General features: G+C 46.4%; 1 protein-coding gene, 2 long non-coding RNA genes and 1 gene segment (V, D, J or C); 3 read left to right on the top strand and 1 right to left on the bottom strand.

Moving 5' to 3' along the window:
• Positions 1-4,476, top strand: part of LOC140418841 (uncharacterized) — a 6,165-nt gene extending 1,689 nt beyond the window's left edge. The window contains exon 2 of the mRNA XM_072502479.1: positions 3,035-4,476. Within this exon, the coding sequence (XP_072358580.1) occupies positions 3,151-4,179 (1,029 nt within the window). The 5' untranslated portion in view covers positions 3,035-3,150 and the 3' untranslated portion in view covers positions 4,180-4,476. The remainder of the gene's footprint in view (positions 1-3,034) is intronic.
• A 7,896-nt stretch (positions 4,477-12,372) lies between these two features.
• Positions 12,373-26,856, top strand: LOC140418843 (Ig heavy chain C region, membrane-bound form-like). The segment is given in 4 exon segments: positions 12,373-12,510; positions 22,078-22,408; positions 26,464-26,591; positions 26,732-26,856. Coding segments are annotated over 3 exon segments (288 nt in total).
• On the bottom strand, positions 18,199-67,444 carry LOC140418847 (uncharacterized). Its single transcript, XR_011945368.1, has 7 exons — positions 67,369-67,444; positions 63,155-63,921; positions 26,480-27,830; positions 25,737-26,280; positions 24,110-25,311; positions 23,892-23,984; positions 18,199-19,320 (listed from the first exon to the last, which is right to left on the bottom strand). It is a non-coding gene; the product is annotated as an uncharacterized lncRNA (long non-coding RNA).
• LOC140418845 (uncharacterized) lies at positions 34,183-44,361 on the top strand. The gene is made up of 2 exons (XR_011945365.1): positions 34,183-34,404; positions 42,213-44,361. It is a non-coding gene; the product is annotated as an uncharacterized lncRNA (long non-coding RNA).
• Positions 67,445-72,089: the final 4,645 nt, after the last annotated feature.

Below are 72,089 nucleotides of genomic sequence, written 5' to 3'. Positions count from 1 at the left end.
TTTCAATGTTGCCAATGTCCCTGCCTCAACCACTTCCTCCTTCAGCTCATTCCACATCCGTACCATCCTCTGTGTAAAACAGTTGCTCCTTAGGTTCCCATGAATTCTTTCCCCTCTGAACTTAAACCAAAGTCTTTTAGTTCTCAATTCCCCAACCCTGATAAAAAGACTGAGAGCATTCATCCTATCCATTCCTCTCATGATCTCATACACCTCGAGAAGATCACCCCTCAGTGTCCTATGCTCCAAAGAAAAAGGTCCTGGCCTGTCCAATCTCTCCTGATAACTCAGTCTCGAGTCCTGGCACCATCCTTGTGAGCTGGTTTAGCACACTGGGCTAAATCGCAGGCTTTTAAAGCAGACCAACGCAGGCCAGCAGCACGGTTCAATTCCCGTACCAGCCTCCCCGAATAGGCGCCGGAATGTGACGACTAGGGGCTTTTCACAGTAACTTCATTGAAGCCTACTTGTGACAATAAGCAATTTTTTTTTTTTTTCAAATCTCGTCTGCGCTTTCTCCAGTTTAATAACAACGTTCGACTCTCCTATAGCAAAGCAGCCAAAACTGAACACAATACTCCCGGTGCGACCTCACCAACGTCCTGGACAACTGCAACATAACTTCCCAACTTCTGTACTCAATGTCCTGACTGACGAAGGCCAAAAGTCATCTTCACTGCCCTATATACCTGTGAAGGATGAAGTGTATATCACACCTTTAGAGATCCGTGCACCTGAAGTCCAAGGTTCCTCTATTCCACGATATTCCCTCAGGCCCTACCATTCACTGTGACTTTCCGACTTTCCGAAATGCAACTCCTCACACTTACTGTATTGAACTCCATTTGCCATTTCTCGGCCCACTTCCCCAGCTGATCAAGATCCAGCTGCAATTTTTGATAACCTTCCTCACTGTCTTCAATACCAGTAGTCATCTGCAAACTTACTGATCATGCCTTGTACATTCTCATCCAAATCGTTGATATAGATAACATTCAGCAATCTCCTAGTTACTAATCTCCTAGTTACTAATCTCCTAGTCACTATGTCCCCAACTTAGTTAATTACTCTGATGTCATGTTTCAGTTTTTGCCCCCAGTCCAGATACCCAACAGGTAAGTTATTTATACTTACTGATGGCAGCACGGTGGCGCAGTGAGTAGCACTGCAGTCTCACGATGCTGAGGTCCCAGGTTCGATCCCGGCTCTGGCTCACTGTCCGTGTGGAGTTTGCACATTCTCCCCGTGTTTGTGTCGGTTTTGCCCACACAACCCAAAAAGATGTACAGGGTAGGTGGATTGGCCACGCTAAATTGCCACTTAATTGGAAAAATGAATTGGGTACTTTAAATTTAAAAAAAAAATTATACTTACTGTTCCGAAGGATCCTCCTCGGATTCGCCCCAACTCCGCTCCCTGCCGTCTAGGCCGTGAATCTCCGAGGTAAGTTATTGAAAATGAAATTAAATGAAAATCGCGTATTGTCACAAGTAGGCTTCAATGAAGTTACTGTGAAAAGCCCCTAGTCGCCACATTCCGGCGCCTGTTCGGAATTGAACCGTGCTGCTGGCCTGCCTTGGTCTGCTTTCAAAGCCAGCGATTTAGCCCAGTGTGCTAAACCAGCTTACTGTTCCGAAGCTAATCCTCCTCGGATTCACATCAATTCTGCTCCCTGCCGACTAGGCCATTAATCCCCAAGGTTATTTATATTTACTGTTCCGAAGCTGCTCCTCCCCGGATTCGCACCAACTCCGCTCCCTGCCGACTAGGCCGTGAATTCCCGAGGTAAGTTATTTATATTTACTGTTCCGAAACTCCTCCTCTCCGAGTTCACACCAACTCCGCTCCCTGCGTTGGCGAGGTTAATACCTGGGTGCCTGGAAAATCATTAGGATAGTAACTGTCCTGTAAGGTAATGAATCCTTTTGCTTCCCCATTGGCCGAGGAAGGCAGTGTGTCACAAGGATGGATGTGTTGACAGATTAATGGCTGGAGGATGGGGGGGGAGGTCATGTGATCAAACCTCCAGGAATATGTTTAATCAAAGTTGGCGAGGAGAGAATGTTGTGAATATTTATCTGAAACTGACAGTGAGGTTTCTGTAAATTTATAGGACCATGGAAGTGGAGGTTTAACAGACGGGAAACACAAACCAAATGTCACATCGCGATCTGACAGAGTCACTCGGTTCATTAAAAAATGAATATCACGATCAGTGAATGGAAACAGTTTCTTTGTCCACCCGATGGAAACCTGGCATAATCTTGTGTCCCTGAATCAAATCTCCCCTCAACCTCCTTTGCTGGAACCATTCTGGTAAATCTCCTCTGCACCTTCTCCAAGAACCTCCACTTTCTTCCTGAAGAGTGGTGACCAGAGCTTTATAAAGATCCAAAGAATAGAATTAGAACCATAGAATTCCTGCTGTGCAGAAGGAGGCCATTTGGCCCATCAAGTCTGCACCGATTCTCTGAAAGGGCCCCCTGCCTAGGCCCACACCCCTACCCTTTCCCTGTAACCCCATAGCCCCACCTAACCTGCACATCCCTGGACACTAAAGGGCAATTTATCAAGGCCAATCCACCTAACTTTCCCTTCTTTGGACTGTTGGAGGAAACCTGAGCACCGGGTGGAAACCACACAGACACTGGGAGAAAGTGCAAACTCCAGACACACAGTCACCAAGGCCGGAATTGAACCCGGGTCCCTGGCACTGTGAGGAAGCAGTGCTAACCATTGTGCCACCAGAAGCATTGTTTTGGTATCAATATTATTGTTTCTGATGCTCAAGATCGAGTTTGCTTTGCCATCTATTCTCTTTAATCTGTCTTGTAGATGTACAAAATCCCTCTTCACCTCTTTCTCTCTCCTCCCAAAGAGGCCAGTTGGGTTTTTACAACAATCCAACAGTTTTCATGTCACTTTTTCCCAGTGCCGGCCCCACAAATGACCAGATTCATTCAGCTCAATTTCACAACCTGCCTTTGTGTTTTTGTGGGTTCTCTCTCACTCCCTATTTTCTGTTTTGAATCAGTTTCGCAGGGTGTTCGAAGGGGAGGCTTCAAAGTCCGTAAACTTAAACCAAGCATCACATCAGGATCTGACAGAGTCTTCAATTTATCATATCCTGAATATCAGCGGATTTTGAACATGGAAGGAAAAAGCATCGTCCATAGTGGAGAAAAAACGTACTGTTTGTGTGGACGAGGACTCGCTCTATCAGACCTCACAAGCCACAAATGCAGTCACACTGAGGAGAAAGCATGGAAATGTGCGGATTGTGGGAAAGGATTCACGTCCCCATCCCACCTGGAAACTCACCGACGCGTTCACACTGGGGAGAGACCATTCACCTGCTCCAAGTGTGGGAAGGGATTCGCTCAGTCATCCACTCTGTATAGACACCAGCGAGTTCACACTGGGGCGAGACCATTCGCCTGCTCCAAGTGTGGGAATGGATTCAGTGATTCATCGGCCTTACGGAAACACCAGCAAATTCACACTGGGGAGAGACCATTCACCTGCTCCAAGTGTGGGAAGGGATTCACTCAGTCATCCACTCTGTATGGACACCAGCGAGTTCACACTGGGGCGAGACCATTCGCCTGCTCCAAGTGTGGGAAGGGATTCAGTGATTCATCGGCCTTACGGAAACACCAGCAAATTCACACTGGGGAGAGACCATTCACCTGCTCCAAGTGTGGGAAGGGATTCACTCAGTCATCCACTCTGTATAGACACCAGCGAGTTCACACTGGGGAGAGACCATTCACCTGCTCAGAGTGTGGGAAGGGATTTACTATTTCAGCCCACTTGCTGAGTCACCAGCGAGTTCACACTGATGAGAAACCGTTTAGGTGTCTAGACTGTGGGAAATGCTATAAAAGTTCTGGGCAACTGATGAGCCATCAACGTGTTCACACTGACGAGAGACCGTTCAGGTGCTCTCACTGCGGGACTGGGTTCAGACGATCATCTGACCTCACTGTACATCAGCGGATTCACACTGAGGAGAGGCCATTCATCTGCTCCAAGTGTGGGAAGGGATTCACTCAGTCATCCCACCTGCTGAGACACCAGCGAGTTCACACTGGGGAGAGACCATTCACCTGCTCAGAGTGTGGGAAAGGATTCAGTGATTCATCCAACCTGCGGAGACACAAACGAGGCCACAAGTAACCATAGTGATTGGGTTTTGCTGTCACATTCAGGACTGAATCATGTTCAGTTGGGTCTCTTTCTGCTGATAACAATTTACAGGAGCTAATATTCTGGCTAAAAGTCTAATAAATTGACTTCCGGTGGCATTCACGAGCGGAGCGGCCGCGATGAGGAGAAACTCCTGCTGGTCCACGATATAGCGGTCCTTTTTGGGGGGTTCGCCATTGTTTTTAAAAAAAATTAACTGCTCTGGGGTCGGCCCTGCTTCCCTCGCCCAAGCATCAAAGCTCCGTTTCAGGGAGCTGGAGGGTTGGAAGGGTGAGGGGGGAGGGGGGGCGGGGGGGGGGGGGGGGGGGGGGGGGGAGACTGGTCCCGGTGGGTTCGGCGGAGCGGCTGCACGTGGAGGAGGAGCGGGACAACCTGAAAGCCGGACCTGAAAATTTGAAAGGAGCAGCGGGGGCGGAGCCAAACGGAGGCTGAGGCAGCAGGCCCAAAGCCAGGGCGTGATGTAGGTGAGATGTCCCGCCTAGAATGTGGTAAGAAGACTGAAGCCCGGTCCCAGGGAAATTCTGGAGGAATACAAAAAAGAAGGGAAAGATGTTTTAAAGAAATTTGGTGAAAAAAACATTTTTCTCCCTTTTTTTTGAAGGAAGAAAGTTTTTTTGTTTTTTCTATTTAAAAAACAAAAGGATTGAAGAAGGAAAGGTGGGGAAAAGAAAGAAAAATAATAAGCCGCTAAAGGATGCGAAAAGCAGCGTTGAGAAAGGTTGGAAACGCGGGCTCGCCGTTGAATGAGAAGATGAGCAGAAGTACTGACAAAATGGCGGATGCCGGACCGCGTGGTGGGTCAGCACCTCAGCAGTTTGTGAGGCACATGGAGGCGTTGAGGAAGGAGACGGCGATCGCATTGAAGTAATTGGTGGAGGAGGCAATCGCCCCGGTGAGGATAGCTGTGGCAAAGACATCGGCCGAGGTGAGAGAGCAGGGCGAGAAGATGAAGGAAGTGGAGGAGGCCGTGTCGCAGCACATCGACCAGCTCAGCTCGATGGGGGACGAGCTGCGGAGGGTGGTGGAGGCCAACAGAGGACTTTGAGCAAAGCTTGAGGACTTGGAGAACCGCTCGAGGCGGCACAATCTGAGAATTGTGGGCTTTCCTGAAGGGACAGAGGGTGCAAGGCCGGAGAGGGTGGCAACACGGGGCTTTTCACAGGAACTTCATCGCAGTGTTAATGTAAGCCTACTTGTGATACTAATAAAGATTACTATTATTATCTGGAGCAATCCAGTCAGTCTCATTCTCCTCTATCTCTGTATCCTAACAGCTTTATTTCCCTCGGGTTTCTATCCAATTTTTAAAAAATCATTCATTGGTGTCTATTTCCAAACTCCGTCATAGGCAGCAAGGTTTAGGTAATTGCCACTGGCTGTGTAAAAACATTCTTCCTCATAACTCCTGTACCATTTGCTTGCATAGATACGGAGCAACATAGAAAATAGGAGCAGGAGGCCATTTGGCCCTTCGAGCCTGCTCCACCATTCATTACGATATAAGCAGATTAGGCTCAATCGCCTAACCCCGCTTTCCCTCCATATCCTTTGATCATCTTCATCCTAAGTGCTGTATCTAACTGCTTCTTGAAAACATGAAATGTTTTGGTCTCAATCACTCCCTGTGGCAATGAATTCCATCGGCTCACCATTCTCTGGGTGAAGAGATTCCTCCTCACCTCTGTCCTAAATGGTCTATCATAGAACATACAGTGCAGAAGGAGGCCATTCGGCCCAACAAGTCTGTACCGACTCACTTAAGTCCTCACTTCCACCCTATCCCCCTAACCCAATAACCCCTCCTAAACTTTTTGGACACTAAGGGAAATCCACCTAACCTGCACATCTTTGGACTGGGAGGAAACCGGAGCACCCGGAGGAAACCCACGCAGACACGGGGAGAACGTGCAGACTCCACACAGACAGTGGCTCAGCGGGGAATCGAACCTGGGACCTTGGCAATGTGAAGGCACAGTGCTAGCCACTTGTGCTACCATGCTGTCCTTGCTATCGCGCATACTCAGACTGTGACCCCGGCTTCTGGACACACCCACCATCGGGAACATCCTTGCCGAATCTACTCTGTCTCGCTCTGTTAGAATTTTATAGCTTTCTTTTTCTTAATATAAATTTAGAGTATCCGATTCTTTTTTTTCCCAATTAAGGGGTAATTTTAGCGTGGCCAATCTACCTACCCTGCACATCTTTGGGTTGTGGGGGTGAGACCCACACAGACTCCGGGAGAATGCGCAAACTTTACATGGACATTGACCTGGGATTGAACTTATGTCCTTGGTGATGTGAGGCAACCGTGCTAACCACTGCACCATCGTGCAGCCCACATTCTATTGGTTTCTATGAGGTTCCCCCTCATTCTTCTGAACTGCAGTGAATACAATCCTAACTGATTCAGTCTCTCATACGTCAGTCCCTCCCATTCCAGGAATCAGTCTGGCCAAACTTTGCAGCACTTCCTCTTTAGCAAGATCATCTTTCCTCGGATAAGGACACCAATACTACACACAATAGAACATAGAACAGTACAGCACAGAACAGGTCCTTCGCCCCTCGATGTTGTGCCGCGCCTTGTCCAAAACCAAGATCAAGCTATCCCACTCCCTGTCATTCGGTGTGCACGATGTGCCAATAACCGCTTGAAAGTTCCTGAAGTGTCTGACTCCACTATCACAGAAGGCAGTCCATTCCACACTCTAACCACTCTCTGAGCAAAGAACCTACCTCAAACATCCCTCCATTAACTCCCACCCCGAATCTTATAGTTAAGCCCCCTTGTAACGGCTACATCCACCCGAGGAAATAGTCTCTGAACGTCCATTCTATCTATCCCCCCTCATCATCTTATAAACCTCTATTAACCTCTATCCAAAGAGAAAAGCCCTAGCTCCCTCAACCTTTCCTCATAAGACCTACACTCCAAACCAGGCAGCAGCCTGGTAAATCTCCTTTGCTCCCTTTCCAATGCTTCCACATCCTTCCTATAGTGAGGTGACCAGAACTGCACACAATACTCTAAATGTGGTCTCACCAGGGTCCTGTACAGTCGCAGCATACCCCCACGGCTCTTAAACTCAAGCCCCCTGTTAATAAACGCTAACACACTATAGGCCTTCTTTCACGGCTCTATCCACATGAGTGGCAACCTTCAGAGATCTGTGGACATGAACCCCAAGATCTCTCTGTACCTCCACATTCCTCCGAACCCTGCCGTTTCCCTGTAATCCGCATTCAAATTTATCCTACCAAAATGAATCACCTCGCACTTATCAGGGTTAAACTCCATCTGCCATTTTGCGGCCCAACTCTGCATCACATCAATGTCACTTTGCAGCCTACAACAGCCCTCCACCTCATCCACTACTCCACCAATCTTGCAGCAAGACATCCCTGCTCCTCGACTCGAATCCTCTTACTATGAAGGCCAACAAACCATTTGCCTTCTTTACCGCCTGCTGTATTTGCATGCTTCCATACAAACTAGGAGCAGGCCACTCGGCCCCTCAACCCTGCTCCTTGCATACAAACTAGGAGTCGGCCCCTCGAGCCTGCTCCGTACACACAAACTAGGAGTCGGCCCCTCGAGCCTGCTCCATCATTCAATAATTTTAACCTCAACTCCACATTCCTGCCGTCCTCAATACCTTTCACCCCCTTGCTTATCGAGAATCTATCCATCTGAGAACTTCCGGTTGCGGCGATGCAGAGCTAAGCCGCACATTCCGGTGGCTCCCGCTAGAACGGACTTTTGGGCTCTCCAGAGGAGCCCCAACAGAAATTTTTCGACCGATTCCCGTGTGGGAAGGTGAGAGCAAGGTCCCCCTTCCGTCGTGTATGGAGGGGACCAGAAGTGGAGCGGGGGAAAAAGTGGCTTTGGAGCAGCGGCAGAAATGAGGGGGAAAAAACAAGATGGCGGAGGGCGGAGATCGAGCAGCATGGGGGCCGGATCAGCAGGAGTTTCTCAGGCAGATCGAGGACCGGAAAGAGGTCGGCTGCGGCCAAGGTGCTTAGGGGGTTTATGGACAAGATGGGGGGAGTGGATCTGTGGAGATTTGCCAGGCCTCTGGCCAGAGAATCTTCTTTTTCCTCCCACGTCCACAAAGCCTACTCCCGGATAGATTTTTTTTGTTCTGGGTAGGGCGCTGATCCCGAAAGTGGAGGGAACGGAGTATTCGGCCATTGCCATTTCAGACCACGCCCCGCACTGGGTGGAACTGGAGTTGGGAGAGGAGAGGGACCAACGCCCGTTGTGGCGGTTGGATGTGGGACTGCTGGCAGATGAGGAGGGGTGCGGGGGTGCACTGAAAGATATTTGGAGGCCAATGACAACGGGGAGGTGCAGGTGGGAGTAGTATGGGAGGCGCTGAAGGCGGTGGTCAGGGGAGAGTTAATCTCCATCAGGGCTCATAGGGAGAAGAGAGAGGGCAGGGAAAGGGAGAGGTTGGTGGGGGAGATTTTAAGAGTGGACAGGAGATATGCAGAAGCCCCTGAAGAGGGACTACTCGGGGAGAGGCGAAGTCTCCAGACGGAGTTCGACCTGTTGACCACAGGGACGGCAGAGGCACAGTGGAGGAAAGCACAGGGGGGGACGTATGAGTATGGGGAGAAGGCGAGCCGGATGCTGGCACACCAGCTCCGCAAGAGGATGGTAGCGAGGGAGATGGATGGAAGGGGAACTACGGTGCAGAGTGCGGTGACAGTAAATGGGTCATTCAAGGCCTTCCATGAGGAGCTGTACAGATCCCAGCCCCCAGCGGGGGAAGAGGGGATGCAACGATTCTTGGACCAACTGAGGTTCCCGAGGGTGGAGCAGCAGGAGGTGGCTGGTTTGGGGGCGCCAATTGGGGTGGAGGAGCTGGTTAAAGGACTGGGGAGCATGCAGGCAGGGAAGGCCCCGGGACCGGATGGGTTCCCGGTTGAGTTCTATAGGAAGTACATAGACCTGTTAGCCCCGTTGCTGGTGAGGACTTTCAATGAGGCAAGGGAGTGGGGAGGGGGACCCTGCCCCTGACAATGTCGGAGGCGATGATCTCTTTGATCCTGAAGCGTGATAAGGACCCACTGCAATGTGGGTCGTACAGGCCGATCTCGCTCCTCAACGTGGATGCTACGTTGCTGGCAAAAGTGCTGGCTACAAGGATCGAGGAGTGTGGCCCGGGGGTGACTCACGAGGACCATACGGGATTTGTAAAGGGCAGGCAGCTAAACACCAATGTGCGGAGGCTCCTAAACGTGATAATGATGCCATCGGCAGAGGGAGAGGTGGAGATAGTGGCAGCTGTGTACGCGGAGAAGGCCTTTCACCGAGGAGAGTGGGAGTATCTCTGGGAAGTGTTGCGGGGGTTTGGGTTTATCAGTTGGGTTAAGCTCCTTTACAGAGCCCCGGTGGCAAGTGTGGTTACGAATCGGCGGAGGTCGGAGTATTTTCGGCTGTATCGAGGGACGTGGCGGGGTGCCCCTTGTTGTTTGCATTAGCAATTGAACCTTTGGCCATGGCATTCAGGGAGTCCAGGAAATGGAGGGGGGTGGTCCGAGGGGGAGAGGAGCATCGAGTGTCGCTGCATGCAGACGACCTGTTGCTGTATGTGGCGGATCCAATGGAGGGGCTGGTGGAGGTCATGCAGATTCTAAGGGAGTTTGGGGACTTTTCGGGCTATATGCTCAATGTAGGGAAAAGTGAGCTCTTCGTGGTGCATCCTGGGGACCAGGGAAGAGTGATAGACAATCTACCGTTGAGGAGGGCAGAAAGGAGCTTTCCGTACTTGGGGATCCAAATAGCTAGGAGTTGGGGGGCCCTGCATAAACTTAATTTAACGCGGTTGGTGGAGCAGATGGAGGAGGACTTCAAACGATGGGACATGTTGCCACTCTCGCTAGCGGGCAGAGTACAGTCGATTAAAATGGTGGTCCTCCCGAGGTTTCTTTTCCAGAGGTCCATAGGCTGCTCTCCCCTTTGACAAAGAGAGAGCTGTCTGGGGGTGATTTAACCGGAGGGTCAGCACACCTCAGGCGAGGGGCCTGGTTGAGAAGGTGGGGCCTTCATGAATAAACTCAGCCAGTACGGGAGTTGAATCCTCACTGTTGGCCTTGCTCTGCATCACGAACCAGCCGTCCAGCCAACTGAGCTAACCGACCCTCTGGTAAATATGTAATAATTCCTTAAATATTAGGTATTCCCTGTACCGATCAGATTCCCAGTCCACCTCAGACAAATTGCCCCTCGTATCCTGATGGTGTTCCTCACAGAAGAAACCTAAGATAAATTAAACAAAAGAACCTTGTAACCACCAGGGTGTTTCTCCATGGAAACGTGGCATGCTTTGAGGGGTTTGATACAGAAATGGAAACTAAATATCTTCAAACTTCCAAACGCCCTTTCACTCTGTGATCCTTGTGCAATTTGAAGCCAGTTATTAGCAACAAGGCTCAAAGAGCATCAGCCCACTGGAGGCAAAGTAGTGAGACCGGTCAGTCCAGCAGAAAGAAACCCTCCGCCCATCCCCACTGACCACCTGTCAGAATGAACAAACTATCGTCCTGGATGTAGAGCAGAAACAATAACAGCAGAATCCAACCCCTGTAACCAATTGTTAAATTGTTGGTGTCACAGCTGGTGCGATGAAACATGCAATCCCGTCTCACATTGAGAGGTGGACGGCGTCTCCTCAGTGTGAACTCACTGGTGTGACTGCAGGTGAGATAACCGAGTGAAACTCTTCCTACACCGAGAGCAGGTGGACGGTGTCTCCCCAGTGTGAACTCGCTGGTGTGACTGCAGGTTGACTACTCGAGTAAATCCTTTCCCACACTGAGAGCAGGTGAACGGCCTCTCTACAGTGTGAACTCGCTGGTGTCTCCGCAGGGTGGATAATTGAGTAAATCCTTTCCCACACTGAGAGCAGGTGAATGGCCTCTCCCCAGTTTTTGATTTATTATTGTCACATGTATTAGTATACAGTGAAACATATTGCTTCTTGCATGCTGTACAAACAATGCATACCGTACATAGGGAAGGAAGGAGAGACTGCAGAATATAATGTTACAGTTATAGCAAGGTGTAGAGAAAAGATCAACTTAATACGAGGTAGGTCCATTCAAAAGTCTGATGGCAGTAGGGAAGAAGCTGTTCCTGAGTCGTTTGGTACGTGACCTCAAACTTTGGTCTCTTTTTCCTGACGGAAGAAGGGGGAAGAGAGTATGTCCGGGGTGCGTGGGGTCCTTAATTATGCTGGCTGCCTTTCCGAGGCAGCGGGAATTATAGATAGAGTCAATGGATGGGAGGCTGGTTTGCGTGATGGACTGGGCTACATTCACGAACTTTTGTAGTTTCCTGCGGTGTTGGGCAGAGCAGACTCCATACCAAGCTGTGATACAACCAGAAAGAATGCTTTCTATGGTGCATCTGTAGAAGTTGGTGAGAGTCGTAGCTGACATGCCAAATTTCCTTAGTCTTCTGAGAAAGTAGAGTCGTTGATGGGCTTTCTTAACTAGAGTGTCGGCATGGGGGACCAGGACAGGTTGCTGGTGATCTGTACACCTAAAAACTTGAAGCTCTCGACCCTTTCTATTTCATTCCCATTGATGTAGAGAGGGGCAAGTTCTCCACTACGCTTCCTGAAGTCGATGACAATCTAATTTGTTTTGTTGACACTGAGAGAGAGATTATTGTCATCGCACCAGTTCACCAGATTCTCTATCTCATTCCTGTACTCTGTCTCGTCATTGTTTGAAATCTGACCCACTACGGTGGTGTCATCAGCAAATTTGAAAATCGAGTTGGTGGGGAATTTATCCACACAGTCATCGGTGTATAAGGAGTATAGTAGGGGGCTGAGGACACAGCCTTGTATTGAGGATGATCGTGGAGGAGGTGTTGTTTCCTATCTTACTGATTGTGGCCTGTGGGTTAGAAAGTTCAGGATCCAGTTGCAGAGGGAGGAGCCGAGGCCAAGGCCATGAAGTTTGAAGATGAGTTTTGTAGGAATGATGGTGTTGAAGGCTGAGCTGTAGTCGATAAATAGGAGTCTGACATAGGTGCCTTTGTTATCTAGGTGTTCCAGGGTAGAGTGCAGGGCCATGGAGATGGCGCCTGCTGTGGACCTGTTGTAGCGGTAGGCGAACTGTCGTGGATCAAGGCAATCCGGGAGGCTGGAGTTGATTCGTGCCATGACTAACCTTTCGAAGCACTTCATCATGATGGATGTCAGAGCCACTGGACAATAGTCATTTCGGCACGCTGCTTTGCTTTGTTGTGGTACACGGATGATGGTCGTCTTCTTGAAGCAGGTAGGGACCTCAGATCATTGTAAAGAGAGAGACATAGAGACATAGAAAGAGAGGTTGAAGTAAAGAGCGGTTGAAGTGCTCATCCAGGTACCCCATCCGGGCCAGTGGCTTTCCGTGGGTTGACCTTCGAGACGGCTGCTCTGAGTGTGAACTCCCTGGTGTCTCCGCAGTTGAGGTAATTGAGTAAATCCTTTCCCACACTAAGAGCACGTGGATGGCCTCTCCCCAGTGTGAACTCGCTGATGTTTCCGCAGGTTGGATGAATCAATAAATCCCTTCCCACATTGGGAGCATGTGAATGGCCTCTCCCCAGTGTGAACTCGCTGGTGTCTCTGCATGGTGGATAATTGAGTAAATCCCTTCCCACACTGACGGCAGGTGAATGGCCTCTCCCCAGTGTGAACCCGGTGGTGTGACTGCAGGTTGGATGAATCACTGAATCCCTTCCCACACTGAGAGCAGGTGAATGGCCTCTCCCCAGTGTGAACTCGCTGGTGTGTCTGTAGTTTGGATACTCGAGTAAATCCTTTCCCACACTGAGAGCAGGTGAATGGCCTCTCCCCAGTGTGAACTCGCTGGTGTGTCCGCAGGGTGGATGAATCACTGAATCCCTTCCCACACAGAGAGCAGGTGAACGGCCTCTCTCCAGTGTGACTACGTCGATGAGTTTCCACCTTTGATGGGGCTTTGTATCCCTTCCCACAGTCCCCACATTTCCACGGTTTCTCCATGTTTTGGGTCTCTTTGTGTCTCTCTAGGCGGGACAATCAGTTGAAGCCTCGTCCAGAGACACAACACGTGTACGGTCTCTCCCCACTCTGAATATTGTTATGTTTTTCAGGCTGTGTAACTGGTTGAAGCTCTTTCCACAGTCAGTTCACTGGAACACTCTCACTCGGGTGTGTGTTGTGTGGGTCTCGGGGCTTTTCCAGTCACACTGATGTTTGATATCTTTAGCTGACAGTTCGGACAAACATTTCTCCTTCTAGGTTCAAAGGCTGATGATATTCAGGTTCCAGGGAATCGAGTGACTCTGTCAGAGTGAGACGTAACGCCTGAGATATCGGTCTGTAATTCCTCCTCGTCTAATATCCTGTAAAAACAATTTACAAAATTCATCACTGTCAGTACAGGATAGAAACTCAGAACAGACAATTCTAGTTTCTATGTCACATTTTTTCCTCTCTCTTATTCCCCAAAAGCTGTAAATCTCCATCCCACACACTCTCCCTCTATTCTCACTCTGCTGTATCTAATATTCACCCTCCCTATTCTCCTGAAGGTGCTGATTCAGGCTGATTGACAGATCCAAGCTCACAGCTTCCTGTCCAGAAGATCACAACAAATATGAGCTGCAGTCGGCCATTCGGCCCATTGAGCCTGAACCATTCAATGGGATCATTGGCTGATCTACCTCAGCACCGTTTCCCCACATTATCTCTCATTTCACAATGGTTAGCACAGTTGGGTAGCACAGTGGTTGGCACAATTGCTTCACAGCTCCAGGGTCCCAGGTTCGATTCCCAGCTTGGTTCACTGTCTGTGCGGAGTCTGCACGTTCTCCCCGTGTGTGCGTGGGTTTCCTCCAGGTGCTCCGGTTTCCTCCCACAGTCCAAAGATGTGCAGCTTAGGTCGATTGGCCATGCTAAATTGCCCTTAGTGTCCAAAAAGGTTAGGTGGTGTTACTGGGTTACGGGGATCGGGTGGAAGCTTGGGCTTAAGTAGGGTGCTCTTTCCAAGGGCGGTGCAGACTCGACGGGCCGAATGGACTCCTTCTGCACTGTAAATCTTCTGGGGTACAGAATTTCAAAGCTTCACCACATCCTCGAGAAAATAAATCCCTCCTCATCTCAGCTTTCTCTCCATTTACCTGCCAGTTCCCCATAACCCTCGGCACGTTCATCGATCAGAAATCTGTCTGTGCCGGGGCGTCGGGCTTGTGGTGCGGGAGTAGCTGCTTTTCCGCAGGTTTTGGTGCCACTCACCTATAATCTGATCTTTAAATTAATATTGTTATCATGTCCCTGGAAGACGTCAGGGTTCAGTTTGGTAGGATTATGCCAAATAAAGTGAAGAAATCTGTTGACAAAACAGCGCAGGTGTATTCAGTGGGGGTGGGGCCACCTTTTCAACATAGCGGCCTGACCCTCGGGAGGTCTCTCGACCCCGCGCTCTCTGGGGCTCTCATGGAGGCGGCGAAAATAATGACTGCCGGCATTATCCATGTTACTGACCAGAGGCGGAGTGTGCTGACTCAATATCTGTGAGCTCATGAGGACCAGCGGCAAAACACCATGAAGAGGCTCGATGATACTGGCAGCACGGTGGCGCAGTGGATAGCACTGCTGCCTCACGGCGCCGAGGTCCCAGGTTCTATCCCAGCTCTGGGTCACTGTCCGTGTGGAGTTTGCACATTCTCCCCGTGTTTGCGTGGGTTTCGCATCCACAACCCAAAGATGTGCAGGTTAGGTGGATTGGCCACACTAAATTGCCCCTTAATTGGAAAAAATGAATTGGGTACTCAAAATTTATTTTTTTTAAAGAAAAAAAAAGACTTGATGAAGCGGAGGAGAGAATCCTGAACGTTCAGCAAGATGCCTCTGTCAAAATGCAATCCTTTGAAGACCAACCAAGTGGCTTTCGGAGGTCCTGGAGGACTTGGAGGACCGAGGGTCGGAGAAAGAACATACGAGTCGTCGGCCTGTCAGAAGATGTGGAGGCTAAGGCTCCCGTTAGGTTATTCGAGGACTGGCTGCCATGTTGGGTGCCACGGTAGCACAGTGGCTAACACTGTTGCTTCACAGCGTCAGGGACCCAGGTTCAATTCCCAGTCTGTCTGTGCAGAGTCTGCACATTCTCCCTGTGACTATGTGGGTTTCCTCCGGGTGCTCCGGTCTCCTCCCAGTGGTTGGAGGACTTCCACAAGTCCCAAAAGACGTGTTTGTGGGAGGAATGGGACATTCAGTGTGCCCGAACAGGCGCCGGAGTGTGGTGACTAGGGGATTTTCACAATAACTTAATTGCAGTGTTAATGTCAGCCTACTTGTGACAATAATAAAGATTATTATGAATGCGCTGAAGGGCCTATTTCCGTGCTGTAAAACTCTCTGACTCTAAAGATAGCGGTGGTAGAGGGAGCGAGGGAATGACATTATAGAGAAACTGCCAAAGCCACAACATTCATAAGAACATAAGAACTAGGAGCAGGAGTAGGCCTTCTGGCACCTCGAGCCTGCACCACCATTCAATGAGATCATGGCTGATCTTTTGTGGACTCAGCTCCACTTTCCGGCCCGAACACCAGAACCCTTAATCCCTTTATTCTTCAAAAAAACTATCTATCTTTATCTTAAAAACATTGAATGAAGGAGCCTCTACTGCTTCACTGGGCAAGGAATTCCATAGATTCACAACCCTTTGGGTGAAGAAGTTCCTCCTAAACTCAGTCCTAAATCTACTTCCCCTTATTTTGAGGCTATACCCCCCTAGTTCTGCTTTCACCCGCCAGTGGAAACAACCTGCCCGCATCTATCCTATCTATTCCCTTCATAATCTTATATGTTTCTAGAAGATCCCCCCTCATCCTTCTAACTTCCAACGAGTACAGTCCCAGTCTACTCAACCTCTCCTCATAATCCAACCCCTTCAGCTCTGGGATTAACCTAGTGAATCTCCTCTGCACACACTCCAGTGCCAGTACGTCCTTTCTCAAGTAAGGAGACCAAAACTGAACACAATACTCTAGGTGTGGCCACACTAACACCTTATACAATTGCAGCAGAACCACCCTAGTCTTAAACTCCATCCCTCTAGCAATGAAGGACAAAATTCCATTTGCCTTCTTAATCACCTGTTGCACCTGAAAACCAACTTTTTGCGACTCATGCACTAGCACACCCAGGTCTCTCTGCACAGCAGCATGTTTTAATATTTTATCATTTAAATAATAATCCCTTTTGCTGTTATTCCTACCAAAATGGATAACCTCACATTTGTTAACATTGTATTCCATCTGCCAGACCCTAGCCCATTCACTTAGCCTATCCAAATCCCTCTGCAGACTTCCAGTATCCTCTGCACTTTTTGCTTTACCACTTATCTTAGTGTCGTCTGCAAACTTAGACACATTGCCGTTGGTCCCCAACTCCAAATCATCTATGTAAATTGTGAACAGTTGTGGGCCCAACACTGATCCCTGAGGGACACCACTAGCTACTGATTGCCAACCAGAGAAACACCCATTAACCCCCACTCTTTGCTTTCTATTAATTAACCAATCCTCTATCCATGCTACTACTTTCCCCTGAATGCCATGCATCTTTATCTTGTGCAACAACCTTTTGTGTGGCACCTTGTCAAAGGCTTTCTGGAAATCCAGATATACCACATCCATTGGCTCCCCGTTATCTACCGCGCTGTTAATGTCCTCAAACAATTCCACTAAATTAGTTAGGCACGACCTGCCCTTTATGAACCCATGCTGCGTCTGCCCAATGGGACAATTTCCATCCAGATGCCTCGCCATTTCTTCCTTGATGATAGATTCCAGCATCTTCCCTACTACCGAAGTTAAGCTCACTGGCCTATAATTACCTGCTTTCTGCCTACCTCCTTTTTTAAGCAGTGGTGTCACATTTGCTAATTTCCAATCCGCCGGGACCACCCCAGAGTCTAGTGAATTTGGTAAATTATCACTAGTGCATTTGCAATTTCCCTAGCCATCTCTTTTAGCACTCTGGGATGCATTCCATCAGGTCCAGGAGACTTGGCTACCTTTAGCCCCATTAGCTTGCCCATCACGACCTCCTTGGTGAAAACAATCCTCTCAAGGTCCACACCTGTCATAACCTCATTTCCATCAGTCACTGGCATGTTATTTGTGTCTTCCACTGTGAAGACCGACCCAAAAAACCTGTTCAGTTCCTCAGCCATTTCCTCATCTCCCATTATTAAATCTCCCTTCTCATCCTCTAAAGGACCAATATTTTCCTTAGCCACTCTTTCACCAGCTGCAGCTTTCACCACCAGCTCTGAGGACACACCTTAGCTCCCTTTCCAATCTGAAAGCAGCCTGAGCTGGATTTACATTCCCCTTAATTGATCATTGCTGGGTGATAATCCTGTACTTCCTCACCTCACACCACTGTGACAGCACCTTCACTACACAGACTGCAGCAACTGACCAAACATCACCTTCCCAGTTATTCCTGAAGGCACCGCCTTCCCAACCTGGCCCCTTGCCTGAGGTGCGGTGATCCTCAGGTCACATCACCGCCGGTCAGCTCTCTCCCGGGACCAGGCCCTGTTTCACAGCCGCCATCTTGGGGAAACAGAGCGCATGCGCTGGCGTCTTGGTGACGCAACAGCTTATTGGGGGGGGGGGGGGGGGGGGGGGGGAGAACAAGGTTTCTGATCCCAGCTGGGTCCCAGTGCCGGTTAACTTGTTTTTAAAAAGTTTCTCCCACGCCTGGGCTGAAGCTGATGTTTGTGGCCTGGGAGCCCGTGGAGCATGTAGACATTCAGTGTGAGAGACTGCAGCCTCTCTATAGCTACCTGAAGGGGTTATACAGCGTTTGATTATAATTCGTGCTCCTTTCCACTCCATTATCAGGATGTTTGTGTGATATTTTCTTACCCTCTGGGTGATTTTTCTTTATTTAAAATACATTTCAGCAGCAGGCTTACTGGTGATTTTTAAACCGAAGATGGTTATTTATTGTCACACAATTTCCCTGGATGTTTGAACATCTCAGTCTCTCGTCTCTTTCACACTCACTGACACATGCACAGAAATTAGGTACAGATCAAGTTGAAGCTGTAATGATGAAAATGGAATGGAGACTGCAGTCTTTATATCTCTGCAGGTCTACTGTCTTCTTGTTGAGCAGGTCCTTTAGTTGGAGTGAAGCGTGTTTAGAAACAAATAATTCTCATGAGTCTCTGAAGCTTCTTGTAGGTGAATAGCCAGGAGGTTGGTTCTCAGGTGGCCTTGGAAGCTGGAATAAGTACAGTACTGTGGCTGCAGTGGGAGACATTCAGCTCTGCTGTTTCAGCTGGTTCCTGGTACTTCAGATGCTTCTCACACACACATTTGCTTTGTTCAGGGTTTATTATACTGCATCCCTGACTATTAACTGCAGGGTTAAAACTCAGACCCAGAACACTGCGATACAATAGCAGTTTACGATGCTCACTCACGCTTATCTCTGCCCCAATTCGAGCTCATTCTCCTGTGTTCAATATGACACTTGGAGACCAACAGTCCCAAGATTTCATATTCCTCAAATGCTGGTTCATCCTGACACAACGAGACATTTAAGCTTCACAGGTGGCTGCAAAGTTTCCTTACTCAGATCCGTGTTAACTAAATATTGGTCACAGAATCGAATGTTGCCCACAGTTTAATGTCCATAATAACCTGTTAAGTTGCAGCCATCTTGGCAGAGTTTGTGGATCTTACAGTCTATAATATCTAGTATCCTTGTGCTGAGCGTGACATCTTGAATCTACTCTTGGGTCTGATTAAAACAGTGCATTGTCGCTGGGTGGGATCGGAGGCATGGTAGCACAGTGTATAGCACTGCTGCTTCACAGCTCCAGGGTCCCAGGTTCGATTCCCAGCTTGGGTCACTGTCTGTGGAGTCTGCACGTTCTCCCCGTGTCTGCGTGGGTTTTCCTCTGGGTGCTCCGGTTTCCTCCCACATGTCCCGAAACGTGCTGTTAGGTAATATGGACATTCTGAATTCTCCCTCTGTGTACCCAAACAGGCACCGGAATGTAGCGTCTAGGGGTCTTTCACAGTCACTGGCACTGTTTATTAAAAAAATTAAAAATATTTTTTTTATTCTCCTCCTTTTTCACATTTTCTCCCAAACTTACACCCACCAACAATAAACAATAATCAGTAACAAATATGTCAATCCCCATATCAATAACAACGATCCCATCCTCCCACCAAACCCCAAACATTAGCCCGCATGTTCACACAAACAAATGACAAAAAGGAATTAGGAATCACCCATAGTCGCCATTAACACACACACACACCCTCCCCCCAACCCTCCCACCCACCCGCCCCAACTAATGTTCTATGTTATATGCTTCTTGAAAGTGCATAATGAATAATGCCCATGAATTGTAGAACCCCTTCATCCTTCCCCTCACTTCAAACTTAACCTTCTCAAGAGTCAAGAATTCCAATAGGTCCCCCCGTCACGCCAGGGCACAGGGTGGAGTGGTTGCTCTCCAACCTATCAGGATCTGCCTTCGGGCGAGCAACAAGGCGAAGGCTACAACATCTGCCTCCGCACGCGTTTCCAACCCTGGGTGGTCTGACACCCCGAATAGGGGCCAGTTTCACGTGCACCACTTTAGAAATTATCCTAAAATCCTCCTTCCAATAATCCTCTAGCTTTGGACAGGACCAAAACATATGAACATGATTAGCAGCCCCCCCCTCCCCCCGCCCGCCCGCAACGTTCACACACATCTTCTACTCCTTCAAAGAATTGGCTCATCCTCGCCCTCGTGAGGTGTGCTCTGTATACCACCTTCAGCTGTACCAGCCCCAAACTTACGCATGAGGTGGAGGCATTCACTCTCCGGAGCACCTCACACCAGAACCCCTCCTCCATATGCTCGCCCAACTCTTCCTCCCACTTTGCTTTGATCCCTTCCAGTGGTGCCTTCTCCTCTTCCAAAATAGCTCTGTAAACCGCCGACACTACCCCCTTCTCCAGTCCCCCTGTCATCGGCACCTCCTCCAGCAATGTGGAGACCTGCTCCACCGGGAAGCTCTGTATCTCCTTTCTGGCAAAATCCCGAACAAGCATGTATCTAAACATTTCCCCTTGCTCCAGCCCATACTTCGCTTCCAGCTCCTTCAAACTTGCAAACCGACCCCGAAGAAACAAATCTTTTGGTGTCTTAATCCCCTTCGCCACCCATTTCCGAAAATTTCCATCCCACTTCCCTGGCTCAAATCTGTGTTTTCCCTGAATCAGCATTTCCCTTGACCCTGCCCCCAACCCGAAGTGTTGGCAAAACTGCCTCCAAATTCTCAATGAAGCTATTATTACGGGACTCCCTGAGTATTTCCCCGGGGCCATCGGGAGCGGCGCTGATGCTAGTGCTTTCAATCCTGACACACTGCACAAACTGTCCTCCATTCGTCCGTTCTGATCCACTGGGAATCAACCCCACTGACCCAGCTCCGCACCTTCTCCACATTCGCCGCCTAGTAGTAATACATCAGGTTCGGAAGACCCAAACCCCCTGCCTGCCTTCCCCTCTGTAGCAGCACCTTTCTAACTCTGGCCACTTTCCCTCCCCATATGAACAAAGTAATCCTTCCCTCAATCTCTTTGAAAAAAGCTTTTGGCAGGAAAATCGGCAGGCATTGAAAAATAAACAGAAATCCCACAAGGGAAAACAACCTCCTAAGAAGCTCCCTGAGAATCTTTCATGTCTCGATTCGGCTGCCTTCATTCCTCTAAACTCCAATAAGTACAACCCAGCCTACTTAACCTCTCCCCATAAGAAAATCCCTCCATACTCGGAATCAACCTCGTGATCCTTCTCTGGACTGCCTTCAAAACCAATTGTCTTCCTTAGATAAGGGCACCAAATCTATTCAAAGTATACCAGGTGCAGTCTAACTAATGCCTTGCATAGTTTTAGCTCGACTTCCCCATGTTTATATTCTATTCCCTTTGAAATAAATGTCAACATTCAATTTGTCTCCATATTACCTGCAGAACCTGTGGTTTCTGCACGAGGACCCCCAATTCCCCCGTTACTTTAGCTTTCTACAGTCTTTCTCCATCTAAATAATATTCCGTTATGTTCTTCCTCCGACCGAAGTGTCTAACCTCACATTTTCCTACATTATGTTTCATCTGCCAAGTTTTTACTCAGTAAGTTACGCTGTCTCTGTCCCTCTGTAGATATTCTGTAATCCTCACCACTTGCCTTTCTATTTTTGTATCTGCAGCCATGGCAATAGTACATTCACTTATTAAAAACAGTTTTGAAATTCATGTATATCACATCTACTGGTCCCCCTCTCTCCAGCCTTCTCGTTATCACCTCAAAGAATTGCAATAAATTTGTCAGGCATGATTTACCCTTCACGAAGCCGGGCAGACCCAGCTTGATTACACTCTGTATGCTTAAATGCTCAGCTATTAATGTCCCTGGCCTATAGTTACCCGTTTTTGATTCCCTCCCTTTTGAATAAGGGTGTTACATTGGCAGTTTCCCAATCCTTTGGGAGTAAGGTGGGAGGAGCCTGGTGTGGAGCTTATACACCAGCACTGAACAGGCGGGCCGAATGGCCTGTTTCCCTGCTGTACACTTTCTGAAACTTTCGAATCCAATATCCGTAAATTCTCAGGGAAAAGGCTTGTGTCCACCTCAGCTCCGAGCTGGGAAACCGGACAGATCCCAAAGTGGGAAATGGAAACCTTTAAAATCCAACACAAAACACATTTCTCTCACATCTAACCCGCGGTTCCATTCTCTCCGGAATTCCCCATTTTATTGACATTTATTGTGCATTTTCTGCAGATCCCAATCCGCGGGAACCGTCCGTCTCTGTCCTCCTGCCCTCGGCTGAAGACGTCTCCGCTCAGAGATTCGTCTCCCTCAGCTGCTTAGTGAGAGGTTTCTCCCCCCCGGGAGATCTTCGTCAAGTGGACCGTCAATGACAAGCCGGTGAATCCCGGGAACTACAAGAACACCGAGGTGATGGCGGAGAACGGCAATAACTCCTTCTTCATGTACAGCCTGTTATCCATTGCAGCGGAGGAGTGGGCCAGCGGCGCTTCTTACTCCTGTGTGGTGGGACATGAAGCCATCCCCTTGAAGATCATCAACAGGACGGTTGATAAATCCAGCGGTAAACCCAGTTTTGTGAACATTTCCCTCGCTCTGATGCTCACCGGTAATTCATGTCAATGAGAATCTACCTAGTGCATTTCGAACTAAAATAAAAATAATAAAGGTTCTTTCCTCTAATTGTGATTTAAATACACAGCCGCTTAATTAATGGAGCTTCCACTTTGCTGATATTAGATCTGTTCAACGAGACCCGGATTTCTACAGGTCTGGTCCCCAAGTCTGATACAACCAGAGCTCCCAGCTCAGATACACCCTGGCTCAGAGACAGAGTAAAACTCATCCATTACAGGATTCAGCAAAATATCTTCATTAACTTTCCTCCCGCTGAGGAGAAATCGGACAATTTCCCATTTCAGACAAACCCATCACATTTAGATCTCGGTGTTCCTGCTTCTCTCGTTGTCCATCCCATTAAAATTAATGTCAGCTTGAAGTTGCTGTATCACACCCACTGGGAACTGAATTGAGTGTCACACAGAAACATGGACCAACAATCCCCAGTCAAAGAGCGGGGGAAGTGAAATTGTTAATCCACTGTACCCCACTTCCCCAACAGAGAGAGGCGGAGGGGCTTTAGTTATTTCACTGCCCCCCCCCCCCACTTCCCCAACAAAGAGAGGGAGGGGGAGGGGCTTCAGTTAATCCTCTGTACCTCCACTTCCCCACTAGAGGGAGGGAGAGGGGCTTTAGTTATTCCACTGTACCCCCCTTCCCCGACAGAGAGAGGGGGAGGGGCTTTAGTTAATCCACTGTACCCCCACTTCACCAATGGAGAGAGGGGGAGGGGAATAAGTCAATCCACTGTCTCCCCACTTCCCCAACGGGGAGGGGCATTAGTTAATCCACCGTAACCCAATTCCACAACAAAGAGTGAAAGAGGGGCATTACTTAATGTACCGTACCCCCCTTTCCCAGCAAAGAGAAGGGTATTAGTTAACACACTGTCCCTCCACTTCCCCATCAACGAGACGGTGGGGGCCTGAGTAATCCACTGGACATCCACTTCCAACACTGAGAGGGGGAGGGGCATTAGTTAATCCACTGTACCCACACTTCCCCAACAAAGGGAAGTGTTTGTACAGGTTCGATTCCGGCTTGGGTCACTGTCTGTGTGGAGTCTGCACATCCTCCCCGTGTGTGCGTGGGTTTCCTCCGGGTGCTCCGGTTTCCTCCCACAGTCCAAACATCTGCGGGTTAGGTGGATTGGCCATGATAAATTGCCCTTAGTGTCCAAAATTGCCCTTAGTGTTGGGTGGGGTTACTGGGTTATGGGGATAGGGTGGAGGTGTTGACCTTGGGTGGGGTGCTCTTCCCAAGAGCCGGTGCAGACTCGATGGGCCGAATGGCCTCCTTCTGCACTGTTAATTCTATGACAAATTCTATGACACATGCTTCCAACAATGAGTGGAGGGACATTAGTTAATCCACTGTACCCACACGTCCCCAAGAAAGAGAGCAAAGGGACAATAAACCAATTTTACCTCCACTTTCCCGACCAAAGGAGGAGGAAGGTGATGAGTGAACTCTCTGTATCTCCACCTCCAGCAGGGAGAACCCAAAGGCAATTTGCTGACCTGACCAGAGAGAGGGAGATTATTAACTCAATATCTTCCCAGTCCTCAAGCAGGGAGTTTGGAAGTAAATGGTTCTCTAGACTAAGAACTCAGTTACTGACATTACAAGAAGTCTTGTAGCTTACCGGCTGAAGGGTTTAAAAGACCATCATGATAAAGATGTATTTTTTTAGCACCCTTGTTCCTCTTATCCGTCTGCTAAGACCGATTCCCCAAAATCCAAATCCAGACTGGCGATTGAATTCTCCCTGGGTTTTCACTGTTCTCTCCTGAGGCACCTCCTTGTATTTTTGCATTCGGTCACCTGATGTCAGCTTGCAACTCACAGAAAACACATTTATAGCAGAAAGTTCAACATATTCTACATCGGTACCAATAATACCCACAACTGGAAAAGCTGCAGGCAGCTGATACAAACACACAGACAGAGAAACAGACACAAACACTACACATACATGCACACAGACCCACACACGCTCACACGTAGACACAAACACACATATAGACACACATAGAAACACATGCATGAACATACATCCAGGCACAACAAACCACACATATTTTGACACAAAAACACACGCAAACGTGCGCTAAAATTCACAATCATGCACATAAACACAAAAAGACACATGTTTATACATACACAGACACACGTGCACATACACACACAAATCCACACACACAAGCGGCTACACAAATGTACACAAACAGACATATACAACCACATATCCACACAGATACACAAACATATAAACCCAGACAAGCAAGCTGACAGAAGAATATGAAACACAAATGTAACCAATAACATGTACATTAGCAGAATTTCACAATGACAGAAATATTTCCATTCAAACAGAGACAATAATCTACATTAACACACTAATGGGCTCTCGTAGACACATATTAGCAGACTCGTACACACATTAACACGAACACACATGAATACACATGGAGGCATCAGTACACACCAATAGATAGTTAGAAACAACCATCAACGCATAAATAGCACTGCTGCCTCACAGCGCCATAAACCTGGGTTCCATTCCAGCCTTGGGTGATTGTCTGTGTAGAGTTTCCACCTTCTCCCGTGTCTGTTCCTGTTTCCTCCGCGTGTTCCGGTTTCTTTCCACAGTCTAAATGTGTGCAGGTTAGGTGAATTGGCCATGCTCTGTTACCCCTTAGTGCCCACAACGTGAGGTGGGGTTACGAGGTTCTGGTGATAGGGCAGGGGCATGCGTCCAAGTAGAATGCTCTTTCGGAGGGTCGGTGCAGACTCAATGGGCTGAATAGCCTCGTTCGGCACAGTAGGGATTATATGATGATGATCCTATGATAAAATACACACATCAACAAACACACACACACACAAACGCACTTATCCAGACACAAACATTAAGACACTGACATGCATGTTGAACGTATAAAGACACATTAACACCTTTATTACTGGGCAGGGAAGTATAAACTGATATTAACACAGGCATTAATATATAAACATAGACTTCAACACACAAACACACAATAAACACTCACATATACACATTAACAGAAGATAAACAAAGTTTGCATACAGGCGCTGACACACAAATACACAGATCATTGACACATGAACACACACAATGACATTTATAACGACATCGGGACACACAAAAGAGTAAAGTAACACAAATTTTGCATCTACACAGCCGCAAAAGTTAAAGAACAAACAAAAATGTCAGGCAATGGCGGCACGGTGTAAAAGTGGTTTCTCACCAGCACGGTAGCACAAGTGGATAGCATTGTGGTTTCACAGCACTAGGGTCCCAGGTTCAATTCCCTGTTGGGTCGCTGTTTGTGCGGAGTCTGCACGTTCTCCCCGTGTCTGTGTGGGTTTCCTCCGGGTGCTCCGGTTTCCTCCCACAGTCCAAAGACGTGCAGGTTAGGTGGATTGGCCATGCTAAATTGCCCATAGTGACCAAAAAGGTTAGGAGGGGTTATTGGGTTACGGGGATAAGGTGGAAGTGGGTCGGTGCAGACTCGATGGGCCTGTATGTTCTCTGTACCACTTGCCTTTCTACCTTTGGGCAGCATGGTCGACACGGGCTTGGAGGGCCGAAGGGCCTGTTCCTGTGCTGTTCTTTTCTTTGTTCTTTGTTCTTTGGTCTTTGATTAGCACTGCTGCCTCACGCCACCATGGACCTGGGGTTCATCCCGCTCCTGGGTCTCTGTCCCAGTTGAGTTTATCCGTGACCCGTGGGTCTCACCCCCACAACTCAAAGATGTGCAGGGTAGGTGGATTGGCCAATCTATCTTGCCCCTTAATTGGAAGAGAAAAGTTACAGAGATCGATTTCTGAGTGTCATGAACTCAACAGTAGATATGCAATGACAAATATATTAAAGAATGAATTAGCAGTGGGAGAAAATGAAATGAGAATATCAAAAATATATCCTGGATTAATAAACAATCTGATTATATTTATTCGGCTCTATCCTCATAGATACCACAGAACACACCTTGGCTGAAGACTATGAGGATGATAACGGGAACATCTGGACAACCGCTTCCACATTCATCACCCTGTTCTTCCTGAGCATTTCCTACAGCGCTGCAGTCACTCTGGTGAAGGTGAGAAGATTCAATCCACTCACACTTCAAACTGACAGAAGCCGTTTCAAAAATCTCTAAATGTTTGATTGATTAAAAACTCTAACATCAATGTCCCCGATCATAAACATCTGCTTCATCATTTTCTCTCTCTTTTACAGATCAAGTGATCGGTTGACGTTCGGACGCTGTAGATTTTCCTCAGCTGTTTATTATGATCTGTGTGTGACACAAATACAATATCTCCTCTTGGTGACTCTAACAGTAAAATTCACTCAGTTTATTATTCTGCATCTGTAACTGAGACAATCATGGGCAGTATTTCTGCTTTTCAGTTTAAAATGTACGACATTATTTTGGCTGTAATGTAATTGTAGCCAGTAATTTCTCTCAATGTCATGTCTAAATAAGTAACTAATCTCGTTCCTTATTTACAATTGTTGCCTTCCCTTTATGTTGAGCTCCTGTTCTCTCTTTCTTGTGTCTGTTACAGTTGTACATACATTTGGCAGTTCAGAGGGCGTGTGTTCTGTTCTCACTGTGACCCTCAATCGTTATGTTCCAATTTGTTAACTTCAAAATAAACGTTTGTGTAATATTTTCTCTGAAATTTTAATAAATATTGAATGAAAAATGAAGAAAATAAGACTTTGCTGAACTCCTTTCTCTCAGGTCCATCGGCACCGCTCCATTTCCCCGATTATACAGTTGTCTCCCCTTTCCCAGACAGATATTTCTCACCAGTCCTGTCTGGGATGTGTCTGAACTCATGGCCCCTCAGTGAAAGGCCACTGCGCCACCAAGCGGCCCATCCGGGTAAAGCCAACTTCACCTTTGCCTTTTTATGGTAAACTCCAGAGACAGGATGATTTCACAGCTGAAGAATTCCACAGATTCACTACCCTCTGATGGAAGAATGTCTACTCATCTCATTTGAGACCTAAATTTGAGACCCCCTCCTCTTAGATTATGCCTTGCCGTGCTAGACTCTCCCACAAGAGGAAACAATATGATTTTTCAGGCTGTGTAACTGGTTAAAGCTCTTTCCACAGTCAGTTCACTGGAACACTCCCACTCAGGTGTGTGTGTGTCTCGGGGCTTTTCCAGTCACACTGATGTTTGAAATCTCTTCCCACAGTCAGAACAGACAAGCACATTGACAGTTTGTGATATTTAGATCCTAATGAATTGAGTGACTGTCAGATCTTGATGTTATATTTGGTTCGAGTTGCCCAGCTGCCAATCCTCCCGTTCTAATGCCTGAAAAAGAAGTTTACAAAAATGATCACTGTAAGAATCGGATAGAAATTCACAACACATCATTCTAGTTTCTATCGAACCTTCTTTCCTCTGTTGCTTTCCCCAAGCATGTTGTCCAGTCAAAATAAAAGACCAAAATCAGCTAGAAGTCCCAACAAAAGTGTCTGGAACCTTCCTAACTGAACCAGAATATTGTTCCCAGTGTCTCTGAAACACTCTGTCCGCTGAGGTATCCACTGGTTGTGGAAGGTGTCAAGCATTCCGGTGGATACCACATGCTCCCTCTGCAGGGCCACTGGGAATAGACAAGACCACGGAACAGAAGTCGGCAGCCAGAGTAACCACCCCCCCCCCCCCCCCATAATAATAATAATTTTTATTCAACCAAGTAGGCTTACATTAACACTGCAATTAAGTTACTATGAAAAGCCCCTAGTTAGCACATTCCGGCGCATGTTTGGGTACATAGAGGGAGAATTCAGAATGCCCAATTCACCCAACAGCACGTCTTTCGGGACTTGTGGGAGGAAACCGGAGCACCCGGAGGAAACCCAAAAGGAGAACATGCAGAATCCGCACAGACAGTGACCCTAGCTGGGCATCGAATCTGGAACCCTCGAACTGTGAAGCAACGGTGCTAACCACTAAGAACAAAGAACAAAGAAAAGTACAGCACAGGAACAGGCCCTTCGGCCCTCAAAGCCCGTGCCGACCATGCTGCCTGTCTGGACTGAAATCTTCTACACTTTCTGGGTCCGTATCCCTCTATTCCCATCCTTTACATGTATTTGTCGACAAGCCGCTTCAATGTCATTATTGTCCCAACTTCCACTACCTCCTCCGGCAGCGAATTCCAGGCACCCACTGCCCTCTGTGTAAAATACTTGCCTCATACATCTCCTCCAAACCTTGCCCCTCGCACCTTAAACCCATACCCCCTAGTAATTGACACCTCTACCCTGGGAGAAAGCCTCTGACTATCCACTCTGTCTATGCCCCTCATAATTTTGTAGACCTCTATCAGGTCACCCCTCAACCTCTGTCGTTCCAGTGAGAACAAACCGAGTTTATTCAACTGCTCCTCATAGCTAATGCCCTCCATACCAGCCAACATCCTGGTAAATCTCTTCTGCACCCTCTCTAAAGCCTCCACATCCTTCTGGTAGTGTGGCGACTAGAATTGAACACTATACTCCAAGTGTAGCCTAAATAAGGTTCTATACTGCTGCAACATCACTTGTCAATTCTTGTACTCAATGCCACGGCCAATGAATGCAAGCATGCCGTATGCCTTCTTGACTACCTTCTCCACCTGTGTTGCCCCTTTCAGTGACCTGTGGACCTGTACACCTAGATCTCTCTGACTTTCATTACTCTTGAGGGTTCTACCATTCACTGTATATTTCCTATCTGCATTAGATCTTCCAAAATGCATTACCTCACATTTGTCCGGATTAAACTCCATCTAGTATCTCTCTGCCTAAGTCTCCAAACAATCTAAATCCTGCTGTATCCTCTGACAGTCCTCATTGCTATCCGCAATTCCACCAACCTTTGTGTGGTCTGCAAACTTACTAATCAGACCAGTTACATTTCCTCCAAATCATTTATATATATGCTACCGTGCTACCGTGCCGTGCACCCCACCCAGCTACAATGCACTGTTTTAATAAGACCCAAGAGTAGATGCAGGATGTCACGCTCAGCACAAGAATATTAGATAATATAGACTGTAAGATCCACAAACTCTGCCAAGTTGACTGCGATTTAACAGGTTATTATGGACATTAAACTGTGGGTGATATTCGACTCTGCAACAAATATTTAGTTAAACACGGACCTGAATAAGAAAACTTTGCAGCCACCTGTGAAGTTTAAATGTCTCGTTGTGTCAGGATGAACCAGCATTTGAGGAATATGAAATCTCTGGATTGTTGGTCTCCAAGTGCCGTATTGAACACAGGAGAATGAGCTCGAATTGGGACAGAGATAAGCGTGAGTGAGCATCGTAAACTGCTATTGTATCGGGGTGTTCTGGGTCCCAGAATTTTAACCCTGCACTTAATTGTCAGGGATGCAGCATAATAAACCCTGAATAAAGCAAATGTGTGTGTGAGAAGCACCTGAAGCACCAGGAACCAGCTGAACCAGCAGAGCTGAATGTCTCCCAGTGCAGCCACAGTACTGTACTTATTCCAGCTTCCAAATCCACCTGAGAACCAACCTCCAGGCTATTCATCTACAAGAAGCTTCAGAGCCTTATGAGAATTACTTGTTTCTAAAAACGCTTCACTCCAACGAAAGTTGCCCAGTGAAGCAGTTGAGGCTCCTTCATTAAATGTTTTTAAGATAAGGATAGATAGTTTTTTGAAGAATAAAGGGATTAAGGGTTATGGTGTTCGGGCCGGAAAGTGGAGTTGAGTCCACAAAAGATCAGCCATGATCTCATTGAATGGCGGAGCAGGCTCGAGGGGCCATATGGCCTACTCCTGCTCCTAGTTCTTTTGTTCTTGAAGGATCAGTTAAACAAGAACAGTACGAAGTCTTCCAACACCAGGTTAAAGTCCAACTGGTTTGTTTCGATGTCACTAGCTTTCGGAGCGCTGCTCCTTCCTCAGGTGAATGCAGAGGTCTCTACCAGAAACACATATATAGACAAATTCAAAGATGCCAAACAATGCTAGGAATGTGAGCATTAGCAGGTGATTAAATCTTTACAGATCCAGAGATGGGGTAACCCCAGGTTAAAGAGGTGTGAATTGTATCAAGCCAGGACAGTTGGTAGGATTTCGCAGGCCAGATGGTGGGGGATGAATGTAATGCAACATGAATCCCAGGTCCCGGTTGAGGCCGCACTCATGTGTGCGGAACTTGGCTATAAGTTTCTGCTCGGCGATTCTGCGTTGTCGCGGGTCCTGAACGCCGCCTTGGAGAACGCTTACCCGGAGATCAGAGGCTGAATACCCTTGACTGCTGAAGTGTTCCCCGACTGGAAGGGAACATTCCTGCCCTACAACACAGACTACGCTGAGAGACTCTGCCGTCGCACCTCTCTCACACTCCTCAACCACCTCGTCCACCAGCTCTACAGCAGATGACGCAACCTGGAAACCAAGATAGAGGCCATATTCTCAACTTGCGCTCAGGATGCAGCAGACCAGCTGCGGAACACCGCCAAACAGATGAGACAACAATACTATGCCACCTATATGCATACCAAGTACAGAAAGCTTGAGAAACTTGGCATCACCACCAACAGCAACCAAGCCACCCCCGGTGTCACAGTAGAAAATAATACAGGGAAATCTATTGTCAACTTGTCAGACTCCACCCTTCAACCAGACGAAATCGAAGTCCTCAGCAGAGGGCTCAATTTCTGCACCACCACCAAAATGGACCCCATCAGTCTCGCGGCAGACACGGAGGAATTCATCAGGCGAATGAGGCTCCGGGAATTCTTCCATAGACCCCAAGAGGCCAACAGTGAACCAAAGCAGACTACCAATGAACCGGAACAGCAGACCGAGAGATCTGCAGTGCGGCAACCGAAGAGGAAAGAGTCGAATTGGACCCCTCCGGAAGGCCGCTGCCTTAGACTCGACATGTATGCTCAAGCCGTCAGGAGTCGCCTCAATGCCAGATTCATCAGTCGCATCCACAAGACAACCCCGAACGTCACCCAAGCACAACGCAACGCCATCCGCGCTCTCAAGACCAACCGCTGCATCGTCATCAAACCAGCAGAAAAAAGGGGGGGCCACTGTCGTACTGAACAGAACGGACTACTGCAAAGAAGTATACCGACAACTGAACAACCAAGAACACTACAGACAGTTACCCGCAGATCCAACCAAAGAACACATCCGCCAACTTAACAGACTGATCAAGACCTTGGATCCAGATCTTCAGAGCACCCTACGTGCTCTCATCCCACGTACTCCCCGCATTGGAGATGTCTACTGCCTCCCGAAAATACATAAGGCCAACACACCAGGCCGCCCTATCGTTTCAGGCAATGGGACCCTGTGTGAGAACCTCTCTGGCTACATCGAGGGCATCTTGAAACCCATCGTACAAGGTACACCCAGCTTCTGTCGCGACACGACGGACTTCCTATAGAAACTCAGCACCCATGGACCAGTTGAACCAGGAACATTCCTCGTCACAATGGACGTCTCGGCACTCTACACCAGCATCCCCCATGACGCCGGCATTGCTGCAACAGCCTCAGTACTCAACACCGACAGCTGCCAATCTCCAGACGCAATTCTGCAACTCATCCGCTTCATTCTGGATCACAACGTCTTCACCTTCGACAACAAGTTCTTCATCCAGACGCACGGAACAGCCACGGGGACCAAATTCGCACCCCAATACGCCAACATCTTCATGCACAAGTTTGAACAGGACCTACTCACCGCACAGGACCTTCAACCGACGTTATACACCAGATTCATCGATGACAATTTTTTCCTTTGGACCCACGGCGAAGAATCACTGAAACGACTACATGATGACATTAATGAGTTCCATCCAACCATCAGACTCACCATGGACTACTCTCCAAAATAAGTTGCATTCTTGGACACACTCGTCTCCATCAAGGACGGTCACCTCAGCACTTTGCTTTACCGCAAACCCACGGATAACCTCATGATGCTCCACTTCTCCAGCTTCCACCCTAAACACATTAAAGAAACCATCCCCTATGGACAAGCGCTCCGTATACACAGGATCTGCTCAGACGAGGAGGAGCGTAACAGACATCTACAGACGTTGAAAGATGCCCTCATACGAACGGGATATGGCACTCGACTCATCGATCGACAGTTCCAACGCACCACAGCGAAAAACCGGACCGACCTCCTCAGAAGACAAACATAGGACACAACCGACAGAATACCCTTCGTCGTCCAGTACTTCCCCGGAGCGGAGAAACTATGTCATCTTCTTCACAGCCTTCAACACATCATTGATGATGATGAACATCTTGCCAAGGTCATCCCCACACCCCCACTACTTGCCTTCAAACAACCGCGCAACCTCAAACGAACCATTGTTTGCAGCAAACTACCCAGTCTTCAGAACAGTGACCACGACACCACACAACCCTGTCATGGCAATCTCTGCAAGACATGCCAGATCATCGACATGGATACCACTATTACACGTGAGAACACCACCTACCAGGTACGCGGTACATACTTGTGCGACTCGGCCAACGTTGTCTACCTCATACGCTGCAGGAAAGGATGTCCCGAAGCGTGGTACATTGGCGAGACCATGCAGACGCTGCGACAAAGAATGAACGGACATCGCGCAACAATCACCAGGCAGGAATGTTCCCTTCCAGTCGGGGAACACTTCAGCAGTCAAGGGTATTCAGCCTCTGATCTCCGGGTAAGCGTTCTCCAAGGCGGCGTTCAGGACCCGTGACAACGCAGAATCACCGAGCAGAAACTTATAGCCAAGTTCCGCACACATGAGTGCGGCCTCAACCGGGACCTGGGATTCATGTTGCATTACATTCATCCCCCACCATCTGGCCTGCGAAATCCTACCAACTGTCCTGGCTTGATACAATTCACACCTCTTTAACCTGGGGTTACCCCATCTCTGGATCTGTAAAGATTTAATCACCTGCTAATGCTCGCATTCCTAGCATTGTTTGGCATCTTTGAATTTGTCTATATATGTGTTTCTGGTACAGACCTCTGCATTCACCTGAGGAAGGAGCAGCGCTCCGAAAGCTAGTGACATCGAAACAAACCAGTTGGACTTTAACCTGGTGTTGGAAGACTTCGTACTGTGCTCACCCCAGTCCAACGCCGGCATCTCCACATCATGGTTAAACAAGAAGACAGTGATATAAAGATTGCAGTCTACATCTTCAACGTGATCTGTACCTAATTTCTGTGCACCTATCAGTGAATGTGAAAGAGACGAGAGACTGAGATGTTCAAACATCCAGGGAAATAGTGTGACAATAAATAAACTCCTTTCCTTTAAAAAATCACCAGTAAGCCTGCTGCTGAAATTTATTTAAAATAAAGAAAAATCACTCTGAAGGTAAGAAAATATCACACAATCATCGTGACACTGGATTGGAAAGGACCACGAAATGTAATCAACCTTTGGAAAAACCCCTTCAGGTAGCTATAGAGACGCTGCAGCCTCTCACACTGAATGTCTGCGTGATCCAGAGGCGCCTCCAGGCGACAAACATCAGCTTCAGCCTGGGCGTGGGTGAAACTCTTTAAAAACCTGATGTCATATTGTTCAACGGGCACTGGGACCTGGCTGGGAACAGAAACCTTCAAGCCCCGCCCACTAGCTGTTGCGTCACCAAGACGCCAGCGCATGCGCTCTGCTTCCCCGGTGAACCAAGATGGCGTCTGTGAATCAGGGCCTGGTCCCGGGAGAGAGCTGACCGGCGGTGATGTGACCTGAGGATCACCGCACCTCAGGCAAGGGGCCAGGTTGGGAAGGTGGTGCCTTCAGGAATAACTGGGAAGGTGATGTTTGGTCAGTTGCTGCAGTCTGTGTAGTGAAGGTGCTGTCACAGTGGTGTGAGGTGAGGAAGTACAGGATTATCACCCAGCAATGATCAATTAAGGGGAATGTAAATCCAGCTCAGGCTGCTTTCAGATTGGAAAGGGAGTTAAGGTGTGTCCTCAGAGCTGGTGAATGTTGTGGCTTTGGCACTTTCTCTATAAAGTCCTTCTCATTCATTCCCCCTCTTTACAGCACGGATAGAGGCCATTTGGCCCATTCATAATAATCTTTAATATTATTGTCACAAGTAGGCTTACATTATCACTACAATTAAGTTACTGTGAAAAGCCCCTAGTCGCCACATTCCGGCGCCTGTTCGGGTACACTGAGGAAGAATTCAGAATGTCCCATTCACCTAACAAGCATGTCTTTCGGGAATTATGGGAAGAAACCGGTGCACCTGGAGGAAACCCACGCAGGCACGGGAGAATGTGCAGACTCCCCACAGACAGTGACCCAAGCTGGAAATCAAACCCTGATCCCTGGTGCTGTGAAGCAACAGTGCTAACCACTGTGCTACTGTGCCGCCCATAAGATTATTAGATTACTAGCTCTGGACGAATTGTGTCCCAGGATGCTGTGGGAGGTGAGGGAGGGATTGCAGCGGCTCTGGCCCAAAGTTTTAGTTCCTCCCTGGCCACGGGAAGAGTTGCTAGGGGACGTGAGAATAGCTAATGTGATCCTACTATTTAAGAAAGATGGTAGAAGGGGCGGCATGTGGTGCAGTCGATAGCATTGGGACTGCAGCGCTGAGGACCCAGGTTCGAATCCCGGCCCTGGGTCACTGTCTGTGTCAAGTTTGCACATTCTCCCCACAAAACAAAGATGTGCACGTTAGCTGGATTGGCCATGCTAAATTGCCCCTTAATTGAAAAAAATAAATAATTGGGTACTCTCAATTTAAAAAAAAAAGAAGAAAGGTTGCAGAGATACGCCAGGGAACTGCAGACTAGTGAGTCTCATGTCAGTGGCAGGGAAACTATTGGAGAAAATTCTGATGCACTCTTCTCTCCATTTGGAGAGGTTTGATCAGGAATAGTCAGCATGACACTGTCAGAGGGAGGTCATGCCTAACAAATTTGATTGACTTTTTTGAGCACGTGACCAGGTGTGTACATGGGGGTGGTGCAGTTGATGTAGTTTACATGTATTTCAATAAAGCCTTTGACAAGATCCCACATGGGAGACTTGCGAATGACTCAAAGATTGGCCGTGTGGTTTACAGTAAAGTTGAGTGTCTTGGGTAACAGGAAGATAGAGACGGGATGGTCAAATGGGCAGAAAAGTGGCAAAATAGAATTGAACCCTAAAAAGTGAGGTGACACACTTTGGAAGGGGTAATGTGACCAGGAAGTATTCAATAAACAGCATGGCACTGGGAAGTTCTGAGCAACAAAGGGACCTTGGCGTGTTCGTCCAGAGATCTCTGAACGTGGAAGGACAGGTTAATAGGGTGGTGAAAAAGGCATATGGGACATTACTGTGAGCATTATTGCTCCCCATATTATAGGAAGGATGTGATTGCAGACAGTGCAGAGGAGGTTGCATGGGATGGAACGTTTAAGTTATGAAGAGAGTTTGGATAGAACAAACAAAGAACAGCACAGGAACAGGCCCTTCGGCCTTCCCAAGCCTGCACCTACCATGCTGCCCACCTAACCTAAAACCTTCTAATCTTCGAGGGTCCACATCCCTCTATTCCCAACCTATTCACGTTTTGTCAACATGTCCCTTAAATGTCACGATTGTACCTGCCTCCACCAGCACCTCTGGCAGTGAGATCCAGGCACTCACTACCCTCTGTGTAAAACGGTAGCATAGTGCTTAGCACAATTGCTTCACAGCTCCAAGGTCCCAGGTTCGATTTCCGGCTTGGATCACTGTCTGTGCGGAGTCTGCACGTTCTCCCCGTGTGTGCGTGGGTTTTGTCCGGGTGTTCCGGTTCCGTCCCGCAGTCCAAAGATGTGCAGGTTAGGTGGATTGGCCATGCTAAATTGCTCTTAATGTCCAAAATTGCCCTTAGTGTTGGGTAGGGTTACTGGGTTATGGGGATAGGGTGGAGGTGTGGGCTTGGGTAGGGTGCTCTTTCCAAGAGCTGGTGCAGCCTCTATGGGCTGAATGGCCTCCTTCTGCACTGTAAGTTCTATGCAATACTCTATGAAAAAAAACTTCCCTCATACATCTCCTCCAAACTTTGCCCCTCACACCTTAAACCTCGTGTGGTCTCGGTGGTGTTGTCGATAGTGTGGAAGGATGTAGCAGATTACAGAGGGATATAGATAAGCTGCAGAGCTGGGCCGAGAGGTGGCAAATGGAGTTTAATGTAGAGAAGTGTGAGGTGATTCACTTTGGAAGGAATAACAGGAATGCGGAATATTTGGCTAATGGTAAAGTTCTTGAAAGTGTGGATGAGCAGAGGGATCTAGGTGTCCATGTACATAGATCCCTGAAAGTTGCCACCCAGGTTGATAGGGTTGTGAAGAAGGCCTATGGAGTGTTGGCCTTTATTGGTAGAGGGATTGAGTTCCGGAGTCGGGAGGTCATGTTGCAGCTGTACAGAACTCTGGTACGGCCGCATTTGGAGTATTGCGTACAGTTCTGGTCACCGCATTATAGGAAGGACGTGGAGGCTTTGGAGCGGGTGCAGAGGAGATTTACCAGGATGTTGCCTGGTATGGAGGGAAAATCTTATGAGGAAAGGCTGATGGACTTGAGGTTGTTTTCGTTGGAGAGAAGAAGGTTAAGAGGAGACTTAATAGAGGCATACAAAATGATCAGGGGGTTGGATAGGGTGGACAGTGAGAGCCTTCTCCCGCGGATGGATATGGCTGGCACGAGGGGACATAACTTTAAACTGAGGGGTAATAGATATAGGACAGAGGTCAGAGGTAGGTTCTTTACGCAAAGAGTAGTGAGGCCGTGGAATGCCCTACCTGCTACAGTGGTGAACTCGCCAACATTGAGGGCATTTAAAAGTTTATTGGATAAACATATGGATGATAATGGCATAGTGTAGGTTGGATGGCTTTTGTTTCGGTGCAACATCGTGGGCCGAAGGGCCTGTACTGCGCTGTATTGTTCTATGTTCTATGTTCTATGTACCTGTGTCTCCCAGTAATTGACTCTTCCACCCTGGAAAAACGTTTCTGACTATCTTCTCTGTCCATGCCCCTGATAATTTTGTAGACTTCTATCAGGTCGCCCCTCAACCTCCGTCGTTCCAGTGAGAACAAACCAAGTGTCTCCAACCTATCCTTATAGCTAATGCCCTCCATACAAGGCAACATCCTGGTAAATCTTTTCTGTATCCTCTCCAAAGTCTCCACATCTTTCTGGTTGTGTGGCGACCAGAATTGAACACTATATTCCAAGTGTGGCCCAGTAAAAGTTCTATAAAGCTGCAAAATGACTTGCCAATTTTGAAACTCAATTCCCCGGCCAATGAAGGCAAGCATGCCGTATGTCTTCTTGACTACCTTCTCCACCTGCGATGCCACTTTCAGTGACCTGTGGACCTGTACACCTAGATCCCTCAGCCTGTCAATACTCTTAAGGGTTCTGTCATTTACTGTATATTTCCCATCTGTATTCGATCTTCCAAATGCATTACCTCACATTTGTCCAGATTGAGCTCCATCTGCCATCTCTCTGCCCAAGTCTCCAACCGATCTATATCCTTCAGAATCCTCTGACAGTCCACATCACAATCCGCAATTCCACCAACTTTGTGTCGTCTGCAAACTTACTAATCAAACCAATTATGTTTTCCTCCAAATCATTTATATATACTGCAAACTACACAGGTCGCAGCACTGATCCCTACGGAACACCACTAGTCATAGCCATCCATTCAGAAAAGCACCCTTCTACTGCTAACCTCAGTCTTCTATGACCGAGCCAGTTCTGTATCTATCTTATCAGCTCACCTCGGATCCTGTGTGACTTCACCTTCTGTACCAGTCTGCCAAGGGGCTTACTACCTTCATCAATCATCTCCGTCACTTTCTCGAAAAACCCAATCAAGTTAGTGATTGTGATCTCTTTCACAAACCGTGCTGCCTCTCGCTAATATGTCCACTTGCTTTGAAATGGGAGAAAATCCTGTCTCGAAGAATCCTCTCCAATAATTTCCCTACTACTGACGTAAAGGTTATCGCTTGTAGTTTCCTGGATTATCCTGTATTTTCCTTTCAATTTTCTGGGCTATCCCATAGGCTTGGAGCCAGGAAGACTGTGGTGGGGGGGCTGATTGAGGTGTACAAGATTATTAGGGGTTTGAATAGGGTGGATCGGGAGCAGCTGTTCCCCTCAGTTGAAGGTCAGTCACGAGGGGACACAAGCTCATGGTGAGGAGCAGGGGGTTTAGGGGGCTTTTGCGGAAAAACCTTTTTACCCAGAGGGTGGTGACGGTTTGGAACGCACTGCCTGGGAGGGTGGTAGAGGCGGGTTAAAAAGTACCTGGGTGAACACTTGGCAGGTCATAACATTCAAGGCTATGGGCCAAGTGCTGGCAAATGGAATCAGGTCGGTCAGGTGTTTTGCGAGTGTCGGTGCAGACTCAATGGGCGGAAGGGTCTCTTCACTGTTGTTGATGATACAAAGTTAGATGGCATAATGGACAGCCTAGATGATGGCATAAAATTGCAAGGAGATATTGACAGACTAGCTGAATGGGCAAATTTGTGGCAAATGGAACTCAATGTAATTGAGTGTGAGGTTATCTGTTTTGAACCAAAAAAGAATAGAACAGAGGACTTTCTGAATGGAAAGAGGTTAAGTTCAGTGGATGGCAAAGAGACCTGGAGGGTTCAGGTTCATAGACCCCGAAACTGCCAGGAACAAGTGCTGAAAATAATCAAAAAGGTGAATGGAATGCTGGCATTTACATAGAATCAGAAAACATACAGAGCAGGAGGAGGCCATTCGGACCATCGAGTCTGCACCGGCCCTTGGAAAGAGCACCCTGCCTAAGCCCACACCTCCATCCTATCCCCACCTAACCTTTTGGATACTAAGGGGCAATTTAGCATGGCCAATCCAGCTAACCTGCCCATCTTTGGACAGTGGGAGGAAACCGGAGCACCCAGAGGAAACCCACGCAGACACGGGGAGAAAGTAAAATCTCGACACAAGACAGTCACCCAAGGCCGGAATTGAACCTGGGACCTTGGAGCTGTGAGGCAGCAGTGCTAACCACTGCGCACCCATGCTGCCCATCTGGAGAATTGGAGTATAAAGACTCGGAGGTTATGCTGCAGCTGTACAAGACCCCACTTGGAGAACTGAGAGCAGGTCTGGGCACCACACCTTCGGGAGGATAATTTGGCTTGGAGGGAGTGCAACACAGGTTTACTAAGACGATACCCCACAATACCTGGTCTAAGGGGGTTAGGTTACGAGGGGAGATTATACAATTTAGACCTGTTTTTGCTAGAATTTAGAAGGTTAAGGTGTGATCTGATTGAAGTATTTAAAATATTAACAGGGAAAGACAGGGTAGATAAAGATAAACTATTTCCACTGGTTGGAGATGCTAAAACCAGTGATCATTGTCTAACAATCAGGGCTAGACCGTTCAGGAGAGATGTTAGGAAGAACTTCTTCACACACAAGGTTGGAGAGGTTTGGAACTCTCTCCCACAAACAGCAGGTGAAGCTGGATCAATTGTTAAGATTAAATCTGAGGTAGAGTTTTGTTCAGCAAAGATATTAATGGATAGTTAGGTCACAGATCAGCCTGATCTCACTAAATGGCAGGACAGACTCGAGGGGCTGAATGGCCTACTCCTGTCCCTATGTGTATTTCTGTGATTCTGAAATTCAGGGAACACCGTGACAGGGAAAGAGTCCGAATTAGAACCTGAGTTCGTCCGAGCTGCAAACCATCCCTCCAGATCCTTGCCCTTCATGGATTTAATGAAGGCCAAGGCAATAGTTGGATTATTGAAAGACTTGACGGAGTGGTTGGATACCATTTTTCGGGTTGCAGGATAAAGCCTGACATAATTCACTCCCCACATGTTTGACCTGCCATTGAACTTCATCGAAGTCTCGACGCTTCGTTTGTGTTGCTGCCGAAAAGTCCTGGAAGAAGTAAATCCTCACTCCTTCCTGGAGCCAGGTGCCACCTCGCCATTCCCTCTCCAGGACATTCTCTCAAGTTGTGGAAGTGAATGATTACAGGCCTGGGATGAAAACTATCCCTCGGCCTCAAAGACCGATGCACCCTTTCTAATTTGAAATGCCCAGGCTTCACATCCAGCTTGAGAAAACGTGGCAGTCGGTCCTCGAAGAACCTCACGGGAGCCTTACCCTCCACACTAAATGGACAGAAAAAAATGTAATTTATGGGCGGTAAGGTAGCACAGTGGTTAGCACAGTTGCTTCACAGCTCCAGGGTTTCAGGTTCGATTCCCAGCTTGGGTCTATGCGGAGTCTGCACGTTCTCCCCGTGTCTGCGTGGGTTTCCTCCGGGTGTTCCGGTTTCCTCCCACAGTCCAAAGATGTGCAGGTTAAGTGGATTGGCCACGATAAATTGCCCTTAGTGCCCAAATAAAAGGTTAGGTGGGCTTATTGGGTTACGGGGATGGGGTGGAGGTATGGGCTTGGGTGGGGTGCTGTTTCCAAGGCACAGACTCGATGGGCCGAGTGGCCTCTTTCTGCACTGTAAATTCTATGATGACCATCTGACAGGCCGACAACTCGGATGTCCTTTCTCCGACCCTCAGTCCTCCAGGACCTCCGCCATGCCACTCGGCAGGTTGTCAAAGGATTGAATTCTTGCCTCCATCGAGGAGGCATCTTGCTGAATGTTCAAAATTCTCTCCTCCGGATCATCGAACCTCTTCATGGCGTTTTGCAGCTGGGCCTCATGAGGACACAGATATTGAGCCAGCACACTCAGCCTCTGGTCAATAACACGGATAATGTCGGCAGTCATCATTTTCACTGCCTCCCAGAGCCCCGGAAACCGCGGGGTCGAGAGATCTCCTGAGGGTCAGGCCGCCATGTTGAAAAGGCGGCTCCATTCCCGCTGAATCCACCTGCGCTGTTTTATCAAGGCATTTCTTCACTTTTACTGGCATAATCTTACCAATCCGAACCCTGAAGTCTTCCAGGGACACGATAACAAATAATGAATTCAAGAATTAGATAGATGAGTGGCGGGCTATCAGGATAAGTGTCAGATTATAAGTTAGTGGCACCAGAACCTGCGGAAAAGCAACTACTCCCGCACCCTTATCACATGCCTGATACCCACCCCCCCCAACCACAGACAGATTTCTGATTGAGGGTGTCGAGCGTTATGGGGTACAGGCAGGTAAATGGAGAGAAAGCGGAGTTGAGAAGGGATTTCTTTACTCGAGGATGTGGTGAAGCTTTGGTATTCCCGAGGATTCTGGAGATTCAAATAGTCATCAAATATTTTCAAGACACAGAATAATAGGTTTCTAGGTATTGAAGAGGTCAAGGGATATGGGGATAGTGTGGGAAAATGCTGCTGAGGTAGATCAGCCAATGATCCCATTGAATGGTTCAGGTTTGATGGACCGAATGGCCGACTGCAGCTCATATTTGTTGTGATCTCCTGGACAGGAAGCTGTGAGCTTGGATCTGTCAATCAGCCTGAATCAGCACCTTCAGGAGAATAGGGAGGGTGAATATTAGATAGAGCAGAGTGAGAATGGAGGGAAAGTATCTGGGATGGAGATTTACAGCTTTTGGGGAATAAGAGAGAGGAAAAAATGTGACATAGAAACTAGAATTGTTTATTTTGAGTTTCTATCCTGTACTGACAGTGCTGAATTTTGTAAATTGTTTTTACAGGATATTAGACAAAGAGGAATTACAGACAGAAATCTCAAACGTCACGTCTCGATCTGACAATCACTTCTTTCCTTGGAACCTCAATATCATCGGGCTTTGAATCTAGAAGGAAAATTGTTTACCCAAACTGTCAGCTAGAGATTTCAGACATCAGTGTGACTGGAAAAAGCACCGAGACCCACACAACACATACCCGAGTGAGAGTGTTTCAGTGAACTGACTGTGGAAAGAGCTTCAACCAGTTACACAGCCTGAAAAACCATCACGCCATTCACAGTGCGGAGAGACCCTACCCGTATTCTGAACTGATTGTCAAACCTGGAGAGACAGGAGGAGACCCAAAACATGGAGAAACCGTGGAAATGTGGGGACTGTGGAAAGGGATTCAGAGTCCCATCGCAGCTGGAGATTCATCGACGCAGTCACACTGGGGAGAGGCCGTTCACCTGCTCTGTGTGTGGGAAGGGATTTACTCAGTTATCTCACCTGCGGACACACCAGCGAGTTCACACAGGGGAGAGGCCGTTCACCTGCTCTCAGTGTGGGAAAGGATTTACTCAGTTATCCACCCTGCAGAGACACCAGCGAGCTCACACTGGGGAGAGGCCATTCACCTGCTCTCAGTGTGGGAAAGGATTTGCACATTTATCCACCCTGCGGAGACACCAGCGAGTTCACACTGGGGAGAGGCCGTTCACCTGCTCTCAGTGTGGGAAAGGATTTGCTCAAGGATCCCAGCTGCAGACACACCAGCGATTTCACACCGGAGAGAGGCCGTTCACCTGCTCTGTGTGTGGGAAAGGATTTGCTGAAGTATCTCACCTGCAGACACACCAGCGAGTTCACACTGGGGAGAGGCCGTTCACCTGCTCTCAGTGTGGGAAGGAATTCACTCAGTTATCTCACCTGCGGACACACCAGCGAGTTCACACTGGGAAGAGGCCGTCCACCTCTCAATGTGAGACGGGATTGCATGTTTCATCGGACCTGCTGTGACACCAACAATTTCACAATCGATTCCAGGGGTTGGATTCTACTGTTATTGTTTCTGCTCTGCATCCAGGACTGCATTTTGTTCATTCTGACAGGTGGTCAGTGGGGATGGTCACAGGGTGATAGAATCTGGGGCTGGTTTAGCACACTGGGCTAAATCGCTGGCTTTTAAAGACGACCAAGGCAGGCCAGCAACATGGTTCAATTCCCGTACCAGCCTTCCCGAACAGGTGCCGGAATGTGGTGACTCAGGGCTTTTCACAGTAACTTCATTGAAGCCTACTTGTGACAATAAGCGATTTTCATTTCATTCATTTTCACCTATTTTCTAATATACCAGATAGGTAAAATAAGGCTATTTAGTATAAATATTAAGCCCCAGTTTTAATACCCATTTTAAATTAAGGATTTCAGCACTCATAACCTCAGGTCATCTCAAAACACATAGCTACAACAGAGACACAAAACAGCCTGACTTATGCATAATTTCATTGTCGATTAAAACAGCACTTTTACTGAGCTGAGATGAGAAAGCCATTGTTCTAACAAATAAATGTTCAAGACAGTGTGATATTAAAACACAAGCTGTACCAGTTATCACTCCAAGGACAGGGCAGGCACCATTAAGGCTCTATTGTCCACCATGTGGATATTAACGAAGTCAGCAGTTTGAACTGGACTGGATAATAAAACAGAATCACATTCCATAACATACGCAAATATTCAGACATGAAACATTTAGAACTAATGTTGCACATTGAGGATTGACAGCTAACCGTCGAATCAAATACATTTGATTTTAATCCAAACCAATTAGAATGACATAGAGGTGTAGATAGATGGCTAAAGACTGATATGATTTCCTATAACCATGATGGTCCGTGCGTCCATCTTTATTCATGAATCACCTATACTTTGATCTAAACTATTCGCTGTCTCTATTTTTAATACTTTCACCTTTCCACTCTAACTCTTAAAGTAAATGCAAGCTGTTTTGCCGTAAGCAAGAAACCATTTCTGTATTATTTTGAAAGTTAAATTGTGTACAAGTTGCTCCTCTTTAAGTCCTTTTGCTAGCCGGACTTATCAGAGAATAAGATTTAAGTGACTCCTAATTATAATCAAATAGAGGCAATAAAAGATTCTTGTTTGCGTCCGAGAAGTTTTGACTCAAATTTCTACTGAGTTTTAGTGTCGCAAGCTCCTCACTAAATCGCATAGGAGATCTCTACAGAGGGTTTCTTTCTGCTGGACTGGCCAGTCTCGCCACTTCGCCTCCAGTGGGGCTGATGCTCTTTGAGCCTTGTTGCTAATACCTGGCTTCAAATTGCACAAGGATCAAACAGTGAAAGGATGTATGGAAGTTTGAAGCTATTTAGTTTCCATTTCTGTTTCAAACCCCCCAAAGCGTGCCACGTGGCCATGGAGATGGGTCCTGGTGGTTACATGGTTCCTTTGTTTAAGTTATCTGGATGTCCCTCACAAAAGGAAAGTATCAGGTTATGAGGGGCAAGTTGTCTGAGGTGGACTGGGAAACTGATTTGTACAGGGAATACCTAATATTTAAGGAATTATTACATGTTTATCAGGGGGTCGGTTAGCTCAGTTGGCTGGATGGCTGGTTCGTGATGCAGAGCAAGGCCAACAGTGAGGATTCGACTCCCGTACTGGCTGAGTTTATACATGAAGGCCCCGCCTTCTCAACTTGGTCCCTCGCCTGAGGTGTGCTGACCCTTGGGTTAAATCACCCCCAGTCAGCTCTCTCTCTGTCAAAGGGGAGCAGCCTATGGTCCACTGGGATTTTTGTGACTTTTATTTTGCATATATGCAACAAATATAGATTCCTTTAAGGAACAAAAATCCAACAGGAAAAGTGATGCAACCTCAGCTAACAAGAAAAGTTAAAAGATTCCATTAAATGCATTCGAATTCAGCAAAGGAGGACCAAGAAACTGATGAGAGCAAACTGGTGAGAAACATAAAAACTGACTGGAAAAGCTTCTAGAGGAATGTGAAAAGGAAAAGATCAGCAAAGACCAATATGGGTCCATTCCAGGCAGAGACATGTGAGTTTATAATGGAGAGTAAAGAAATGCAGAGAAACTAAACAATGTGTGTCTGTCTTCACAGGAAGATACAGAAATTGTCCCCAAAACACCAGAGAACCAAGGGACTGGCAGAGATTAGTATTGGTAAAAAGTCATACTATAATTATTAATGGGGTTGAAAGTGAATAAAACTCCAAAAGCTGATGATCTACATCTCATTCTAAATTCTCTTGACTCTACCTGGAATGGACAAACCTTTGTCTGAGCCAAACGTTTCCTTTTTACGTAGCCACAGAAGCTTTAACTCCATTTTTATGTATTTTGCGAGTTCACATTCTATTCTATTCTCCTTTTTTTCCTCTGTGTCTTGTTTGAAGAACGGAATAAATCCTCAGGAATGAATCATCACTTTGGACAGGTTCTGAGACAATTAAGTTTCGACTTCCAGGACAGAATAACTATAATCGTGGAGTGTGATTTTAGATTGTGTAAAAGGGCAAAGTCCTAGTTTATAGTTAACTGTGTAGGTTTCCAAGTTACAGTAGCTTCTAGTTTGTTGTATTAAAAGTCATAAAACTTGAAGTCCCGTCGTGTGATCCTTTAATTTGTTGACTGGGAATTTTATAAGAAGTTGCTGACCTTTATGGGGGTCCTTATCCACAAGTTTTGTCTTCCTATTTGAACCTCGGGTACCTTTCTGTCTCTATTGCTCATGTCACTGACAGCCAGGTGATGGAGCTGAGGGCTGAATTTAGCTGAGAATAACGGGGACTGTTTCCCAGTTGGGAAACTGCCATGGGCGTCGCTAATAGAGACAGGAAGGTTCTGGAGGACTGACTGGGAACTGGACCTCCAACCAGTCAGGGTTCGGGGGGTGGGGAGGTGACCGGGGCTGATGGTGATGTGACCCCCAGGGTTCAGTGGCCCCGTGTCCAAAGCGGGGAGTCATGGGAACAGGGTACAGAGGAGCCGAATGGAAACTATTTGGGATCAGAACATTGTGAACATCCTATTACTCAGGTTGTCTTTGATCCACAAGTAATTTACTGTTAGTTTTTTTTAACCATGTTCTCTTTCATCAATAAACTTTTAACAGGAAAATATTTGAATTAGTTGGACTTTTCCTGATTAAATTTGTTCACTTTCAGGAGAGTGGGTGAGAGGGGTTGACAGGCTCTTTAACAGAAACTGAGTCCCTCTGAGGCAATTGGCAAAGGAGCCAGAGGGGGAGAGAAGATTTGAATTTTCTTTGACACTGTTTCAAAATGGGTTCAGAGAATCAGTCTGACTGACTAATTTATCAAGGTTCTCTGAGGAAGTAACAAGGGATGTCAATAAAGGGGAACCTGTGGATGTGCTTTATCTGGATTTCCAGAAGGTATTTCCCAAGGTGCCACATCAAAGGTTATTACACAAAATAAGAATTCGTGGTTTGGGGTCGACATATCAGCATGGATAGAGGATTGGTTAGCGAACAGGAAGCAGCCACTAGGTATAAATGGGTCATTTCTGGGTGGGTAAGATGTGACAAGTGGAAGTCACCAGGATCAGTGCTGGGCCCGCAACCATTTACAATCTATATGAATGTGATGGATGACGGGATAGAATGTATGGCGGCTACATTTGCTGATGGCTCAAGGATAGGCAGGAAAGTAATTTGTGAAGTGGATACAAGGACTCTGCAAACAGGTTAAGTGCGTGGGCAAAAACCTTGACAGATGGAGCAAACTTGGGAAAATGTGAATTGTCCACTTTTGTCTATTATTTAAATGGAGAGAAATTGCAGAACTCTGAGGAATAGAGGGATCTGGTGCCCTGGAATCGCAAGTTAGTCTGCAGGTACAGCAAGTTATCAGGAAGATCAATGGAATATTGTTTATTGCAAAGGTCCTGGAATATAAAAGTCGGGATGTTTTGCTGCAGTTTTCCAGGGCCTTAGTGAGACCATGGGCGGGATTCTCTGATCCGGAGGCTACATGTTGACACCGTTGTAAACACCGTCGCGTTTCACGATGGCGTCAACAGGCCCTCAGGAGCAGTGATACCGAGTCCCTCAGTAGGCCAGCACAGCACTGGAGCGACTCACGCTGCTCCAGCTGCCAATGCCGGCGTCAAATGGGAGCCGCGGGTCTGCGCATGCGCAGTGCGACCGGCGCGAATGTGTGCATGTGCAGTGCAACCGGCGCGAATGTGTGCATGCGCAGTGTGACCAACACGAATGCGTGCATTCACACGGCTTCCTTCTCCGCACCGGCCCCAACGCACACATGTTGCCGGTGGGATTTGAATTTTTTTTTTTTTTTTTTTTATAAACGGCCCCTCGGCCCATCCTGGGCAGAAAATCTCTTCGGAGAATCGGCAGACCGGCGACGCACGATTTGAGCCCTGCCTGACGATTCTCCAGCCCAGCATAGGCTGAGAGTACCCCCCCCCCCCCCCCCCCCCCACACCCCCCCCATATCTAAAGCACGGTGTAAGTTTGGGTCTCCGTATTTCAGAAATGAGATAAGTGCATTAGAAGCAGTAGTGAGAAGGTTGACTCACCAGAATCCTGGAATGAAGGGGTTATCCTCTGAGGAAAGGTTTGACAGGTTGGGCCTGTATCCATTGCAGTTTAGAAGAATGAGAGATGATCTTATTTGAACACGAGACACTGAGCGAATTGACAGAGAGAATGCTGAGAGGATGTTTCCCCTTGTGGCAGAGACAAGGGGATACCGTTTACAAATCAGGGGTCTCCCATTTAAGATGCTGATGATAATTTTGCTCCCTGATGACTGTGGGTCTGTTCCCCAGAGGGTGGTGGAGGCAGGGTCACTGAATCCTTCAAGGCTGAATTTGTTTGATTCTTGACTGACAAGGGAGTGAAAGGGTGGAGAAGGAAAGTGGAGTTGAGACCACAATCAGATTAGCCCTGATTTCATTGAATGGTGGAGCAGGCTCGAGGGGCCGAATGGCTGACTCATGCTCCTAATTTGTATTGATGCTCAACACCCCCGCTTTCCCAAACTCTGAAACGATTCACAGTGATAACCCTTATTGGTGGCAGTGGTTAGATTTTATTCAGTATAAATAAGAGCTGACACAGTCTAATGTCTGAGCAGTAGTATCAAAGTGCAGCAGCATTACCATTACACTCTGGGTAGAAGCACCATCTCCATTGATTGTATTAAAGTCAGTTTCTCTCTGGAGTGTGTGTCAATGCCTTGATGATGTCACAATGTTGTCTCAATCCCTTGGACACATTAACCATTTCATATCATAGAATTTACAGTGCAGAAGGAGGCCATTCGGCCCATCGAGTCTGCAAGGTTCTTGGAAAGAGCATCCTACCCAAGGTCAACACCTCCACTCTATCCCCATAACCCAGTAACCCCGCCCAACACTTAGGGCAATTTTGGACACTAAGGGCAATTTATCACGGCCAATCCACCTAACCTGCACATCTTTGGACTGTGGGAGGAAACCGGAGCACCCGGAGGAAACCCACGCACACACGGGGAGGATGTGCAGAGTCCACACAGACAGTGACCCAAGCTGGAATCGAACCTGGGACCCTGGAGCTGTGACGCAATTGTGCTATCCACAATGCTACCGTGCTACCCACCATTTCAGCTGCCATGAAATGAAATGAATTAAATTAATTTCACCATGAATTTAAACTTGCTGTTTTTCACAAGTAACAAATCACATCTGCACGCTCACACTGCTATCCCAAAATCTTGTCACACATTCTGAACTCTCAGATGTGCTGATGAAAAGACCAAAGTGAGTCTGTCATTCTTATCTCCCCCTGTTACGGTGCTGATATTTTATGTTGCGTCTGGATTTCTTTATAACAAAGTTCATGGACAAGGATGTAAACATTTCCAAGAGAAAGTGATCAACTCATTCATCCCATCTACACATTCCAGACATTCACTGGAATTTAGGTGAATACCAGATTGATATATCTCATTCAGACACACCCGAGGGAAAGTATTCCAATTCATTTATTGTCCAGGACAATATATTCACAATATCTTTAAAACAGAAATTGAACGTTCCTATGTGATTTCAGACATTAACTTATTCTGTTTGTTCTTTATAGTTGATGTCAGGCTGGGGATGTTCACATTGGAGCAAAGGAGGTTGAGGGGAGAGTTGATAGAGGTGGACAAGATTATGACAGGTTCAGATAAGGTGGATAAAGAAAAGCTGTTCCCATTCGCTGAAGGGCCAAAAATGAGGGGGATACAGATTTCATAGAATTTACAGTGCAGAAGGAAGCCATTCGGCCCATCGAGTCTGCACCGGCTCTTGGAAAGAGCAACAGGTTTTGGGTAAAAGATGCAGAGGGAATGTGAGGGAGAATATTTTAATGCAGCGAATGGTAATGACCTGGAACTGCCTGTGAGGAGGGTGGACATGAAGACAATAGAAGATTTCAAATGGAAACCAAATGGGCATCTGGGGATCTAAACTTGCAGGGCTACAGGGATAGATGGAACTGACTAGTTTGCTCCAGGGAGCCAACAGGGAATCAATAGGCTGAATAACCTCCTCTGATCTCATGACTGATCTCAAAATAACAATTGCAGCTGCTCCAGTCTCCCCAGCTCACTGAAGTCCCTCATCCCTGGTCCCATTCTCGTAAATCTCCTCTGCACCCTCTCCGAGAACTTCACATCTTTCCTAAAGTGTGGGGCCCATATATAGGGTTCCATTCTAGAGGGATCGAATTGAAAAGCAGGGAGTTATATTCAACTTGTTTAGATCCAGGGCTAGACAACACTGGGAACACTATTGTCAATATTGATGATCTTCATTTAGGAAAGGAAATAGAGGCTCTGGAAAAGGAGCTCTGCTGCACAGAAGGGCGGGAAAAAGAGTGGCAGAGCTATAGTGATAGGGGATTGTAGAAGCCAAGTATTTCAAATACAACTAGTATAGGTAAAAGATAGCTGTTTAAGCATAAATGTTGAGCCCCAGTTTTAAATACCCATTTATACAGCATAATTCACTTTTACTGAAGTCCGTTGTTCTGGCAAATGCATATTTTCAAGATAATGACACTGTCTTGTGCTAATTGTCAAGGTCAAGGGATTGAATACACAGCACCATTGTTCACAATGCAGATAACAGCTAGGTCAGAAAAGCTGATGTTGCACATTGAAGATGGACGGCTTGCCATCAAATCAAATGTGTTTGAGTCTAACCCAAACCAATTAGGATTATATTGGGGTGTAATTAGACGATTTAAGACAGATATGAAAGTGTATAACTGAAAAGGTTTCTCCCGGCCATTTTAGGTTGGGTTAGGTTAGGTTAGGTTAGGTTAGGTTAGGTTGGGTTAGGTTAGGTTAGGTTAGGTTAGGTTAGGTTAGGTTAGGTTAGGTTAGGTTGGGTTAGGTTAGGTTAGGTTGGGTTAGGTTAGGTTAGGTTTTGTTGTCTTTGTGAGTATTGTCTTTGTAGGTTAGGTTTGGTTTTAGTGTTTAGTTTAGTCAGTTTTGTTTTAGTGTTTAGATTTTAGGTTTATGTCTTTTGGGGGTTGTCAGTTTAACAGTCTGTGCCAGTGATGTTAGTCCACTTTTGACTTTGAGTTTGAGTTTAGCTGAAGATTAGCTTTCTCTCTCTCTTCATGTTTCATTGCCAGACTTTGACCTTTTTTTAAAAGTTACTTTCGAGCTGTCTGCCTAAGCAAAGAAAGATAATGTCTGTAATTCTCTGAAAGCTTCGAATTGCCTTTTAAATGACTTTCAAATTGTAATCAAGCAACTACAAATAAAACAATTCTTTTTGGCACCTGAGGAGTTTATACTGCAAATTTCTGCTGAGTTCCAGTATTCGCAAAGTGCTACTGATAACCAAATAGCAGAGATGATATAAATTCCTTCAACTATACACAGTCGAATAATACAAGGAATCGAACAACTTAACACAGTCTACAAATAGTACAAATCTTACAACTTGTCGTATTGCGCCAGGACTTGATTCATCAACTAAGCTTCCCCCAAACCTGGCGTAGTTCGACAGGTTAAGTTCCTATAAATTAAAGTTTCCTTTAATTGGCGAGCCAGCCAGGAGTCGAACCTAGAATCTTCTGATTACAAGTTATTCCTATAATTTAAAATTCCTTTAATTGGCGTAGTCAGGCAGTCAGTCGGGGGGGGAGTACTGAAGGCGACCTTCGGAGGCCCAGGTGACGACGGAAAGCTTCGAAGATAATCGGAGGAGGTCGGGAACCTTCGGGAAGCTTCGGAGATAATCGGAGGAGGCCCAGAAGACAGCAGGAACCTACGGCTAGACTGGGGTAAGAAATATCTTTTTCACCCATTAAAAGTCTTAAAGCCGCATCAATCAGTACTTCGACCCTTGAAAAGAACATTTTTTATAGACTGTGTTAAATAAATCAAGTGCCTTCGGTCAGACTATCAGACGTGACTGGAAGATTAGTCACTGCAGTAACTAAAATAAAACGGCAGTCAGCGATCAAGAAAAGTTATGGCTGATCCAATTCAAAGAGTAGATTCAGAGCCTTTAGCAGACAGAAAATTACTCCCCACTACATCCAAGGGGGGTGCTGGAATACCAGATGTTTCTGTTGAAGATATGTTGGGGGATTGTAGATCTTTCACTCGTAGACATTTTAACCTATGTGAAACCTCAAAAAAAATTGAATCAAAGTATGATATCCCCAGAGGACAGTGGTCCTTCAATAATATCAAGAGAGCATGGGGAAAATGCACACGATTACACGGTGCAGAACGTGTAAAATGGTCCCTGGTAATTACGGGACAGATACACAGTCAGCAAGAGATCATTGTTAAAAATAAAAGTGATCATCAGCTTCAGTCCACTAAAGACCAACTAAGTGCTGTTCTTGAAGATTTGCAAGATGCAAAATCCAAACTTGAGCATTATGATGAAATTAGAACAGATTTGCAAAATAAAACCTCTGAACTCCAGCAGTTAAATGTTCAAATCGCAGAATTTCAAAATCAAGTTTTTGAAGTGGAGTCAGAATTCCAAAATCAAGTTTTTAAAATGGAGTCAAAATACCAACAGCTGCAATTAAATACTGAACGAAGTGATGATGAGTATAGGTCGACTAAAAGGCAATTAATTACAGTTGTTGAAGAATTGCAAGATGCAAAATCCAAACTTGAAACAGATTTGCAAGATGCAAAATCCAAACTTGAGCATTCTGATGAAATTAAAACAGATTTGCAAGATGCAAAATCCAAACTTGAAACAGAATTGCAAGTTGCAAAATCCAAACTTGAGCATTATGATGAAATTAAAACAGAATTGCAAGTTGCAAAATCCAAACTTGAAACAGAATTGCAAGTTGCAAAATCCAAACTTGAGCATTATGATGAAATTAGAACAGATTTGCAAAACAAAACCTCTGAACTCCAGCAATTTCAAATCCAAGTTTTTAAAGTGGAGTCAAAATACCAACAGTTGCAATTAACTACTGAGCGAAGCGATGATGAGTATAGGTCCACTAAAAAACAATTAATTACAGTTGTTGAAGAATTGCAAGATGCAAAATCCAAACTTGAAACAGATTTGCAAGATGCAAAATCCAAACTTGAGCATTCTGATGAAATTAAAACAGAATTGCAAGATGCAAAATCCAAACTTGAAACAGATTTGCAAGATGCAAAATCCAAACTTGAGCATTCTGATGAAAGTAAAACAGAATTGCAAGATGCAAAATCCAAACTTGAGCATTATGATGAAATTAAAACAGATTTGCAAGTTGCAAAATCCAAACTTGAGCATTATGATGAAATTAAAACAGAATTGCAAGATGCAAAATCCAAACTTGAAACAGAACTGCAAGATGCAAAATCCAAACTTGAGCATTCTGATGAAATTAAAACAGGTTTGCAAGTTGCAAAATCCAAACTTGAGCATTATGATGAAATTAAAACAGATTTACGAGTTGCAAAATCCAAACTTGAGCATCATGATGAAATTAAAACAGATTTGCAAAACAAAACCTCTGAACTCCAGCAGTTATCTTTTCAAATAACAGAATTCCAAAATCAAGTCTTTGAAGTGGAGTCAAAATACCGACAATTGCAATTAAAAACTGAGCGAATTGAACTTGAAAATTGCAAGTTAGTGAAAGAAAGATGTGTTTTAGAAAGAAATATAACCAGCGTGAATGAACATTGTAAATCTTTGACAAACATGCTTTCTGTACAAAAGATTGAACAAACTCAGAAAGCAGTCCAAGCCACCCACCTAGTGGCACAATCGGCAATTGCACAGCCGAGATCAATTGTTAAAAATAAATCATTTTCTCTGTCGGATGAATCAGACGAAGATAGTGTTCCTACAATACAAAATACTAAAGCAATTCGACTAGCCCCTTTAAAACGCAAACGGGTTAGAGTTGGAAGCAAAAAAATAGAAGAAGATGGTGAAACTATCACTAGAAACATATTTGACCACCAATGGGTTCATGAACAAATTGATCCTTCTAAAATTGACGAATGGTCCAAGGGTCTTCCACACCCTAAAAAGGGTGGTAAGATCACATGGGATGGAATTCACAGATTACAAGCCATTTACAGTCTCCACCCATTTGATGGAGTACAAATTCTGACTATCATGCTAGGTACTCGTATAAGTTCAACCCTTAGAAATGAAGTAGAAGTTGCCCTTGGAGACGATTTGCAAAATTTAGAAGCTGGTTGGCTAACAATCAAGAATTGGCTATTACAATTTCGCCCCCCGAGGACCAATTGGTCTAAGATCACAGCTTGCTTTCAAAAAAAGAATGAAGATATTCAGGATTTTGAGGAAAGATTTTTACGTACTTGGATGGAATATTCAGGGATGACACTCGACCAGGAAAATGACACATGGGATGCAAGCACTTTAAGTCCATTAAAAACGGCTTTTATAGCCGGTGTTAAACCTGGAGTTTCTGCTGCCTTGAATTTGGTTTTACCAACTTGGGCCACAGCTGGCACATACCGAGACATAGTTGACCGATGCATTCAGATAGATTGTGGTTTGCACAATCAGGCAACTTTTAACACTGCAGCTGCTCAAATGCAGCCTATTGCTCAAATCCAGCCCATGTTACCTGCAGCTCCAGCGGCGGCTGTTGCAGCACCTGCAGGAATATCAGCAGTAACTACAATTTCACCACCAGCGCTAGAGCAAACATGTACCCTTGCTCCATTAAAATCACGTAAGGAAATACCACAATGTCTTTTCTGTGGTAGAGTAGGACACTGGATGGCAAAATGCTATCAAAAACAACGGATGGATTCGAGAGATGATAATGAAGTAGACAATGTTCACTACAATACATTTCCACCTCATGGTCAACCATGTAACACGTACCAACAAGACACACCCAGTTTGGCTTCTGGTCAGCAACACTGGCTAAGCAACTACAACCATGGTTTGCTTTTACAGTTAATCAACAACAGTATCATAATAGCCCAACTGTTTACCACATGGCTTTACAGAATCATCTCAGGCAACTGCCTGTTCGGCCTTCCACCATTATCCAATATGAAGATGATGTTCTGATAACCTCTATCAATAAAGATGATCATGACAAAGATTTACGGATGGTCTTGAACCACCTCAGTACTAACAGTCGCAAAGCTAGCTTTCACAAAGCACAAATTGCCCAGAAAGATGTTTACTTGGGACAGAAAATTTCCAAAGGAAAAAGGGAACTTACTCAGAAGAGAACGGCTGCCATCAAAGCAGCTAAAGAACCCTCAATGTATCGCTAACAAGTTGCCAAGAACTGTCAACTTAAGAAAACTGTCATTATTCTGAACGTTGCTTTATTAATTTAAAGAAATTAACATATCTTGTTAGCTGTGTTTCCTTTAACAGAATCGACAAATTCATCTACAGAAAATCAAGATACAGCACAAGATTGGTTCAGTTATATATTTAATAAGTTATTGTATTTGATATTTTAAAATAAATGTTTGGAATTAGCCTGGAAATTAAAACTTCAAACAATGTGGAAGCTGGTTTAAAAAAAAAACCAACAATCTTTGATTAAAAGCCAAAAGAACAGGTTGTTCAAAGAAATTTGATAACGGGAATTTGGCAGCAATCCAACTTTTACTCCCAGTCCATTTGAGTGACAAAAAAAAGTTTAAAGATGCGAATGGCATCATTCCAAGCTATACGCCTCTTTTGTCTCTGTAAGAAAATTAACCCTTTCAACAAGCTTTTGTGTATTATCCAGAAGATGTCAAAGACTTGACATCAATTTTGATAATCATTTTACCATTTATTACTAGATCATATGTTCAACTTTTATTGTATAATCATTTTACAAGAAGTTATTATTAATTACCAATGTGATCAAATTTGATTAATTCATTAATTATAATAATTATTTTGACTGTATTATTAACATTGTATAATTTATTAATACTGAATTAGTAGGGTCAAATTTGATTAATCTATTAATTATAATAATTATTTTGAAATGCCTGTTGCAATGTTAATTCCATTTTATTGTTTAAAACTGCAATGATTCTTTGCGTTTTTACCTATCCTATCGCATTAATGATGTATTTTAATCTTTCCTGATATATCTCAATTTTTCGATTTATCAAAGGGCCGACTGTAGAAGCCAAGTATTTCAAATACAACTAGTATAGGTAAAAGATAGCTGTTTAAGCATAAATGTTGAGCCCCAGTTTTAAATACCCATTTATACAGCATAATTCACTTTTACTGAAGTCCGTTGTTCTGGCAAATGCATATTTTCAAGATAATGACACTGTCTTGTGCTAATTGTCAAGGTCAAGGGATTGAATACACAGCACCATTGTTCACAATGCAGATAACAGCTAGGTCAGAAAAGCTGATGTTGCACATTGAAGATGGACGGCTTGCCATCAAATCAAATGTGTTTGAGTCTAACCCAAACCAATTAGGATTATATTGGGGTGTAATTAGACGATTTAAGACAGATATGAAAGTGTATAACTGAAAAAGTTTCTCCCGGCCATTTTAGGTTGGGTTAGGTTAGGTTAGGTTGGGTTAGGTTGGGTTAGGTTAGGTTAGGTTGGGTTAGGTTGGGTTAGGTTAGGTTAGGTTGGGTTTTGTTGTCTTTGTGAGTATTGTCTTTGTAGGTTAGGTTTGGTTTTAGTGTTTAGTTTAGTCAGTTTTGTTTTAGTGTTTAGATTTTAGGTTTATGTCTTTTGGGGGTTGTCAGTTTAACAGTCTGTGCCAGTGATGTTAGTCCACTTTTGACTTTGAGTTTGAGTTTAGCTGAAGATTAGCTTTCTCTCTCTCTTCATGTTTCATTGCCAGACTTTGACCTTTTTTTAAAAGTTACTTTCGAGCTGTCTGCCTAAGCAAAGAAAGATAATGTCTGTAATTCTCTGAAAGCTTCGAATTGTCTACGAATTGCCTTTTAAATGACTTTCAAATTGTAATCAAGCAACTACAAATAAAACAATTCTTTTTGGCACCTGAGGAGTTTATACTGCAAATTTCTGCTGAGTTCCAGTATTCGCAAAGTGCTACTGATAACCAAATAGCAGAGATGATATAAATTCCTTCAACTATACACAGTCGAATAATACAAGGAATCGAACAACTTAACACAGTCTACAAATAGTACAAATCTTACAACTGGTCGTATTGCGCCAGGACTTGATTCATCAACTAAGCTTCCCCCAAACCTGGCATAGTTCGACAGGTTAAGATCCCATAAATTAAAGATTCCTTCAATTGGCGAGCCAGCCAGGAGTCGAACCTAGAATCTTCTGATTACAAGATTCCCTTAAATAACAGAATTCTTTCATTTTGGCGAGCCAGCCAGGAGTCGAACCTAGAATCTTCTGATTACAAGATTCCTATAAATTAAAGATTCCTATAGGGATTCAATTGTAAGGGGAATAGGCAGGCGTTTCTGCGGACGCAAACGAGAATCCAGGTTGGTATGTTGCCTCCCTGGTGCAAAGGTCAAGGATGTCTCGGAGCGGCTGCAGGGCATTCTGGAGGGGGAGGGTGAACAGCCAGCTGTCGTGGTGCATATAGGCACCAACGATATAGGTAAAAAACGGGATGAGGTCCTCCAAGCTGAATTTAGGGAGTTAGGAGTTAAACTAAAAAGTAGGACCTCAAAGGTAGTAATCTCAGGATTGCTACCAGTGCCACGTGATAGTCAGAGTAGGAATGACAGGATAGCTAGGATGAATACGTGGCTTGAGAGATGGTGCAAGAGGGAGGGTTTCAAATTCGTGGGACATTGGGACCGATTCTGGGGGAGGTGGGACCTGTACAAATCGGACGGTCTGCATCTGGGTGGGACTGGAACCAATGTTCTCGGGGGGGTGTTTGCTAGTGCAGTTGGGGAGGGTTTAAACTAATGTGCCAGGGGGATGGGAACCGATGTAGGAAGTCAGTGGGGACAGAAACAAAAGGCAGGAAGGGAGAGTGTGTAAAGCATGACCAGAGAAAGCAGGGCAGAGAGCAAGGAAGGTCTACATTAAACTGCATTTATTTCAATGCAAGGGGCCTGACGGGCAAAGCGGATGAACTCAGGGCATGGACGGGCACATGGGACTGGGATATTATAGCTATGACTGAAACATGGCTAAGGGGGGGCAGGACTGGCAGCTCAATGTTCCGGGGTACAGATGCTACAGAAAGGATAGAACAGGAGGTAAGAGAGGAGGGGGAGTGACGTTTTTGATTAGGGAGAACATCACGGCAGTACTTAGAGGGGATATATCCGAGGGTTCGCCCACTGAGTCTATATGGGTGGAACTGAAAAATAAGAAGGGAGAGATCACCTTGGTAGGACTGTACCACAGGCCCCCAAATAGTCAGCGGGAAATTGAGGAGCAAATATGTAAGGAGATTACAGATAGCTGCAAGAATAATAGGGTGGTAGTAGTAGGGGACTTTAACTTTCCCAACATTGACTGGGACAGCCATACCATTAGGGGCTTGGATGGAGGGAAATTTGTTGAGTGTATTCAGGAGGAATTTCTCATTCAGTATGTGGATGGACCGACTAGAGAGGGGGCAAAACTTGACCTCGTCTTGGGAAATAAGGAAGGGCAAGTGACAGAAGTGCTAGTGAGGGATCACTTTGGGACAAGTGACCATAATTCCATTAGTTTTAAGATAGCTATGGAGAATGATAGGTCTGGCCCAAGAGTTAAAATTCTTAATTGGGGCAAGGCCAATTTTGATGGTATCAGACAGGAACTTGCAGAGGTAGATTGGGGGAGACAATTGGCAGACAAAGGGACGGCTGGTAAATGGGAGGCTTTTAAAAATGTGTTAACCAGGGTGCAGGGTAAGCACATTCCCTTTAGAGTGAAGGGCAAGGCTGGTAGAAGTAGGGAACCCTGGATGACTCGAGATATTGAGACTCTGGTCAAAAAGAAGAAGGAGGCATATGACGTACATAAGCAACTGGGATCAAGTAGATCCCTTGAAGAGTATAGAGATTGTCGAAATAGAGTTAAGAGGGAAACCAGGAGGGCAAAAAGGGGACATGAAATTGCTTTGGCAAATAATGCAAGGGAGAATCCAAAGAGATTCTACAGATACATAAAGGGGAAAAGAGTAACTCGGGACGGAGTCGGGCCTCTTAAGGATCAACAAGGACATCTATGTGCAGAGCCACAAGAGTTGGGTGAGATCCTGAATGAATATTTCTCATCGGTATTCACGGTGGAGAAAGGCATGGATGTTAGGAAACTAAGGGAAATAAATAGTGATGTCTTGAGAAGTGTGCATATTACAGAGGAGGAGGTGCTGGAAGTCTTAAAGCGCATCAAGGTAGATAAATCCCCGGGACCTGATGAAATGTATCCCAGGATGTTGTGGGAGGCTAGGGAAGAAATTGCGGGTCCCCTAACAGAGATATTTGAATCATTGGCAGCCACAGGTGAGGTGCCTGAAGATTAGAGAGTAGCGAATGTTGTGCCCTTGTTTAAAAAGGGCAGCAGGGAAAAGCCTGGGAACTACAGACCGGTGAGCCTAACGTCTGTAGTAGGTAAGTTGCTAGAAGGTATTCTGAGAGACAGGATCTACAAGCATTTAGAGAGGCAAGGACTGATTCGGGGCAGTCAGCATGGCTTTCTGCGTGGAAAATCATGTCTCACAAATTTGATTGAGTTTTTTGAGGGGGTGACCAAGAAGGTAGATGAGGGCAGTGCAGTAGACGTTGTCTACATGGACTTTAGCAAAGCCTTTGACAAGGTACCGCATGGTAGGTTGTTGCAGAAGGTTAAAGCTCATGGGATCCAGGGTGAGGTTGCCAATTGGATTCAAAATTGGCTGGACGACAGAAGTGGTTGTAGAGGATTGTTTTTCAAACTGGAGGCCTGTGACCAGTGGTGTGCCTCAGGGATCGGTGCTGGGTCCACTGTTATTTGTGATTTATATTAATGATTTGGATGAGAATTTAGGAGGCATGGTTAGTAAGTTTGCAGATGACACCAAGATTGGTGGCACAGTGGATAGTGAAGAAGGTTATCTAGGATTGCAACGGGATCTTGATCAATTAGGCCAGTGGGCCGACGAATGGCAGATGGAGTTTAATTTAGATAAATGTGAGGTGATGCATTTTGGCAGATCGAATCAGGCCAGGACCTACTCAGTTAATGGTATGGCGTTGGGGAGAGTTATAGAACAAAGAGATCTAGGAGTACAGGTTCATAGCTCCTTGAAGGTGGAGTCGCAGGTGGACAGGGTGGTGAAGAAGGCATTCGGCATGCTTGGTTTCATTGGTCAGAACATTGAATATAGGAGTTGGGACGTCTTGTTGAAGTTGTACAAGACATTGGTACGGCCACACTTGGAATACTGTGTGCAGTTCTGGTCACCCTATTATAGAAAGGATATTATTAAACTAGAAAGAGTGCAGAAAAGATTTACTAGGATGTTGCCGGGACTTGATGGTTTGAGTTATAAGGAGAGGCTGGATAGACTGGGACTTTTTTCCCTGGAGCGTAGGAGGCTTAGGGGTGATCTTATAGAGGTCTATAAAATAATGAGGGGCATAGATAAGGTAGATAGTCAACATCTTTTCCCAAAGGTAGGGGAGTCTAAAACTAGAGGGCATAGGTTTAAGGTGAGAGGGGAGAGATTCAGAAGGGCCCAGAGGGGCAATTTCTTCACTCAGAGGGTAGTGAGTGTCTGGAATAGGCTGCCAGAGGTAGTAGTAGAGGCGGGTACAATTGTGTCTTTCAAAAAGCATTTAGATAGTTACATGGGTAAGATGGGTATAGAGGGTTATGGGCCAAGTGCGGGCAACTGGGACTAGCTTAATGGTAAAAACTGGGCGGCATGGACTGGTTGGGCCGAAGGGCCTGTTTCCATGCTGTAAACTTCTTTGATTCTATGAAAGATTCCAAGAATATACCAGAACAGAGCATTTTAATCCTCAGGAAAGACTGGGACTGCTTTTCTCTAGAAAGGAGAAGACTGAAGGGTGACTTGATGTAACACGATTATGCAGGGGTTCAACAATCCAATCAAAATTTCAGGAGAAACCTCTTTCCCCAGTGAATGGTGATAATGTGGAGCTCACCACCACAGCGAGTGGTTGAGGTGAACAGCATTAATACATTGAGGGGGAAGCTGGATACATACATGAGGGAGAAAGGACTAAAAGGAGATGCTGATGGGGGGAGATGAAGAGGGGTGGGTGGAGGCTCATGTGGAGCATAAATACTGACACAGACTAATTGAGCCAACTGGCTGCAGACTCTATGGAACAGAGACAAATGTATTTATTTTAGAACTACCTGTACTGGTGGGAAACATCTCTATTCCTCCCACTGTGAAGGCCAACATACCGTTCTATTGACATAGAAAATAGAAGCAGCAGGAGGCCCTACACAATTGCAGTAAAACAGGCCCTTTGAGCCAGCTCCATCATTCATTCTGATCATGGCTGATCATCAAGTTCAATACCCTGATCCCATTTTCCCCCTATATGCCTTGATCCACTTAGCCCCAAGAGCTATATCGAATTCCTTCTTGAAATTACACAATGTTTTGGCCTCAACAACTTTTGTGACAGCGAATTCCAGATTCACAACTCTGGGTGAAGAAATCTTTCCTCGCCTCAGTCCGAAAACGTTTACCCCTTATCCTCAAACTATGACCCCTAGGTCTGGGCTCCACCACCATCGGGACCATTCTTTCTGAATCTACCCTGTCTAATCCTTTTAGAATTTTGTAAGTTTCGATGAGATCCCCTCTCACTCTTCTAAACCCCAATAAATATAATCCTAACCGACTTAGTCTCTCCTCATATGAGTCCCACCATCCCAGGAATCAGCCTGGTGAAACTTCACTGCACTCCCTCCAAAGCAAGAACATGCTTCCTCAGATAAGGATACCAAAACTGAACAAAATACTCAAGGTGTGGCCTCACCAATGCCCTATAAAACTGCAGTAAAATACCTCGATTCCTCCCGTTATGAAGGCCAACATACCATTTGCCTTCTTTCCTGCCTGCTGTACCTGTGTGCCTACTTTCAGCGACTGATGCACGAGGACACCAAGGGTTCGCTGAGGATCCACCTCTCTCAAATTACACCCATTCAAATAATAATCTGCCTTCCTATTTTTGCTACTGAAGCGGCCATCCACATTATACTGCATCTGCCATGAATGCATCACACACTCAGCTTGTCAAAATCCTGCTGAAGCATCTCTGCATGCTCCTCACAGCTCACCCTCAGAAGCCATTTGGCCCATCAAGTCTGCACCGACCCTCTGAAAGAGCACTCCACCCGAATCGACTCACCCACCCTATCCCAATAACCAAACCTACACATCTTTAGACACAAATGGGCAATTTAGCATGGCCACTCACCCAACCTGCACATCCTTGGACACTTAAGAGGCAATTTAGCATGGTTGGTGGACCTCAAAAGAGTGGCCAATCCACCTAACCTGCACATGTGGACTATGGGAAGGAACTGGATCACTTGGAGAAAACCCATAAAGTGCAAACTCCACTCAGGCAATCACCCAAGGCCAGAATTGAACCCTACATGGGATGAAATAAGTGTCCTTCACCAGCTTTTGTGGATATTTCAGTGGGAATGTGCTCTTAAGACTCAACATCAGCCCACTGGAAGCAAAGTCGGGAGACCGACCAGCAGAAAGAAACCCTCCCGCTTCACCAACTGTGAGCATGTCAGTCCTGGATGTGATTAACAGCAGCAATAACAGCAGAATCCAACCCCTGTAATCGCATGTGAACTCGCTGATGTGTCTGCAGGTTGGCTGACTGTGTGAATCCCTTCCCACAAACAGAACAGGTGAATGGTCTCTCCCCGGTGTGAACTCTCTGATGTGTCAGCAGGCTAGATGACTGAGTGAATCCCTTCCCACACTGAGAGCAGAGGAATGGCCTCTCCCCAGTGTGAACTCGCTGGTGTTTCAACAGGGTGGATGAATCTCTGAATCCCTTTCCCCACACAGTGCAGGTGAATGGCCTCTCCCCAGTGTGAATTCGCTGGTGAGAGAGCAGGGTGGAGGACTGAGTGAATCCCTTCCCACATTCGGAGCAAGTGAATGGCCTCTCCCCAGTGTGAACTCGCTGGTGTATCAGCAGCTTGGACAACTGAATGAATCCCTTCCCACATTCTGAGCAGGTGAACGGCCTCTCTCCAGTGTGAACCGGCTGGTGTGTCAGTAAGTGGGTTAACTGAGTGAATCCCTTCCCACACTGAGAGCAGGTGAATGCCCTCTCCCCCGTGTGAACCCGTTGGTGTTTCTGTAGATTGGATGAATTAGTAAATCCTTTGTCACACTGGGAGCAGGTGAATGGCTTCTCCCCGCTGTGAACTCTCTGGTGTGTCTGCAAATGGGATAACAGAGTGAACGCCTTCCCACATTCAGAGCAGGTGAACGGCCTCTCACCAGTGTGGACTCGCTGGTGTGACTGCATGTTGGATGATCGACTGAATCTCTTCCCACAATCACAGCAGGTGTATGGCCTCACCCCGGTGTAAACTCGCTGGTGCATCAGCAGGTTGGATGAATCACTGAACCCCTTCCCACAGTCAGAGCAGGTGAACGGCCTCTCTCCATGTGACTGCGCCTATGTATTTCCACCTCAGACGGAGCTTTGAATCCCTTCCCACAGTCCCCACATTTCCACGGTTTCTCCATAGTGCTGGTCAACTTGTATCTCTCCAGGTTCGATGATCAGTTGAAGCCTCGTCCACACACAGAGCACGGGTGCAGTCTCTCCCCGCTGTGAATGGTGTGATGTTTTGTCAGGATGTGTAACTGGTGAAAGATCTTTCCACAGTCAGGCACACTCTCTCAGGTGTGTGCTGTGTGTATCTCATTGCTTTTCCAGCCACACTGATCCTTCCACAGTCAGTTCACTGGAACTCTCGCACTCGGGTGTGTGTTGTGTGGGTCTCGGTGCTTTTCCAGTCACACTGATGTTTCCACAGTCAGTTCACTGGAACACTCTCACTTGGGTGTATGTTGCACGTATCTCGTTGCTTTTCCAGTCGCACTGATGTTTGAAACCTTTAGAAGCTGACAGTTCGGACGAATATTTCTCCTTCTAGACTCAAAGACCGATGATATTCAGGTTCCAGGGAATCGAGTGACTGTCAGATCGAGACGTGACGTTTGAGACTTCTGTTTGTAATTCTTCCTCATCTAATATCCTGTAAAAACAATTTAGAAAATTCATCGCTGTCAGTACAGGGTAGAAACTCAGAACAGATAATTCTAGTTCCGATGGAACATTCTTTCCTCTCTTATTCCCCGAAAGCTGCAAATCTCCATCCCACACATGCTCCCTCCATTCTTACTCTGCTGGATCCCGGTGGTGTGCCACTCGACACTGGCTTCCAGTCACTAAAGCAGCCATCTGTCATCACCCTCTGGCTGCGACAGCTAAGTCAATTTTGAATCCACCTTATCATGTTACCTCTATCCCATGAGCTTTTGCCTTCTTTATAAAGTCTCTTGTTTGGGATCTTGTCAAAGGCTTTGCTGAAATCCAGCAAACTGCATCAACACAGCCGGTCACATAAAAAATAAATTCAAAATTTGTTAAGCATAACTTCTCTCTGACAATGCCACGCTGACTATTCCTGATCAAATCTTGCCCTCCAAGTGAAGACAAGTCTCTCTCCTTCTGAATTTTCTCCAATATTTTCCCTACCACTGATGTAAGACTAACTGGTCTGTAGTTCCCTGGCTTATCTCGACAACCTTTCTTAAATAGCTGTTCTCCAGTCCTCTGGCACCCCACTGTGGCCAGAGAGGAATTAAAAATTTGGATCAGAGCTCCTGCAAACTCCTCCCTCATCTCTCACAGCATCCTGGGACACAGTTCATCCAGACTTGGAGATTCGTCCACTTTTAAGCCTGCCAACACTATGTCACTCCCCACGTCAATTTGCTCAGGAACCTCAGTCTCGCTGTCCGAGTTCCATATCTACCTCCTCATTCTCTTTGGTGAAGACAGATGTGAAGTACTTGTTCAACTCCCAACCAATGTCCTCTGGCTCCACCCACAGATTGCCCCTTTGTCCCTAATGGGAACACTATTCTTGATCTAATGAAAGATCATGCTGACCTGAAACATTAACTATGTTTCTCTCCACAGACGCTGCCCGATATGCTGAAGATTTCCAGCATTTTTTAAAATTTAAATGATAGCAGTCCAGGTGGTCTCTAACCAGGATTTTATATATCTCAGTGCTTCTCCAGTCACACAGATACTGGAAATATTTACCGACAAACAGAATAGACCAGAAGAAATAGGGACAGGCGTTAGCCATTCAGCCTTTGAGCTGCTCCACAATTTAATGAGATCAGAGCTTTTCTCACACTCACTAAGTCCACTTTCCTACCTTCTCTCTATTCCCCTTAATTCCCCAACCGATTAAAAACATCTCAATCTTAGCCTTGCAACTGATCAAGGACTCGGCCTCCACGTTACCCGGGGTAAATAATTCCAAGATTCAGCAGTTTGAGAGAATTCTTTCCTCATTTGGCAGTCCCTCATCTTTCCTTAAAGAAGGTGATCAAGACTGTACCGTGTTCTAAACGTGGCCTCACTGGCTGCTTGTGCAGTTGCAGCAACAGCACTTTGCTATTAGACTCCATCTTCCTTGAAATAAACAATAATAATCTTTATTAGTGGGACAAGTAGGCTTAACACTTCACTGAAGTTACTGTGACAATCCCCTAGTTGCCACACTCCGGCACCTGTTCGGTTACACTGAGGGAGAATTCAGAATGTTCAATTCACCTAACGAGCACGTCTTTCAGAGCTTGTGGGAGGAAAACCGGAGCACCCGAAGGAAACCCACCAAGACACGGGGAGAACGTGCAGACTCCGCACAGTGACCCAAGCTGGGAATCGAACCCAGGTCCCTGGCGCCGTGAAACAACAGTGCTAACCATTGTGTTACTGTGCCACCTGATAACTCAGGTGGGAGGGGGCTTTGTTTATTCTGCCCTCTTTCCCAAGGCAGCAGGAGGTGTCGAAAGAGTCAGTGGATGGAAGAGGGTTGGGAAGTGGGTGAGAAGAATGGATGGGAGGACACCAAGATCCCGCTGTACAAAAGCATTTTGAAGTTTCTCTTCATTTAGATAATATGTTGCCTTTTTATTCAAATTTGGCCCACTCACCCAACCTATGCATATCCATTAGTTTATTTCATATTTCCTCCTGCAACTTGTTTCCCCACCCATTTCAGTGTCATCTACAAATTTGGATACTGTCTATTCTATCTGTCCCATAATCATTAATATAGGTTGTAAATAACTGGGGCCTGAGAACCAAACCCTGAGGCACACCACTGGTTACAGCTTGCCGACCAGAAAAAGACAGATTAATCCTCACTCTGCTGTCGGTTGGTTAGCCAATCCTCTATCCAAGCGATATCATTATTGGTTAAAGCGCCTGACTAGAAACAGGAAATCCTGGGTTCGAAATCCAGTGGTGTCTATTCTTTATTTTAAGGACGGCACAGTAGCACAGTGGTTAGCATTGACCCGGATTTGATTCCCAGCTTGGGTCACTGTCTGTGCGGAGGCCGTACGTTCTCACCTTGTCTGCGTGGGTTTCCTCCGGCTGCTCCGGTTTCCTCCCACAAATCCTAAAAGACGTGCTGTGAGGTTATTTGGACATTCTGAATTCTCTCTCTGTGTACCTGAACTGACGCCAGAATGTGGTGACTAGGGGATTTTCACAGTAACTTGATTGCAGTGTTCATGTCAGCCCACTTATGACACTAAAAAAGATTATATATTACATTACCTGTCAACCCCCTTGTTTATAACCTTTTGTGAGGCACCTTATCAAATGTATTCTGGAAGTCCAAATACATCTACATTACCCCCAATATCCATTTGGCTTGTTACATCTTGTACAATGGGCAGCACGGTAGCCTTGTGGATAGCACAATTGCTACCAGGGTCCCAGGTTCGATTCCAGCTTGGGTCACTGTCTGTGCGGAGTCTGCACGTCCTCCCCGTGTGTGCGTGGGTTTCCTCCGGGTGCTCCGGTTTCCTCCCACAGTCCAAAGATGTGCAGGTTAGGTGGATTGGCCATGATAAATTGCCCTTAGTGTCCAAAATTGCCCTTAGTGTTGGGTGGGGTTACTGGGTTATGGGGATAGGGTGGCGGTGTTGACCTTGGGTAGGGTGCTCTTTCCAAGAGCCAGTGCAGACTCGATGGGCCGAATGGCCTCCTTCTGCACTGTAAATTCTATGATAATCTTCGAAGAACTTCAACAAATGATTCAAACACGATTTACCCTTCACAAAACCATGCTGACTCTGATGGACCCCTCACCTGATACCTCACAATGCCCGGGGAATGATTGACGGCATGTCCGGACCAATGGAAGCAGAGGGGCTGGACCGCAGGCCCGAACTGGAGCAGCTGGTCCTCCAACCAATCACAGTGAATGGGGGGGCGGGACTTGGCTGAGTGAAGCATGCGCAGTTTGATTAATGGCGATGTGAAGAAGGTTCTTTCTCCGATTCACAATCCGTAAAGGTGGGAATGGCAGGTCAGTGGGTTCAGCCCGGTCGTTAGGCACACTTCGTAAACATATTATAGAAACAGGAAACCCGGAAAAATAACCTACCACTACCAGGTGCCCTGAGCGGAGGCTGCAGCTTTCTCAGAGATAGATCGAAGCGGCCGCCATCTTTGTTCCGAACTGGCAACAATGCGCATGCGCACACCTTTTTAATTGCGTCCACGCGCGCCCAACATATCTTTATTGGAGCAGAGCGCAGGCTCAGTCGCCATCATTGTTGGGGGCAACATTTTAAAAAATGGTTCTTCATGTCAGAATGTCATCAAACTGTTTCACTCTGAGTTACAAATTGTTATTTATGGGGAAGAACAATGATACGTATCCAGAGCTGTGACAATAATTCGTATTTATATTGTGCCTTGAACAGAATAAAATATTAAGACTTTTCAGAGAAACATTACAAAATAGGTGATCTTGAAGATGATGTGGATATGTGTTTGGGGCTCATCTGGGGTGCAATATTTCACCATTGTTGTGAACAGTTTGCTTCAGCCTCAGACATTTGGTTGGGACAGACAGGGATGGAGTTTGTCGAGGGGACGGAAGTGAATGGGTTTAAACTTCTCAATATTTAAATGGAGGAAATTTCTGCTCCTCCAGTACTGGATGTCAGACAAGTTCAGACATGTCTTGGAAGGGAACTTGCAGGTCGTGATGTTCACACACATCTGCTGTCCTGGTCCATCCAGGTGGCGGAGGTTTAGGAGATTCTGTCAAATTGTGATTCTGTTGTAAGTTGAGAAACTACCTCTCCATTGCCCCTGTCACTCCCACTCCCTTCTCTCTCTCCCTTTCCCTCATCATTTCTGTCTCTGCACCACGACTCACTCTTTTTCTCTCCCTCTCTGTCTTTCTTGTCACATGTATTCCCTAGCACAGAGGATTGTGGATACTCCATCACTGAATATATTTAAGGTTAAGATGGTGAGATTTTTGGTCTCTCCGGAAGTCAAGGAGATGGGGAGCTGGCGGGAAAGGGGAATGGAAGACCAAGATCAGCCACAATCGTGTTCAATGGCAGAGCAGGTTCAACGGGCCGAATGGTCTACTTCTGCTCCTATTTCTTGTGTTCTTGCAAAGGTGGGTGAAGGTCATGTGGCAGGTTGCCTTTCCTGAAGGACAATAGTGAGCCAGTTCAGTTTTTATGACAATCCAGCAAGTTTTCATGGTCACTTTTTCCCAGTGCCGGCCCCACAAATGACCAGATTAATTGAGGTCAATTTTACAATCTGCCTTTGTGTTTTTGTGGGTTCGCTCTCACTCCCTTTTTTTTGTTTTAAATCAGTTTGACAGAGTGTTACAAGGGGAAGATTTGCAGTCAGGAAACTCAAACCAAACATTGCATCAGGATCTGAGGATCGCCCAATTTGTTGCAACCTGAACATGGGTGAATTTTGAACATAGAAGGAAAAAGCACGGTTCTCAGTGAGGAGAAACCATGGGAATGTGAGGAGGGATTCAGATCCACATCTCAACTGGAAATTCATCATCCAAGACACTCTGTGGAGAGGCCATTCACTTGCTTTGATTGTGCGAAGAGATTCTCTCGATCATCCAGCCTGCTGCAACACCAGCAGGTTCATACCGGGGAGAAACCATTCAACTGCTCCCTCTGTGGGAAGGGATTTGCTCAGTCGTCCAACCTGCTGAGACACCAGCTAGTTCACACTGGGAAGAGACCATTTATTTGCTGAGAGTGTGGGAAGGGATTCACTTGGTCATCCGACTTGATGCCGCACCAGCGAGTTCATACGGACAAGAGACCATTTAAATGTCCAGATTGTGGGAAGTGCTATAAATGTTCCCGGGACCTGATACTCCATCAACGAGCTCACACCAACGAGCGACCGTTTAGGTGCACTCACCGTGGGACTGGGTTCAAGCAGTCATCTCAACTCCGTGAACACCAACGCACTCACACTGGGGAGAGGCCTTTCACCTGCTCCCTGTGTGGCAGTGGGTTCAGTAGGTCATCAAACCTGCGGACACACCAGCGCAGTCACACTGGGGAGAGACCTTTCACTTGCTCTGAGTGTGGGAAGGGATTCACTCAGTTATCCACTCTGCTGAATCATCAGAGTGTTCACAATGACAAGAGACCATTTAAATGCACAGACTGCAGGAAGTGCTGCAAAAGTTCCCGGGAACTGCTCCACCATAAACGTGTTCACATTGATGAGAAACCTTTTAAATGCCCAGACTGTGAGAAGTGCTTTAAAAGTTCCGGGGAACTGATGCGTCATCAGCGTATTCAGACTGATGAGAAACCGTTCCAGTGCTCTTACTGCGGAACTGGGTTCAAGACATCATCTGACCTCACTGTACACCAGCGAACTCACACTGGGGAGAGACCGTTCACCTGCTCCCAGTGTGGGAAGACATTCACTCAGTCATCCAGCCTGCTGGCACATCAGCGAGTTCACACTAGGGAGAGGCCGTACACCTGCCCCAAGTGTGGGAAGAGATTCACACAGTCATCCAACCTGATGAGACACCAGCGAATTCACAAGTAATTACAGTGAGTGGACATGCTGATCAGCTGCTCCCCTCCCTTCCACTAGCTCCACCGGACCAAACTGTCTCTAAAAATCCCCCTTGTGTGAGTGTGAACTCAGATCTATCTCCGGTTGCTCTCCGATCTCCTGCCATGTCCTGTTCAATCTCATCTTGATTACAAGACCTGCCTTCTGCTCCCTTGACCCAATTCTCACTAAACCGCTGACCATCCAACTTCCCCACATTAATTGATATCGTTAACAGTTCTCTCTCGCTTCTGGCTTTGCCCCTCTCACTTTTAAATACACGATCTTCACCTTTCCTGAGAAAACAACCTTTGACCCCAACTTCCTGCAAAGTACCACCCCATCTCCAAACTCCCTTTCCTCACCAACATGGTGTCCCCCAAGGATCTATCCTTGGCCCCTCCTATTTCCCATCGACATGATGGCACTAGAATCCATAGAATCCCTAAAGTGCAGAAGGAGGCCATTTGGTCGCTCAGGATTACACTATATGCCTGAAAAAGTGCGCTAGCTAGGCCCATAACCTCACCCTATCCCCATAACACCACCTAACCTGTACATCTTTGGACTGTGGCAGCACCCGCAGGAAACCCACACAGATTTGGGGAGAACGCACAAACTCCATACTGACAGTCATCCAAGGCCAGATTCAAACCCGGTCCCGGTTTCTTCGGGTGCTAAAGTTTCCTCCCATAAGTCCCGAAAGACGTGCTTGTTAGGTGAATTGGATGGGAATAGAGGGATATGGACCCAGGAAGTGTAGAAGATTTTAGTTTAGACAGGTAGCATGGTCAGCACGAACTTGGAGGGCCGAAGGGCCTGTTCCTGTGCTTTCCTTTGTTCTATTCTGAATTCTCCCTCTGTGTACCTGAACAGGCGCCGGAATGTGGGGACTAGGGGCTTTTCATAGTAACTTTATTGCAGTTTTAATATACGCCTACTTGTGACAGTAAAGATTATTTTTTTTTAAATTTAAATTAAATTAAATTTTCCTACTGGAGCTGATGAATGGTGGCCATAGTTCCCACAATCCCCCGCGGCCCAGAGACCGCTCGATGCAACTGGCTCATTCCGCATGCTCCAGGCCCAGCCAGCCGCGGGGCATTATGGATGGCTCCTCTGTTCCGCGTCGGAGAGGACCGGGAAGCGGTGGTGTAGATGGGCTGCAGTAAACTGATCAGGATATGGAATCCCAGGGGGAGCGATGGAGCCAGCTCTGGACGGGGAGAGTTTCTCAACTCCTCAGTGAACGCCGCAAACCCTAAATAAGACGCTGCCGGAGCGAGTTTGTTGGTCCGGTTCCTGACCCTAGGATCAGGGCCAGGTGAATAGCCGCCATGATGGTTCAGAGAAAGGAAGAGCGCATGCGATGGCGTCTGGGTGACGTAAGAGAGAATGGGCAGAACTTTCAGGGTCTCTTTTTCAACTGGGTCCTAGTGCCCGGAACGAATACACCTCAGAATAGTTTAAAATTGTTAATTGGAACTGCCTCACAGCGACTGAGACCCAGATTCGAATCCGAACTTGGGTGGCTGTCGTTGTGAAGTTTGCACATTCTCCGTGTCTGCCTGGGTTTCTTCCAGTGCTCTGATGTCCTCCCACAACCCAAAGATCTGCAGGTTAGGTGGGGTTATGGGGATAGGGTAGGGGAGTGGGCTTAGGCAGGATGTTCTTTGAGAAGATCATCTTTGCTGCACAGAGGGGTCTGGGCTAGCCGGAGCGACTGGTCTGCTCCTGATCTGTTTAAAACACCAATTTGTAGATCCCTATGGGGGGAGAATGTAGGGCTTCCTCTGGCTGCTCGCCTCTCTTCTGTGGTCTTGTCCATGTTCAGGTGGCCCTGGAACGGAAACATGAGGTGTCCTCCAGTACACTTGACACCTTCCACAACTGTTGGTACCTCAGGGTGCAGAGTGCTTCTGAGACACTGAAAACAACATTCTGGTTTGGTTAAAAAGTTTTCCTTGTTTTTGTTGTGATTTTGCCTTCTTTTACTTTGATTGGGCAACATATTTGGGGAAATAAGAGAGAGAAGAATATTCCATAGAAATTCCATAGTCAACTCCTTTTACAGGGGATTGGAAGGAGAGGATTTCACACATTCACAATGAGTTGAACATCACCAGCCTTTGATGTAGGAAAGGATCTGAATTATCAGTGTGACTGGAAAAGCACCGAGAGCCACACTGACACACACCCAAGTGAGAGAGTTCCAGTGACCTGACGATGGAAAGGGCTTCAACT

This window comes from Scyliorhinus torazame, chromosome 5, assembly GCF_047496885.1.
Source record: "Scyliorhinus torazame isolate Kashiwa2021f chromosome 5, sScyTor2.1, whole genome shotgun sequence".
Lineage (NCBI taxonomy): Eukaryota > Metazoa > Chordata > Chondrichthyes > Carcharhiniformes > Scyliorhinidae > Scyliorhinus > Scyliorhinus torazame.
The sequence above is the reverse complement of the archived record's forward strand: the minus strand, read 5'-3'. Positions and strand labels throughout refer to the sequence as shown.